This window comes from Amblyomma americanum, chromosome 8 (assembly GCF_052857255.1).
Source record: "Amblyomma americanum isolate KBUSLIRL-KWMA chromosome 8, ASM5285725v1, whole genome shotgun sequence".
Classification (NCBI taxonomy): domain Eukaryota; kingdom Metazoa; phylum Arthropoda; class Arachnida; order Ixodida; family Ixodidae; genus Amblyomma; species Amblyomma americanum.
This window is the reverse complement of record NC_135504.1, coordinates 125810733-125882257: the sequence shown is the minus strand read 5'-3', so window position 1 is coordinate 125882257 and position 71525 is coordinate 125810733. Positions and strand designations below refer to the sequence as shown.

Below are 71525 nucleotides of genomic sequence, written 5' to 3'. Positions count from 1 at the left end.
GCGGAACCGGAGAGAGGCCCTTCGGGATCCGGCCAGCGTGGTGAGCGGTTGGAGCCGCACGCTCTCGTCACCTTCCGCGGCAGGCGCACGGGGATCCGTTGTGCCTTGCCGCTGGACTTCTGGTTCCAGGCAGCGAAGCGAGCGCAGCAAACGCGCGCTCTGGTCGCCTTCCCCAGCAAATGCTAGGGAATGGATTTGCCCTAATAATGCGGCGCGCACGGGAAAACCCGGCCGCCATTATCGGCGCATACAAATGTTCGCCGCCGATACCTCCGAAGTCGCGCCCCCGCCCCAGCCGGTAAGTCGGAAGTCCTTCTTATGTAGCCTTCTATTTCCGAGGAATGCCTCGTTGATGTTTTGTAGCTAGCTGGCCCGCTCAATGTATTATTTGCAAGTGTAATAAATAGCATTTGAGTGTTAACGCTGTGTCATCCCTTCCCTTTGTCCCTCGAGCACGAACCCCTCCGCGGTTAGCGAGCGGGAACGCTGCATCCGCAGAGTGGGAGTGCGGGCGGGGCGAAAGGCTTTGTCCCCCCATATTTCCACAATGGCGCCCCAACGTGTGGCAAGCTCTTGGGACGAGGGACGGCAGTCAATTCGGTTCGTGGAATGCCCCCCCCCCACCCCCCCCCCCCCTCCGGATTTGGAACAGCGTTAGGCCTGACCCGAATTCGGAGTTGCTAGCAAGGCGAAGATGCTTTCTTGACAGCGAGATGAGCGTAATAGCAGCATGGGAGGATTGCCGTGCACGCTATGCTTTTGATGAGCACTTCATCGGTACACCTGTGGAAGGTGAACCTACGAGGTCCTCTCATGGAGAGCGAGACCGAGACGTCCACGGAGAACAGCAAGCCAGAAGCGAGTGAATGCGGAAGCCTGAAGGGTGGCCCGATTTTTCTTGTACATAGTTGTAAATATTCTCTGTTCTGTCTCTTTGGCTCTGGGAGCCGGGTGCCGTAGTCAGCTGTTTTGGATTGCAGTCGTGATTACAGGAAAAGCACCGGGGCGCTGCGACACCGCGGGAAGCGGTAGGCGCCGTTCGCGTTAGGGTCACCTTGGCAGAAACGTATCTCCTCGTGGCGTTGTGTTCTAGCTATTGTCATTGGCCCTTTGTTGGCACCCGGAAGTGTAAGAGCGAGTAGGCCTAAGGCTCTTCGGGAACTGCCTGTCGCTTTTGGGAGGACACAGTCGTACCGTGGCACAAGCACGCGCAAACGGGCTTGCTTGTTGTATATTTAACCTCGCTAGAGCCGAGAGGTCTCGCTCAACTACAGAAAGCTGACTTTGTTCGAACGAACTTGTTTTTTTGGGCTGCGAAGCGAATTTATAATTTCGCGGAACCAGAGACGCTAACGCAGCTCAAGTGAGCTTAACATCACTATTCCGGAAAGCGAACCGCGAATGTGCTTCGTCCGAAGAGAGCCAGCTACGTTCAAATGAACCGAGCGTTTGGGTGGTGCCGGATAGGATTGTTTGGCACTTGCATTGCTCCGCACTTTACCAAATAGTGAGTTTACGCGGTCTCCATTGTTATTGATGCAAACTTTAGGAGATCCTAGGAGCGATATGCAGAGTTCAAGAGAAGCTGCCCCGGCCTGCTAGCGGATAGGTAGCGCATATTATGGGTTGCGACGGATGCGAGGCACGATTGACACAGACTAAGATTCTTGGCAAAAGTACAGATAAGAAGGCACGTGAATGTCTGGAGGCTTTTTACATAAGAAAATTAGGCAATAGGTGTGTCAGCACCCCATCTGTTTCACTTTTTTCGTCCGAGTTCGAATTTTTAGATGCCGCCCTTAAATATTCTTTGTTAACTTTTTTGTTTTAGTTTTGGTTACCGCTTGCTCATGTGTGTTCGCTGTGATGGTCGCGTAGATTTCTTTACCTTTCCTGCCCTCCTCCTTCTTTTTTCAGTGAAACGTCGCCATATAAAGGCGCTGCCTGGTTTCAATAAAATTAGTTGTGAGTTAGCGCTTTGTGTCTCGTCCTTGTCGTTTCAAAGTGGTTTGCATGCTCTGGCGCTATTTTCTTCAAATCAGTATGCACCAACTCGCCCAAAAAGAAGTGTTAATGAGAGGGGGGGGGGGCAGCCCCTCTACCTTCCAACAAAGGCGCGTCGGCGCGAACAACACCCTCCCGACACGCTAATTTTGGATGCCTGCCGCGGGACAAGGACGGGTGCCCGGTGACCTTGCTGCTCATCGGATGACCCCGGCACCCCGCCTGTACGAGCTGTCTTGCAGTCATCATCGCAACGCTCGTGGCCCCTTCGTCGATGGCATCCATGGACGGGTTCCACCGTAGGCCGACCTTTAAGGAGGGAGGGATGTGGAGAACTTGTTTCCCCCCTCCGTTTCGATGCGGCCCATCTTCATCGTCGGCCGTCGGGACGGACAGCCCCCGGCTGGGCGAGGAGGGAACTCTCCCTCATGGGGGACAGGGAACGACGACGTTAGTTAGTTAGTTATATTGATTTTAATGGCGCAAAAGCAACTTAGGCTATGATGCGCCAAGCACACGGTTAGAGCTTTTGTTAAAGGTTACGCTTTTTATATCTAAAGTTTGTATAAAACATTGGCTTCTCTGAGAAATTTAAAAATGCTAGAAAAATCAACCAGTGCTTGATCTCCTAAAAGTAACATGGGGTGTAGTGGGATGTATTCATTGTACAATGTTGTGAAATATTTTTTCCTCAGTTGTTCCAGTTTTTTGCATACAATTAAAATGTGGTTTACCGTGAGTTCATCGCCACACATTTCGCAGAGAGGTTTGCCTTTTTTTGTCAGTAAGAAGTTGTGAGTGAGGTGTGTGTGTCCAATGCGTAGTCGACACAAAATAACTTCTATGAAACGCTCCTGATGTGTACATGATCTCCATTCTCCCAAAACAGGTTTTATAGAATGTAGTTTGTTGTTTGTTTGTTCGTCCCATGCAATCTGCCACTTATTCCTGAGTTTACTGTGCAGTAATTTAGAAAAATCCCTCTGTGGTATGTTAACTTGTTTTATATGGCCAATTCTAGCTTGTGCTGCGCAAGCATCTGCTCTCTCATTACCTAAAATTCCAACATGGCTAGGGACCCAGCAGAATATAATGTTATGTTTTTGCTTTGTAATTTTAACTATGTTATGTATGATTTTTCCTATTATGGGTTCAGCAGCGTTTGTAGAATGCAGCGCTTTTAGCATACTGAGTGAATCGGTGTAAATGATGCTATTTTTTATGTTTTGTTTTACTATTTGTTCTACAGCTACAAAGATGGCATAACACTCCGCAGTAAATACCGATGCATACTGTGGCAATCGTATCATTTTTTCATTTGTTCCTTGAATTACTGCACTTCCGACATGACTTTCTGTTTTTGAGCCATCAGTGTAAAATTCGGTGTAAGTGTCATATTTTTCTTGTAGTGCAAAGAACTCTTGTAGTATGTGCTCGTGTGGTATTTTCTCTTTGTTTAAGTGTGTCAATGTGAAGTCACACACTGAAGGAAGGCTGTACCATGGTGGTAGATATTCATGTCTTTGTGCAATATTAGGTAGGGCGTCCCGCAATTCTAAGTCTTCACATTTATCTTCAAAGCGCATTATTAGTGGCCTGATAAAATGTGGTTTATTATTGAATAATCTCCTAGATGGGCACTTGGTAACAATGGGATAGCAGAGATGTTTAGGGAGAGAACGGGTTTTTAGGATGTACGTGCATGTTAGTGTGACTCTTCTATCCTCTAGTGTGGGCTCATTAGCTTCAACGTAAAGACTCTTTACCGGGGATGTTCTATAAGCTCCAGTTGATAGGCGCAAACCAAGATTATGAACAGGGTCCAGTCGTTTCAAGTAGGATGTTCTTGCCGAACCATATACCACACACCCGTAGTCCAGCTTGGAGCGCACCAAAGAGCGATATATTTGCAATAGGCATGCTCTATCGGACCCCCACCGTTTTCGCGAGAGTACCTTTAATACATTGAGGGCTTGGGATGCTTTCTTTTTCAGGTTGTTAATGTGTGACAGAAATGTAAGTTTCTTGTCAAAAGTGACGCCTAAAAATTTATGTTCCTGTTTGACTGGCAGTGTGGTTTGATTCAAGCACAGATTGGGATCGACCTGTAGGCCTCGTCGTAATGAGAATAAAACAGCTACTGTTTTTTGAGGGGAGAACTTGAATCCATTTTTCTCTGCCCAAGCAGCCAGTTTATTTAGTGTGATTTGTATTTGTCTCTCGCAGGACAGTATGTTGGAAGAAGTGTATGCTATCTGTATGTCATCTACATAAACTGAATACATTACGGACTTAGGTATTACTTTGGCCAAGGAATTCATTTTTACTATAAAGAGTGTCGTACTTAAAATGCATCCCTGGGGTACGCCATTCTCTTGGGCGAATGTCGTTGATAGAGTTGCTCCCAGACGGACTCCGAATGTGCGGTTAGTCAGGAAGTCGTTCAAGCAGTTCAGCATCCTGCCGCGGATCCCTAGATCTGCTAGGTCATGGAGGATGCCGAACTTCCACGCGGTATCATATGCCTTCTCCAAATCGAAGAAGACACCGATACAGTGCTGTTTGTGGAGGAACGCCTCTCGGATGGTGTTTTCTAGGCGGACAAGGTGATCAGTGGTCGAGCATGCTTTCTTAAATCCACATTGATGTAAATCTAAGAGTCGACGAGATTCAAGTGTGAAGGTCAGTCTAGTGTTTATTATGCTTTCGAAAGATTTAGCGATGCAGCTGGTGAGGGCTATCGGTCTGTAATTGTTAGGACTTGTTGGTTGTTTTCCGGGTTTCAGAAGAGGTACTATTATTGCTTTCTTCCACTCCTCAGGTATATTTCCAGTTGTCCATATTTTGTTAAAGAATTTCAACAATGCCTGCACGGCAGCCTCAGAGAGATGGGCGAGCATAGCGTAATGCACATTATCTGGGCCTGTTGCTGTCTTTTTACCACAAGATAATGCCTTAATCAATTCCTGGAGTGTGATGGGTTGATTGTAGTCCTCGTTCATACCTGCTGCAAATGGAAGTTTTTGTTTTTCTGCTATTGCTTTGTACTTCTGGAACGTGTTTGTGTAATTGGACGAACTGGAAACTTCAGCAAAATGCTCACCTAGTATGTTGGCCTGTTCTTCTAATGATGTTTGTGTCCCGGGTGTAGTCAACAGAGGAAGTGTGAAAGGGGTATGGTCACTACTGAATCTTCGAACTTTTTCCCACATTTTTTTGAGGTTATTGAGCTGTTTATAGAGGACACATATTTCTGCCACGAGGATTTCTCGGCATTTCTCCGAACGAATCGCGCTCTGGCCTTGGCCCTCTTAAAGGCAATCAAGTTCTCCGCTGTGGGATACCGACGCAGAGAGCCCCAAGCTTTATTTTGTTGTTTTTTTGCCAATGTGCATTCTTGTGTCCACCATACTTTATGTTTTTTGTGTACGAGTCCTGTTGTTTGTGGTATGGCTAGTGTAGCGGCCGATATTATGCATGTAGTAAATTTTCCATTAATTTCGTCTATGCTGAGATCTTCACAAAATTCTTTTTCTAGTGTGGCACTTGCTGTAAAAAGTGACCAGTCGGCGAGGTGAAGTTTCCAGCGCCGTGGTCTTGTGGGGATGACTGCAGTAGACGATGAGAGGCTGATGATAATAGGTAGGTGATCACTTCCCAGAGGGTCATTTAAAACATCCCATTTAAAATCTGTAAAAAGCGATGGTGATGCGAAAGCTAAATCGAGAAAGCTCATTTTTGCCGAGCTTGGGCAACAATAAGTTGCTTTTCCTGTATTTAAAAGACAGATGTTATTTGAGAGGATAAAATCTTCGATTGTTTGCCCCCTAGAGTCGCAGCGCTCGCTTCCCCAAAAAGGGGAGTGAGCGTTAAAATCCCCAACTACCAGATATGGCTCTGGAAGTTCATCTATCAATTCTTCTAGATCATGGACTGTTAATGTAAAATGTGGAGGAATGTATACGGAACAGATTGTTAGTGTTTTATAGCTGACGATGCTGACTGCAACCGCCTCTAGTTTTGTATTGAGCTTTATTTCTCGAGCAGGGACGCCGCTTTGGACGACAATTGCGACGCCTCCTGAGAGTCGATTTGCCTGCTCGCGATCGCGTCTAAAAGTTTGATAATGTTTCAGGATATGCACATGTTGTGGACCAAGATTGGTCTCCTGAATACATAAAACTATGGGTAACATTGACCCTAAAATATGTGTTATGTCACTATAATTCCGCATAAGTCCTCTACAATTCCATTGAATTAAAAAAGCCATGCTTGTGTTTTTAAAAGAAAATGAAAGGAGATTTACTTATGAGGTGGGCCCGTTATGAGGGGCCTGTCTTTTTTTCGCTCAAGAGAGCTGTTCCGCCGCTGTAATGGAAGCGGAGTGGGTGTTGTATCCATCACCTCAACAGAGGTGCTGGAGGACCGCGCAGCCGCGGTTGTGTTAGTTTCAGGCCTCTCCCGACGGGGGGAGGCCCTGCGGGATGCCGACCCATGGACCGGCGGTCCCTGCTTTGGCAGTGACAGGGCAGCTTTCGCTGACCCTGCCTGGGGCGTGGATGGCCCTGCCATAGGCTCGGTGGGAGCGGCCTTGGCAGGTGCCGGAGTGCTGTGCGGTGCTACGCCCCTGCGCACCACATCAGCAAAGTTTTGTTTTGCTGTGAAGGAGAATGTGTTTGTAAGCGCAAAACGCCTTCTCGCTTCTTTAAAAGAAATGTTTTCTTTGGTCTTTATGGTGATAATTTCTTTTTCTTTCTTCCAGGACGGACACGCCCTGGAGTATGCAGCATGTTCTCCTTCACAGTTTGGACAGCACAGGGCTGCGTCACATACATCAGACTGGTGATCGTTAGAGGCACATTTTGCGCAAGTTTTACGACCGCGGCAGCTCTGTGAGCCGTGGCCGAACCTTTGGCAGTTGAAACACCTGCGAGGGTTTGGTATGTATGGTCGTACATTGATTTTCAAATATCCCACGTCGATTGTGTCGGGCAGGGTGCTGGTGTTGAACGTCAGGATCATGTGTTTTGTGTCTATTTCCTTGTTGTCCTTCCGGATTTTGATTCGGTGGACATCTATGACGTCTTGGTCGATGAGCCCTTCGAACATTTCTTTTTCAGTTATGTGAAGGAAATCATTTTCCGATATTACGCCTCGGACAGTGTTTAGTGAGCGATGAGGAGTCACGGAGACCGGGATTTCCCCTATGGACGTTAGGTTGGAGAGCTTAGAATGTTGGACATTGTCACACAGTTCGAGCAGTAAGTCGCCGCTGGCCATTTTTGACAGCTTATAACCAATGCCTAGGGTTTCAGTCAAGCACTTTGACACAAGGAAGGGGGATATTATTCTTGCCTGTTTATCTTGTTGTTCACTGTGGATCACATGATATTTGGGGAAAGTTACTTTTCTTTTTTGAAAGAAGTTGTCTGCCTCGTTCCGCCCTCTTTTGAGAGAGCGATCAGGTTTTGAAAGTTGGGGAGCCATAAAAAAACTTTGTTTTTCGGTCATGGTGCCAGCCACCCACCACGGAGTCCAACAAGGGGACGGGACAGGAACTTGATAGCAAGTCCTGCCCACGCCAGCTGTACACCTCAACTATAACCAAATATGACGCAACTCAGGGTAGTTGGTCACACAAGGTTAGCCCTCGCCGCCAGGAAAAAAGGAAAAACCAAGAAGTGAGTAGGATATAGGAGAGTTGTGAGACAGAGATAGGAAAGTTAAAGATGAAGAGGAGGATAGGAAAAGGCGACTGCCGATTCCCCCCGGTCGGGTCAGGCCGGAGGTGCCGTCTGCAGGAAGCTGGGGCCAAAGTGGTGTGTTGCTTCCGCCAAGGGGCCTTAAGTGTCCAAACGCTCGGCATCGGCTCAACCACCAGGATCCCCTTTTCCCCGGACACGGCGATGCCACGCACGGCGAGGCGCGGGTGCTCGGGTCCGTGGTGATGCACAGTTCACCATCATCCCCTTGCGGAGGTGTCCCTGCGGATGCTCGGGAACCCGCGGTGTCGCCACTCACCGTCGCGACGCCTGCAAGCTGTAGGCGCCCCCCTGCGGGGTGGAACGACGACGGGAGCGCCACCTCGTAGGTTACGCGGAATTCTGCGGAGCCGGAGAGAAATCCTTCGGTTCCCCCCCCTCCCCACCCTACATCCCCCTAACCCCTTCCCCTGGTCCCCAAGAGTGATGCCCTAAGGGCCAACATACGTCGGGACCAGTACCCCCTCCCCAGAATATCCCATAGTACCAACCACCACCACCACCACCACCATCCTTCGGGATCCGGCCAGCGTCGTGAGCGGTTGGAGCCGCAGGCTCCCGTCACCTTCCGCGGCATGCACACGGGGATCCGTTGTGCCTTGCCGCTGGACTTCTGGTTCCAGGCAGCGAAGCGAGCGCAGCAGACGCGCGCTCTGGTTGCCTTCCCCAGCAAATGCTAGGGAATGGATTTGCCCTAATAATGCGGCGCGCACGGGAAAACCCGGCCGCCATTATCGGCGCATACAAATGTTCGCCGCCGATACCTCCGAAGTCGCGCCCCCGCCCCAGCCGGTAAGTCGGTAGTCCTTCTTATGTAGCCTTCTATTTCCGAGGAATGCCTCGTTGATGTTTTGTAGCTAGCTGGCCCGCTCAATGTATTAATTGCAAGTGTAATAAATAGCATATGAATGTTAACGCTGTGTCGTCCTTTCCCTTTGTCCCTCGAGCATGAACCCCTCCGCGGTTAGCGAGCGGGAACGCTGCATCCGCAGAGTGGGAGTGCGGGCGGGCGAAAGGCTTTGTCCCCCCATATTTCCACAAAGGATACCACGTCAAGAAGACCTTCAAATTGGATCGACTTCGTCGCAACTTGCGATCCTGCGTCCTTTCCTTGTGTACCCTCGATAAGGATGGGCTAAGGCTTTCTCATCTACAGAGTGAATTCACGTTTAGCATGGTCTGTACCATGTCTGTAAAATAAATGAAATGAAGTGCAGTATGGTTTTCTTTGGAACAGGCAGAAAAAAAAAACTCAAAAGGACGGTTACAACTGTGTAACGCGAGACTCAGCGAAAGCTGTTTAGGCATTTAGTTTTGGGGGCATTTTCGGGTAGAGAAGATACAGTGACCTCATATCGCACAGGTGTCGTGGTCACTTGATGCACCTCTTCTGCACTGGCTGGCGGCTGTCCCAAACATAGCCACCCGCAGGCTTATACGAGCCAGGTTGACCGTGATATAATGTGAGTGCGGTAATGACCGGTGGATCATCCTCCCACCGAGCGTATGTTAATAGACAACTTCAGCATACCGTGCTACCGTTAGCGTTACCGGAGTACCGGGTCCCGCCCACTGCCAATGAGCACGCGCTGATTGGTCTCGATGCGGGATGCGTGCGTGTAGGTGGCGCCATCTGGCGCCGCCGAGGCGATCTTCGCATGTACGTTGGCGGTGGACGGACTGCTGGTATTCTGGTGACGCTAACGGTAGCACTGTACACAGTATGCTAAATGTGTCTTAACGCACCCACCGGTTACACCGACGGCGCCGACGGCGAGAAAGCCAGTGATTGCAGCCTAACAGAGTAAAACAAGTCACATTTTATTCGACTTTCCTGCACATCACGTTCGACCTCACAAGGTGTAATGCTTAGAAAAGGGATCATTATAGCAAAACACACTCAGGTAGTGCCTGCACGTGCTCTGTCGTAGCCATAAAGAGCACACTTGAGACGCAGTTATTCGCTCTGTTCATTTACAGCGCAATAAGCGCCCAGACCGGCCAAAGGCAAACATTGGTCGTCAGTGGCAACACGTTTCCCGGAATCGGCAAGTTCAGCGCCTACTGGATTTCCAAATGCGGCAATGACACTTCCGACTTGATAAGAGCTATCCAAGGTGAGAGAAACGGGACGCTGCATTCGCACCAGTAGCCCTTCTTGCATTCAACGCGGTGATTGTAGCATAGGAATTGCCATAACAGCGGCCTGCAGTTACACGCTGTTTGCGTGCAGTTTTCTTTCTGGTTCAGCAATGGGTATCAATAGTTACCTGATGTTATTTGAGGTTAGTATTAGTCTATTAGCAATTTCGTCCTGCTTGAACACTGCCGCCATAATGTAGTCGTAGTGTAGGCTTCGTAGGGCCCTCCATATAAACTAGCGACATCTGAAATCGGCTTCCAAATAACAGCTCTACACCAGAGCATACAGAAGCGGTGATACAGAGAACTGAGAAGGCACAGGCGCGGACATAAGTAAACGGAGCACGCTATTTCGTTCTAAGTGCAAACACATCTTCCCTGTAGGGAGTGAAGAAACATTTTTCGTCCATGAGAAAGCGCACTGGCGTCCCCTACCGGTATGTACGCTACTGTTAGGTTTAGCCTACGACGCGCGGTATAGCCGGCGCGGATGCAACGGACGCCGGGGCTTCGTTCAAAGTGGCGGTCATTTTGGGCCCGTTCAGTGCTGCCGTAACGCCTCCCGCCAAGCGCGTCCAGGCAGGTTTCAATGCCACGTGTCGTCGTGTGTGCGTGTGTGTGTGCATGTTGGTGCCCACGCTTGTCAAAGCGCGGCAGCCGGGGAGAGGAGCTCCCCAACTGGGAGGCGAGGAGGTCTGACCGGCGCCGGCCCGGCGGACGCGCCCGTCACGTGTGTACATGTCCGTGCGTCGCCGTCTCGTGCGACTCATCCCAAGCCGTTCCTTCTTGCCCTCGACTCTGAGGGTATATAAGGCAGCTGCGCCGGACGCCAAAGAGAGACTTCGATTTCTTTCTTCGAGTAACGTGGTCGCCCTGACCGGCTGCTCTTTTGCAATGCCAGAATAAACAAGTTGTTCTGTTGCCAGTCGACTCATCCTTTGCCGGGACCTTCGGATGTTTCCAGCTTTGCCCCAGGCCGCCAGGCCAACGCTACCCTTGGGGCTTGCAACCCATTTGCAACAACTCGTTGCCAGCGGTGGGATCCCGACAACGGAGGCCAGCAGCGAAGATATGCGGTCAACTGTATGCTGAGCAGCACAACGACCATCCGGGAGCAGTGCAACGAGCCCTGTGTGATGACTGGTTGCCTGCAGCGGAACGACTGCGCTGAATTCTTGGCTGCGAGGTTTGGTGAGTGCGGGACTTTCTTCTTCTGAGCTTTGCCAGGCTTTTGTTAGTGTCAGAAACAGAGCTGGTAATTGTGGTTGTCGTTGCTTCCGGGTTAGTTTGCGGCAAGACAATAGTAGGCAGTAGAGAAAGCAGCATTCGGAGCAGCCATGGATTTGAAGTCGTTGCGCTAACCGAAATTGCTGGAGCTTGCAAGAGAGTTGGGTCTGGATGTCTCAGACAAACTCAGAAAACCAGAACTGCTAAGGGCTATTCTTGAGTTGGAGGCTGAGGATGACGAGCTGTCGGAATGCCTTGAGACCATTGAGGAGAGGGAGCAAAAAGAGGAAGACGAGCGCGAACGTAAAGAGCAAAAAGAGGAGCGCGAACGTAAAGAGCAAAAAGAGAAAGACGAGCGCGAACGTAAAGAGCAAGAAGAGAAAGACGAGCGCGAACGTAAAGAGCAAATAGAGAAAGACGAGCGCGAACGTAAAGAGCAAAAAGAGAAAGAGGAGCGCGAACGTAAAGAGCAAAAAGAGAAAGAAGAGCGCGACCGTCAACACGCTTTGGAAATGAAGCGTCTCGAGGTAGAGATGGAACGCGCTCGTAATGGAAGTCAGGCACACGGTGCAGGAGAACCGGTATCGTTCAAAATGTTTGTGTGTTGTTTGTGTGTTGGGTTTTATGGCACATAGGCAGCTAAGGCCATCATGCTCCAAACTCAAGGTGTAGAATTGGCTTTCTGTAGAATGTTTACGAATATAAAAAAATGCCGATGGCGTAGATGACCTAAAAACATTGTGCTGCCTAGTAAAAGAAGAGAAGAAATTTGGAAATCGCTAATGGTAAAAGCCTTAAAGAAGGTCAGGCAGCCTTAGCGGCTATCCTTGGCTAGGCAAGGATCCTGAGGCTCCCAACCAATCAAATAAAAAGCCTCAGCCTACTTCTCAGGAATGAGAAAGTGGCTGAGGTGTACCATGTAATAAAGGGAACCAGTGGTTCAAAAATTAGTTTTTCGAGGACGCCCGCTGCTTTTAAAAAGCTAAAAACGGAGGGTATGTTAACAATGGCATTATCAGCTAAGAGCAATGTTGGGTGAAAAGGAATGTATTCATGATAAAATTGAGTGAAGTACTTTTTTCGTAGTTTTTCTAGTTTCACACATGAGAATAAAATGTGGTTAACAGTAAGTTCTTCTCCGCATTCCTCACAACCAGGTTTATCTTGTTTTGTTAGCAGGAAGTTGTGCGTGAGGTGCGTGTGGCCAATTCGCAGACGGCATAAAACCACTTCTTTAAAACGTTCCTGGTGCACACATGACTTAAATTGACCCAAAACTGGTTTTACAAAGTGCAGTTTATTATTCACTTCGCTGTTCCAACGCGACTGCCATTTTTGTCTTAATTTCTGTTGAACTAATTTCATGCAGTCATTAAAGGGTATATCTACTTTTTTTATTTCCTTGCCCCGAGCTTGAGCGGCACACAAATCTGCTCTCTCATTTCCTTTTATTCCGACGTGGCTCGGGACCCAGCATAGTTTAATGTTTTGTCCTCGAGCTGTTGCTGTTACAATGTTGTGTATGATGTCCCCAAGTATGGGAGTGGTTGCGTTTCTAGAGTGGAGGGCTGTAAGTACACTTAAAGAGTCTGTGTAAATAATAGTGTTTTTGACGTTCTCATTTAATATTTTTTTTGTTGCCACACATACTGCGTAACATTCTGCGCTGAAGATGGATGCGCACTGTGGAAGTCGCATTGCTGTCTCCGAATTTCCTCGCACCACTGCGCTTCCTACGTACACATTCGTTTTTGAACCGTCAGTGTAAAAGTCCGTAAAACTACTGTATTTTTCTTCGAGTGCAAGGAATTCCTGTACTATATGTTGTTTTGGAGTTTGTTTTTTTTGGAACTGCGTAAGGGTAAAATCACAGATTGCCGGAAAATTGTGCCATGGAGGCAGTGGAGCTAGTCTTCGAGCAATGGCAGGTAATGTGTCCAGTACTCCGAGGTTTTGACACATCTCTTCAAAACGCAGGAGGAGTGGCCTGATAGCTTGTGGTTTGTTGTTAAAAAGTGTTCTTGATGGGCACTTTGTGACTATGGGGTAACATAGGTGTTTGGGAAGCGAACGGATTTTTAAAACGTACGAGCACGTGAGCATGGTTCTTCGGTCCTCGAGTGACGGTTCGTTGGTTTCTACATAAAGACTGTTAATGGGTGATGTCCTGTAAGCACCAGTGGAGAGACGCAAACCCAAGTTATGCACTGTATCTAGTCGTTTAAGGTATGATGGTCTCGCTGACCCATACACTATACATCCATAATCAAGGGTAGAGCGTACTACAGAGCGGTAAATTTTTAGAAGGCATGTCCTGTCGGCACCCCAATGTTTTCGTGACAGTACTTTGAGTATGTTGAGGGATCGGGAGGCTTTCTTTTTCAGTGCATTTATATGAGGCAGGAAAGTGAGCTTTTTGTCAAAGGTTACGCCTAGGAATTTGTGCTCATTTTTCACCGGTAGCTGTGTTTTGTTCAGGTGTATAAATGGGTCAGCCTGTAAGCCTCGCTTAATAGAGAAAAGAATGGCCACGGTTTTCTGTGTGGAAAACCGGAAACCGTTCTCGTCTGCCCAGGTCACCAGTTTATCCATTGTCAGCTGTATTTGTCTCTCGCATGTTACCAGGTTTGAGGATGTGCAGGCTATTTGCAGATCGTCAACATAGACGGAATACATAATGGCCTTCGGTATTACTTTGGCTATGGAATTTACTTTAATAACAAACAATGTCGTGCTCAAAATACACCCCTGAGGAACCCCGTTCTCTTGAACGAAGCCCCTGGACACGGTTGATCCTAGGCGCACTTGAAATGAGCGGTCGGAAAGGAAGTCCTTCAGGCAGTTCAACATCCTGCCACGGATGCCAAGATCTGCTAAGTCACGAAGGATGCCGAACCTCCAGGTGGTGTCGTATGCTTTCTCGAGGTCAAAAAAGACGGCAGACAGTGCTGTCTGTGTATAAAAGCCTCTCGGACAGTATTTTCCAGGCGAGTTAAGTGGTCTGTTGTTGAGCATGCTTTCTTAAAACCGCACTGATGGATGTCAATAAGCTCAAGAGATTCAATCAGAAAACTTAGTCTTTTATTCAGCACACTTTCGAATGATTTGGCAAGGCAGCTGGTAAGGGCTATCGGCCTGTAACTAGTAGGGGATGTTGGTTGTTTTCCGGATTTCAGGAATGGTACAATAACTGCTTTCTTCCAGGCTTTCGGCAATCTTCCGAGCACCCACACTTGGTTAAAAAACTTCAAGAGCGCCTCCACAGATGGCTGGGAAAGATGTGCTAGCATTTCGTAATGTATATTGTCAGGGCCAGGTGCCGTCTTTTTTCCGGCCGAGAGAACTTCGTTTATTTCTTGGAGTGTTATTAAACCATTGTACGGTTCTTTTGTGCAGCCCGTTGTTGGAAGTCTATGTTTCTCCACTGCATGTTTATGCTTTAAAAATGTTTCTGTGTAGTGTGAAGAACTAGAAATGTTTGAGAAATGTTCTCCCAAGATGTTTGCCTGTTCCTCTATATTTGTCTGTGTACCTGGAGCTGTTAAGAAAGGAATTGTGTAAGGAGAAAAGCTTCTGTTAAACTTGTGGACTTGTTCCCACATTTTTTTGGACGTAACAGAACTATTTATGCATGATACGTAGCTTCTCCATGATGTTCGTTCGGCATTTCGGCGGATGTACCGAGCTTTTGCTCTCGTCTTTTTAAAGTTGATGAGGTTATCTTGAGTTGGGTATCTTCGAAAAACTCCCCAAGCTTTATTTTGCTTCTTTTTTGCTTCCCGGCATTCCTGCGTGTACCATACCTTGTTGTTTTGTCGTACTATTCCTGACGATTGCGGAATAGCTTGGCACGCAGCATCAATAATGCAGCTTGTAAAAATTTCATTCAGTTCGTCAACGTTAAGACTGTTTGAAAATAATTTCTCCAGGCTAGCCTTTTCTCTAAATAGTTGCCAGTCGGCTAGGTGTAGTTTCCAACGGCGTGGTTTACTAGGGATGACTGATGGTGGCGATGAAAAGTTAATCACTACCGGAAGATGATCGCTTCCGTACGGGTTATCGAGAACATCCCACTTAAAATCGGTAAAAACGGAAGAAGAGCTAAAAGATAAATCTATGCAACTCATTTTTCCTGAGGCTGGAGAGCAATATGTGGGTTTGCCTGTATTGAGTAGGCAAACATTATTGCACAGAATAAAATCTTCTAATATACGGCCCCTAGTGTCTGTCTGTTCACTCCCCCAGAAAGGGGAGTGGGCATTAAAATCCCCAACTACCAGATATGGCTCTGGTAGCTGATTAAAAAGTGATTCTAGGTCATGAAGTGTTACTGTGAGGTGCGGCTGAAGGTATACTGAACATATGGTAATTGTTTTAAAGCTAATGACGGTGACTGCAATGGCTTCATAATTCGTCTGCAGCTGGATTTCACGTGTTGCAACACCGCTCTTAACAACGACAGCAACACCTCCAGAGAGCCTATCTGCCTGCTCACGGTCACGGCGAAAGACTTTATAATTCTTAAAAATATTTTTTTGTAAAGGTCCCAAATTGGTCTCCTGAAGGCACAGTGCTACAGGAGACATAGAGCGTAGGAGATCTGTTGCATCGCTGTAGTTATTTAAAATTCCACGGCAGTTCCAGTGGATAAGGAACGCCATGATTATTTTAAGGAGGAGTGTTTTGAGACCTCAGGTCCCTCCTTGTTGAGGGCCTGTTATCGTGGTTTTTTCTTTTTTCCGGTCAAGAGAGCCCCGTCGCCGTTGCGACCGAGGCGAGCTTTGACTTGTATCCATCGCCTCCATGGAGGCGCTGGAGTTCCGCGGGGAACCCGCGGGCAGGGGGGTGGTAGACTTCTCCCGAACGGGGAAAGCCTTGCGGGCTGCCGACTTGGAGGACGGCCGGCCCGTTGTTGGGGGTGGCATAGCAGCTCTCGCTGCATCTGCCAGGGGCGCGGATGGCCCTGCCTCAGCCTCACTAGGTGTGAACTGGGCAGGTGCCTGAGACCGGTGTGATGCGCCGCGCCCGCGCACCACATCGGCGAAGTTTGTGTGGGGTGTTAAGGAGAAAGTGCCTTGCGACATTGCATAACGCTTTCTTGCCTCTTTAAAAGTAATATTATCTTTTGTCTTTATTGTAATGATTTCCTTTTCTTTTTTCCAGGCAGGACAAGACCTTGAGTAAGCAGCGTGCTCGCCTTCGCAGTTTGCACAGCGTGGCGCGGCGTCGCAGCCGTCTGATTGGTGGTCATTGGAGGCACATTTAGCACAAGTGTTGCGGCCGCGGCAGCTCTGGGAGCCGTGACCGAACTTCTGGCATTTGAAACAGCGTCTAGGGTTGGGGATATAAGGGCGAACGGAGATTTTTGCATAGCCTACCTCGATTGACTCGGGTAGGGTGCATGAGGCAAACGTCAGGACCAGGTGTTTTGTCGGAATCTCTTTGTTGTCTTTGCGGATTGTAATTCTGTGGACGTTGGTAACATTCTGAGGGTTCAGTCCTTCAAGCATCTCTTCCTCTGTTAGGTGCAGGAAATCATTATCTGAGATGACACCACGTACTGTGTTCAATGATCTGTGCGGTGTAACAGAGACAGGAATATCGCCAAAAGTTTCAATGTTTGCAAGCTTTGAAATCTGAGTTATGTCGAGCAGTTCGAGGAGGAGGTCACCACAAGCCAACTTTGTGACTTTGTACTGAGGGCCCAGGGATTCTGTAAGAACTCTTGAAACAAGGAACGGGGATATTTGTCTGGCTGGCTTTTCTGTTTCTTTACTGTGGACGATGTGGTACTTAGGGAAAGTTGTCTTCTTTTTGTTGAAAAACTGGGATGTGACATCGGTCCGCCCCCTTTTCAGAGGGCGATCATTATTAAGCAGGGAGGAAGCCATAAAAAATGTTGTTCTTCGGCCTTGGTGCCAGCCGCCCACCATGGAGCCCAACTAGGGGACAGGACAGGAACTTGAAAACAAGTCCTGCCCACGCCAGCTGTACACCATTGCTATAACCGAATATGACGAAACCCAGGATAGTTCGCCACACAGGGTTAACCCTAGCCGCCAGGAAAAAGGAAAAACCAAGGAAGGAGGAGGAGACAGGAGAGTTGTAAGAAAGATGATAGGAAAGTAAAAGATGGAGGGGAGGATAAGGAAAAGACGACTGCCGATTTCCCCCGGTCGGGTCAGGCCGGAGGTGCCGTCTACAGGAAGCTGGGGCCAAAGTGGTGTGTTGCCTCCGCCGAGGGGCCTTAAGGGTCCAAACGCTCGGCATCGGCTCAACCACCAGGATCCCCTTTTCCCCGGACACGGCGATGCCACGCACGGCGAGGCGCGGGTGCTCGGGTCCGTGGTGATGCACAGTTCACCATCATCCCCTTGCGGGGATGTCCCTGCGGATGCTCGGGAACCCGCGGTGTCGCCACTCACCGTCGCGACGCCTGCAAGCTGCAGGCGCCCCCCTGAGGGGAGGTATCGTTCAAAATGACTGACCTGATGCGGCCGTTTAAGCTTGGAGAGGACATTGGTTTGTTCCTGGTTAACTTTGAGCGAACGTGCGAGAAGCAGGGGTTCTCTCGGGAAACGTGGCCACAGCGCTTGCTCACTTTGTTACCCGGCGAGGCGGCCGACGTAGTCGCTCGCTTGAAGAGAGAGGAGGCAGAGGATTTCGACCAAGTGAAATCGAGTCTGCTAAAAAAGTACAGGCTGTCAGGGGAGGCGTTCCGTCGGAAGTTTCGGGAAAATGAAAAAGGCAGAAGTGAGTCATATACAGAGTTTGCCTACAGGCTTATGTCAAACATGCAGGAGTGGCTCAAAGAAGAGAAAGCGTTTGGTGACCACGAGAAAATTCTGCGGTGTTTCGGGCTGGAACAGTTTTATAGTCGGTTACCTGAGAACGTGCGGTACTGGGTCTTGGATAGGCCAGACGTTAGTACAGTGGCTAAAGCCGCCGAGCTAGCCGAGGAGTTTTTGACGCGTCGGGCTCGCGGAGCTAAGGACGGTCAAAAGGGTGAATTTGGCTCGAAGTCTGAGAGGCCGAAGTTCACACCCATGAGAGCAAGGGGGGACACACGTAGTGCGGATGCGAGTGAAAGCAGTCCGACCGAACGTAAGGAGACGGCGGCAGCCGAAGCCGAACGCAGAAAGCGGTTCGAGAGGAGGCAAGCGCGCGTGTGTTATACGTGCCAGAAGCCGGGTCACTTTTCGGCGCAGTGTCCAGAAACAAAAAGAGAAGTCGTGTGTTTGTCATTATACAGCACTGACGAGAACATGAAGCTTCTCGAGCCTTACATGCGAGACTTCCTCGTGAACGGGAAAGAGTGCTTCGTGATTCCGCAGCTACAATGGATGTAGTTCACCCCTCTTACGTAGAACCCGATATGTTCACGGGCGAGTGCGCATGGATCAAACAAGCCGTGGAAGCTCATAGCGTGTGTCTGCCCGTAGCAAAAGTGCTTATTGAAGGACCTTTCGGAGCAATTGAGACGGAGGCCGCAGTGTCATCTATGCTGCCCCCCCAGTACCCGTACCTATTTTCGAACAGGTCCGATCACCTCCTGCGCGAGAAGGGGCTTTTGTTTGGTGAGGCTAGCGTTCAGGCCTTAACCAGATCGAGAGTTCGGGAGCTCGCTGCAAAGGCGGTAGTTGCGGGGCCGACGTTGTCGAACAATGAGAAAGGGTCGGAGGCGCAGCAAGCTGATATTCAGAGCACGTCCGAACTGAATAAAATTGAGCCTGTAGCGTTGAAGGCACCCGGTACTGGAGAGGAAATGCCCGACACGAGAAAGTTAGAAGAGGTTCCGGTCGAGCTTCCGGGACTAAGCTCAGTGACGAACAGGGAAGACACCGATCAGGTCATTAGTGACTTAATCGGTAAAGCACCGCTGTCGCCTGAGCAGAAAACCGAACTACACCAACTCTTACAAGTGTTTCAAGGTCAGTTCTCTGAGAGGCCTGGTAGGACTTCTGTCCTTACTCATGATATAGAACTTACCTCCCCAGAGCCAGTACGATCCAAGGCGTACCGGGTGTCACCCCGCCAGCGCGATATTATGGAGGCTGAGGTAAAGAAAATGCTACAGCTCGGTGTTATTGAGGCGGGTGAGAGTGATTATACCTCCCCTTTGATTTTAGTTGAGGTACCGGGCAAGGAACCTCGTCCTTGCGTCGACTACCGCAGGCTTAATTCCATCACTAAGGATCAAATTTATCCGATCCCTAACATCGAGGAGCGCCTTGAGAAAGTTAGTAGCGCTCAGTTTATTTCCACCCTAGATCTGGTCAGGGGTTATTGGCAGGTTCCACTTGCAGAAGAGGCTAGTAGGTATGCGGCGTTCATTTCACCAATGGGAACATTCCGTCCTAAAGTTTTGAGTTTTGGTTTGAAGAACGCGCCATACTGCTTTTCAAGCCTCATGGACAAAGTGTTGCGGGGACAGGAAGAATTCGCTTTACCGTATTTAGACGAGGTAGCGATATTCTCCGCATCCTGGTCTGAGCATATGGCACACTTGCGGGCAGTGCTAACCCGCCTGCGCGAAGCGGGCTTGACAGTCAAGGCTCCCAAGTGCCAATTAGCACAGGCCGAGGTTGTCTACCTCGGTCACGTGATTGGACAGGGTCGTCGCCGCCCCTCTGAAATAAAGGTGGCCGCTGTGCGAGACTTCCCGCAACCGCGCACGAAGACCGATATTCGGTCGTTCTTAGGTGTCGCCGGCTACTATCAGAGGTACATCCCCAGGTACTCCGATATCGCGGCTCCCCTGACGGATGCTCTAAGAAAAACAGAGCCCCAAACAGTCGTCTGGGCGAGACAAAGGAAAGAGCTTTTAGCGCCCTAAAGAGCGCCCTAACAAGCCAGCCTGTGCTACGATCGCCAGACTACACAAAAGGGTTCGTTGTTCAGTGCGATGCTAGTGAGCGAGGCATGGGCGTTGTACTGTGCCAAAGGGACAATGGAGAAGTGGAACACCCCGTCCTGTATGCTAGTCGTAAGCTGACCTGTCGTGAGCAGGCGTACAGCGCCACCGAGGTGGGCCGTTCAGAAATTGTCATGCTACCTAGCCGGCTCGAGGTTTATCATTGAGACGGATCACTGCCCTCTCCAATGGCTGCAGACCATCTCTCCCAAAAATGGCCGCCTCCTGCGCTGGAGCCTCGCTTTGCAACAATATTCCTTTGAGGTGCGTTACAAAAAGGGGAGTCTCAACGGTAACGCCGATGGCTTAAGTCGAAGCCCCTAACGTGGGATTCCGCCTCAAAGTTGTTTGTTACTGATGTTTTCTTCCTGAGGCAGGATTTTTAACATATTGCTTTTGTTTAGTGTTTCAAAGTGATTATGTGCTTTCTAGTGCAATTTTCCAATTTGTGGACGCGTTCTGAGTGCTGCTTGTCTACTGTAAGGAACTAGGCAGTAGTATAAAAGGGGAAAAAGCCTGGCAGAGCTTAGTGGGGGTTGTCTCGTGCTTGCTGACTGAGCGGTTGAGTTTCGGCGTAGTTCTAACGCTTGCTGGGAACGAGCACAAAAATGGCAACTCTCCCGAAGTCACTTTGCAGTGTCCTGTGTGATCCTGAACCTGAGAACGAGGCCTTCTCTGTGCGCTGCGCTCAAGCAACGTCGAGGGACGACCGGTTTTGATTACGAGCGTCATCGAGCGACATCCCTCCGGACAGCGGATGCAGTCCCCTGACCATCGGGATCTCCTTCTCCCGGCGGGGCGGTCTGTTACGTTTCGCCTACGACGCGCGGTATAGCCGGCGCGGATGCAACGGACGCCGGGGCTTCGTTCAAAGTGGCGGTCATTTTGGGCCCGTTCAGTGCTGCCGTAACGCCTCCCGCCAAGCGCGTCCAGGCAGGTTTCAATGCCACGTGTCGTCGTGTGTGCGTGTGTGTGTGTGCATGTTGGTGCCCACGCTTGTCAAAGCGCGGCAGCCGGGGAGAGGAGCTCCCCAACTGGGAGGCGAGGAGGTCTGACCGGCGCCGGCCCGGCGGACGCGCCCGTCACGTCTGTACATGTCCGTGCGTCGCCGTCTCGTGCGACTCATCCCAAGCCGTTCCTTCTTGCCCTCGACTCCGAGGGTATATAAGGCAGCTGCGCCGGACGCCAAAGAGAGACTTCGATTTCTTCCTTCGAGTAACGTGGTCGCCCTGACCGGCTGCTCTTTTGCAATGCCAGAATAAACAAGTTGTTCTGTTGCCAGTCGACTCATCCTTTGACGGGACCTTCGGATGTTTCCAGCTTTGCCCCAGGCCGCCAGGCCAACGCTACCCTTGGGGCTTGCAACCCATTTGCAACACTACATTCCTGGCAGTTTCAATTAGGCAACGGGCAAAAAATGTTGGAAGCCGATAGCGTGCTCCGTTTACTTTTGTCCGCGCCTATACATGCACTTGTAATGTTACTGTTCTTTGTGTCGGTCTTTGTGCAATTTTGCAAGCGATTTTCATAAGTATAACCAGCTGTGATTGATGTGCTACCCGTTCTTGTGATTGCTCTTGCGTTTGCGTTTCAAATCTTCGGTATAACAAGCTACCATAACCAGTTCCCTAAAGATACGCCCGAGTTCCTCTGCGCACGTGACCACTATGAAGCGGATCTCGTAGGATGTACTTGTGGAGCTCTACTTCACTTGGTTGGAGGCAGGAGAAGGGAGGAGGGGGGGCGCAGTGTTCGCTGCTCCGGTCTCCAATAGTACCTCACTCATTTCGGCGATGGATAGGTGACGGATTTATTTTTCATCAGAAAGAATGAACTTCGAACGTGCGTTCATAAATTGTGCAGATCTGCAGCTCTTCAACATGCTAGGCCTACCGTTGTTGGGCGCCGCTCCGTGCATGGTCAGTGAGGCCCACGACGACAAAACTCTCGCCCTCTGCTGCCTGTGGCTCTACCTGGCGGCCTTCTTGCCCGTCATGCAAGTTGTGGAGTTGCCAAAGGCCGCAACGAAGCTGGAAGCATTAGGCGGTTCCCGCACGGTAAGGTGCGCCGGCGAAGGTATGTTTCAATGCAAACCGCATATTGACCCTCAAATCTGGCAGTCCGTTGCGGCCTGCTAAACACAAAGTCCGTGGTCGCTGGTTTCCCGCTTCAATGTACTGTAGGTTGTCAACAACATCTCAATAAAATGCGGAGGATCATTGACGTCATCGGTGATAATGAATTTTCGCGAGTAATGGACCCTACATTTGACGCGTGCCCATGCACACTTTAAAGGCTGATCATCATAAGCCTGACTACGCCCACTGCAGGGCTCTCCCATGTCGCTCCAATTAGCCCTGTCCTGTGCCAGCTGCAGCCACCGTATCCCAGCCAACTTTCTAATCTTATCCGCCCACCTAACTTTCTGCCGCCCCCTGCTACCCATGCCTTCTTTTGGAATCCACTCCGTTACCATCAAGGACCAGCGGTTACCTTGCCTTTGCTTTACATGCTCTGCCCAAAGCCCATTTCCTCCCCCTGATTTCCACTAGCATATCATTAACAGATTCACCACGGGGCATAAATTGCAAAAAAGGTTTCAAATATGAATGTGCAAAAAGTGTGCGTTTTTAGTCAATTTAACAACTATAAATAGGCACGTAATGTGCTGAATGCGACAAAATAATTACAAAGCGAAGACAACAAGTGTTGGCATGCTTTCAGCACTACAAGAAAAAAATTTGTTTCAGCGTGACTATTTACGCTCCCATGTAACCTTTGAAATCACTGCGGTATTTGAACGCTCTGTAATGTTTGCGTAGTTCCTTTTGTGTGTTCATGTTTATTTTACATTATACACAATCCACCGACCACACACCACTTATATCCCAGTGTAGCCGCACTCTACGCACGAAAGCAATCGCTTTTTTTTCGACCTATCCTAGAGTTGGAGAATATACCTCTTGCTCCGGGAATTGAGCCACTTCTCTGGCGCACTCGCTCTACTAGTTAACATACTGACCAGGGCTGGCAGTCAACTCTGTGCTGCCCGAATTTACTGACAGTTAGCAGGAGCTGTGACACTACTGCAATGCATTTGAAGAACGACTCCCAAATATTGATGAGGGTTAGTGGACGAATTTTCTTTACGCTCATAGAGGAGCAACATGCCTCGACTGAATGCTTTCACACCTACGACTGCTTACGGCATTCGCCATAGGACAAGTGATAGAGCGGATGCCTCGGAGATTCCTAGCCGGACGGCAGGTTTCTGACCCAGCCAGGAGAAAGTCTTTCCTGCGGTGCGCATTTGAGAGAATGCGTAGGTTTCATTTGTAGCAAACTGCTGCACGGCGGTGGACATTAGGTGGCGATCAGTCGCTTCACTGAACCCCCTCCCCTTTTCTTGGGGAGTTCCCCTAAAAATACGAAAAAATATTTTATTGTTGCTCTGAAACGCGAAATTTTCTAAAATATTCATTTCCCGTCTTGGTTCTTGAGCTGTCCTGTTCTCACCTTTCTCTGCCATCTTCCAGTTTTTGTATCAAAGCCCTAAGTCAGCCGCCGCGGTGGCTGAGTGGTTATGGCGCTCGGCTGCTGGCCCGAAAGACGTGGGCTGCCGGCCGCGGCGGTCGAATTTCGATGGAGGGGAAACGTTAAGGCGCCTGTGTACTGTGCGATTTAAGTGCACGTTAAAGATCTACAGTTGGTCGAAATTATTCCGGAGCCCTCCACTACGGCGTCCCCCACAGCCTGAGTCGCTTTGGGACGTTAAACACCCATAAGCCCATAAGCCTAAGTCAAGAGGCACACACTGAAAACAACTGGCTGAACTTATCACTTGCTTAAAAGGTTGGCTTTCTTGTTTGGACCGGTATTTGAGAAAGTAAACTGTCAATCTTTTTCTGTTCTGGATAACCTCACGGGAGGACAAACACCCCTGCTTTTGGTTGCGAATTCGCCGCGTGCTGCGCCAGCCATAGCTGCGGCTGCCGGCTTATTTTTTTCACTTACGTAGCCTCGTAACTCTCTGCCACCACTGGCTACGCCTCCCTTTGTTTCGAACCAAATATTTTTATACAATATCTACTGGCCGCATAAATGCGATGTTTAAATAATTTCTCCTTTTCCCGTTCTCTCTAATTTATGGTGCTTTCTTTCTCTCATAACATTCGCACTATCGATAACCCTCCCACACCCATATGCGCCGTCTTAAATTTAATTTCATGCCTATTTTATAGCCTGCAGGTCTTAGCACCAAAGTCAGGTATTCGAAAAAAAAATAGCTGTGGTTTAAACTTTGGTTAATCCTGGTGAGAAGCGAAAGCTTCCTTTGCATCCATGGCTACGTTCATAAATGCCACACTCACTGCCGAACGGAGTGTCTGTAAAGCGTCGATGAAATGCCCGATGGGGCAGTTGCCACCTGCCACAGTGGGCAGATTGTGATGACATCAGTGGGCCACATGATCTGTCACGTGACACCACGTGATACCTATCGCGTGACTGCACTGACGCTGCCCTCTTGAAAACCTAGCGTAGTGAAGCTTTCACTTCAATAGTGTTATATACATTTCAATTGTAAGCGCAGCTTTGTGATGAACGTATCAGTTGAATGATGAGCGGTGGCTGCGTCTTTGCCCACTTTCTTTTAACAGGCCGAAAATAGGAGCCACGCCGTAAGGTACTCGGAGGCTGTACTAGAATGCCGTCGCCTCCGAAAGCAGTTTTTGCCCCACATCACGAGCTTGCTCTTCAAGAGCGCCCTGACTGGAGACATGGTGGTTAGGCCGCTCTACTTCGAGTGAGTATAACCGGTGTGCCCTTTAAAATCGGCCCCATACCACAAACTGCTTACATCATCATCATCATCATCATGACTACACCCACTTCAGGGCAAAGGGTGTCGAAACTATTTGCTGCCTCAATGAACATGCTCTCACAATGAACAGGCAAAATTCTTTGGCTGAGAAAGGTGCCATTTTTTTGCTCACTTAGAAATGCTGGCTACGCTTTTCGCTAGTAATAAACTCGTGAAAATAGCAAATTGAACCACAATCCCTTTGCCAACAATGAAAAGACTTCAACGTTATTCAAAAGTAGAAACCGCACCTTGTCCTTAGCAAAAAAGTGTTAAGAATGTTTGTTTATGCTGAAGATGAGCCGCACAGGCTTAAGTATCCGTTGCACTCGCATAAAGATTGTACAGTTTACACCAATTGAAAATTTTTTGTTAATATATTACTCCCCGTAATGAACGAACTGGCCTGGAAAGCCTTCGAGAATTTTAGGGAAAAAGCATGCAGATTGCTAGAGGAAATGCGTTATATTGTCACGTAGTGGGGACGGCAGTCGAAGCAGCGATGAAGACGGACGAAAGGGTCTTCTAAAAGAACTGTTTATTGGGCTGACTTGCACCCAAAATGGACTGAATCACTCGGCGGCGGCGAAGCGACAAGCGTGCTCGGCGGTCGTCGAACAGAATGCCCGCCGCTGTCGGCCGTGCTCAATTTAAAGCTGATAGCGAACATTCGAGATAAAGGGCGCAAAGTTACTAGAACATTCCGGAACAACGTAGAATCAGCTTTGCCTGGCTGCGATCAATCGAGATAAATCTAGTTTCGTCTTGCGTCGCAAACAAAGCGATAAGGTGGTGTCGCGGCAGATTTGAAAAACGAACAAACACTGCAAATATTCGCGGCATTACTCCCCTCTCAAAGAAGCATCGACCCGATGCATTAAAACAAATAACGCGACTAGTAAGGGAAAAAAAACGGATCTTGCGAAAATAGAGCATGGAAATGCAGCGGCCTTTAGCGCGCATAATACGGCTTCAGACGGACTACATGGACAACTTCTGGTCGTTCGCGGCGTCGCTGGGATGCAGTCATTGCGTCAGGGATGACTTCATAATCACGTTCACCCAGCCGACGAAGAACCTTGTACGGGCCGAAATAGCGGCGCAGAAGCTTTTCACTCAATCCACGGCGGCGAATGGGCGTCCACACCCAGACTTGGTCTCCTGGCTTGTATTCCGCGTTGCGTCTTCGTAGGTTGTAGCGTCTGGCGTCGGACCGCTGCTGATCTTTGATCCGTAATCGGGCAAGCCTTCGAGCTTCTGCGCGTTGAAGGTAGGCGGCAACGTCGACGTTCTCTTCTTCTGTAACGTTGGGCAGCATGGCGTCTAGCGTGGTCGTGGCATCCCTGCCATGGACGAGCCTAAAAGGCGTCATCTGGGTGGTCTCCTGCACTGCGGTGTTGTAGGCGAAGACGACGTAAGGCAGGATGACATCCCAGATTTTATGTTCGGCATCGACATACATAGCGAGCATATCGGCGATGGTTTTGTTCAGGCGCTCGGTCAGTCCGTTGGTTTGCGGATGGTATGCAGTTGTCCTCCGGTGGCTGGTTTGGCTGTAGCGCAGGATGGCTTGCGTGAGTTCCGCCGTAAATGCTGTTCCTCTGTCCGTGATGAGCACATCAGGGGCGCCGTGTCGAAGAAGAATGCACTCCACGAAAAATTTGGCCACTTCTGCTGCTGTTCCGTTCGGTAGGGCTTTCGCCTCGGCGTAGCGGGTCAGGTAGTCGGTCGCTATGATGATCCACTTATTTCCAGATGTTGACGTTGGAAAAGGGCCAAGCAAGTCCATGCCAATCTGCTGAAAGGGTCTTGAGGGAGGTTCAATGGGGTTCAGAAATCCTGCTGGTCGTGTGGGAGGAGTCTTTCGTCGCTGACAATCTCGGCATGTTTTCACATAGTGTGCGACATCGGCAGACAGTCGGGGCCAGTAATACTTGTCTTGAATGCGGCGGAGGGTGCGAGTAAACCCGAGATGTCCAGCTGTCGGCTCGTCGTGTGAAGCCTGTAGAACTTCTTCGCGGAGACAAGTAGGTACAACAAGGAGGTAGGCTGTTTTGTTCGCTGTAAAGTTCTTCTTCACAAGGACCTCATTCTGCACACAGAAAGAAGACAGTCCTCGCTTGAATGAAGCGGGGGGTGAAGAAACCTTGCCTTCCAGGTACTCGATGAGGCCTTTTAGGCTGGGGTCCGAGCGTTGCTGCTGAGCAAAAGAGCTTGCGCTGATGGGTCCCAGGAAGGCGTCCTCATCGCCGCCCAGCGGCGGTGCATCTACAGGGGCTCGTGAGAGGCAATCGGCGTCAGTGTGCTTGCGTCCGGACTTGTAAACGACGGTGACGTCAAACTCCTGGAGACGCAGACTCCATCGAGCGAGTCGGCCAGAGGGATCCTTCAAATTGGCAAGCCAGCAGAGCGCGTGGTGGTCGCTGACCACCTTGAACGGCCGTCCGTAGAGGTAGGGGCGGAATTTCGACGTAGCCCAGATGATGGCAAGGCACTCCTTCTCAGTGGTCGAATAGTTAGCCTCGGCCTTGGAAAGGGAACGGCTAGCGTATGCGATGACCTTCTCCAGCCCGTCACTTTTTTGAACGAGAACGGCGCCTAGTCCCACGCTGCTTGCGTCGGTATGAACTTCAGTATCGGCGTTTTCATCAAAATGCGCAAGGATCGGTGGGGACTGTAAACGACGCTGAAGTTCCTTGAAGGCTTCTTCTTGCGGCGCTTCCCATTTAAACGGCACGTCTGCCTTCGTCAGTTGGGTCAGGGGCTCGGCGATGCGCGAAAAGTTTTTCACAAATCGTCGTTAATATGCGCATAGTCCGAGAAATCTGCGCACTGCTTTCTTATCGGCCGGTGGTTGAAACTGTTCAATAGCAGCTGTTTTCTGTGGGTCTGGGCGTACTCCTTCCTTGCTAACGATGTGGCTAAGAAACAGCAGCTCTTCGTAGGCAAAGTGGCATTTCTCTGCTTTCAAGGTTAGGCCAGACGACTTGATTGCGTCTAGTACTGTTCGAAGTCTTTTGAGGTGCTCTTCAAAGTTCGAGGCGAAGACAACGACGTCATCTAAATATACCAGACAAATTTTCCACTTCAGGCCTGCCAGCACTGTATCCATTACTCGCTGAAACGTCGCTGGTGCGGAACAGAGACCAAATGGCATCACCTTGAACTCAAACAGCCCATCCGGAGTTATGAATGCTGTCTTCTCGCGATCTCTTTCGTCGACCTCAATTTGCCAGTAGCCGCTCTTGAGGTCCATCGATGAGAAATATTTGGCGTTGCAGAGGCGGTCCAGTGTGTCGTCGATGCGGGGGAGGGGGTAGACGTCCTTCTTTGTTATGTTGTTCAAGCGGCGCTAATCCACGCAGAATCGAAGTGCGCCGTCTTTCTTTCTCACTAGAACAACCGGTGCCGCCCATGGGCTGTTTGAAGGCTGGATGACGTCGTCGCGAAGCATTTCTTCGACTTGGTCCCGGATGGCTTGTCATTCTCGCGGAGACACACAGTAGGGGCTTTGACGGAGAGGTCGGACGTGTTGATCCGTTATAATGCGATGCTTGGCAATTGGCGTCTGTCGCACCTTCGGCGATGTCGAAAAGCACTCACTGTAGTTTTGAAGCAGATTGCGGATCTGGTCTTGTCTGTTCCGGTGCAGGGCTGGGTTGATGTCGAAAGTGGGCGAGTTCTCTTGGTCAGGCGGATCTTCTGCGGAGGGGTCGGAGAGGGCGAAGGAATCTCGTACGTCAGATATTTCGTCGTAGAAAGCAATCGTCGTTCCTCTGTTAATATACCGGTATTCTTCGCTGAAGTTAGTCAGCAGTACTTCGGCCTGGCCATTGCGGAAAAGTGCGATGCCTCTTGCGATGCTGATTCCTCGGTCTAGTAGCAACTGCATGTTCCCTTCGATGATGGCTTCAGTGTTTATGGCTTTCGTGGCGCCTACGGTCACGATAACGCTTGAACGGGGTGGGACGGTCACTTCTTCCTCCAGGACACTTAGGGCAACGTGATTTTCCCGAGTTTTCATCGAAGCGATGGCTTCGTCTGTCGAAAGCGTGATCAGCTTGGATCGCAGGTCGATGATCGCCTGATGCTCATTAAGGAAATCCATACCCAAGATCACTTCGCGGGAGCATTGCGGTAGCACAACAAAGGTCGCAGGATAGGTATGTCCTTTGACAGTCACTCGCGCTGTGCATCGTCCTGATGGTGTTATGAGGTGGCCCCCAGCGGTGCGAATTTGTGGGCCGTCCCAAGCCGTTGTGACTTTTCTGAGCTGCGCAGCGAATGTTCCATTCATCACCGAGTAATCGGCTCCTGTGTCGACTAGAGCGGTAACTTTCCGGCCGTCGATAGTCACTACTAGGTCGGAGGTCCTGGCTCTTGCATTGCATGTCGCTCTCGGCGTCGGGTCACGGCTTCGTCGCGTATGCGAGTCACGGGTTGGGCGTGTGGTCGAAGCTCCTCTGGGTGGCGGCGTCGATTTCAAGGTAGCTTGCGTCGTGGTCGAGGTTCTCATTGTGTGCGGCGTCGGTGCAGCGAGTGTCGGTTCTTCATGCGGCGTCGCGGGTGCAGCGTCTTCATGGGGCGTGGTCGGTGGAGGATCTTCGGCGTTTAGCTCGTGAGCAACCTCACCTCCAGAGGTTGCTGCCTTTAGTTTCCCCTACGGGGGCTGGGCGACCTTCCTCGTACCGCGGCTGCGTAGCTGCGGCGTGGCGACGCAAAGCGCGAGGTTGACGGTGATGGTGAGCGCGAAAAGCGGTTCGGCGTGTACTCTTCTCGACGCAGGTACTCGTCGATTTCGTGCGGACGTTGTCCGAAGCGTGGTCGTGGGGCGTTAACGGCATATCCTCGAAGACCGATACGTCGGTACGGGCAGTGACGAAGAATATGGCCGGCCTCACCGCAATGGAAGCACAACGGCCGGTTGTCGGAAGTCCTCCAGGCGTCGCATTTCCTGGGGCTTGAGCGTCGGTCATAGGCTGGGCGGGCGGAGACTGGGAGGCGGCGTTGTGGAACGATTGGCTCATCTCGGGGAGGACGGGGGGGTTGTCGCTGGGGCTGAGCAGTACTTACTGCAGCGGCGTAGGTCATGGCCTGGGGTTCTGTGGCCGTCGGGGTGCCAAGTGCCTGTTGCACTTCTTCCCGTACCACATCCATCAGAGTCGCTGCTTGTGGCTGTGGGGAAGATGGCAGTAATCGGCGTAGCTCCTCTCGGACGATTTCGCGGATAACTTCCCGCAAGCTGTCGCTGGTGGTGGCCGGCGTGTCCGAACGGATTGCACAGGCAGAGGAAGGGCGATCGTACTGCCGAGCTCGAACATCGAGGGTATTCTCAATCGTGCAGGCTTCTTGCATAAACTCCTCGACTGTTTTTGGCGGCTGGCGGACGAGGCTTGCAAAGAGTTGTTCTTTTACGCCGCGCATTAAAAACTGAACTTTCTTTTCCTCTGTCATCCCGGGATCGGCGCGGCGAAATAGGCGCTTCATCTCCCCGACGTAACTGCGGACGGGCTCATTCGGAAGCTGGATCCTGGACTCGAGGAGTCGTTCGGCTCTTTCTTTCTCACGACACTGGTGAATACCTTCAATAGTTCTCTCTTGAATAGCTCCCATGTCGTAAGGGACGACTCGTAGTTTTCGTACCACGTGCGTGCGGAGCCATCCAATGAGAAAAAAACGTGTCCAATCTTTGCCGCTTCATCCCACTTGTTGAATGACGCCACGCGCTCAAATTGGTCCAACCATTCTTCAGGGTCTTCGCCTAGGGATCCATTGAAAGTTGGCGGCACCCGGTGCCGGCACCCGGTGCCGACATGATCGGTGCCGACATCTTTGGCGAGGTTGCAGTGCTGGTAGCAGCGTCTTTTCGCTGTCTGGTGCGGTCCGGCAGTTTCCCGAACTTAGGCTCCTCTCCCTGGAGACGTCGGCTGGCTCGCTGAGCTGCTGGTTCGTCCTCGGGTGTGAAGCGCTTAGGGCTGGGTTCACGACTTGAAGGGGGCGTCCGGAACATGGAAGTTACCCAGCACCTCCACCAGATGTCACGTAGTGGTGACTTCACCCTACAGTGGAAGGCAGCGGGGCTGACTTACCCAAGGCATTGGGGTTTAGGGATAGTGAAGGGAAAGCGGATTTTAAGAGGTTAGAAGTAACCAAGCGAAGGTTATCTGATTGGTGGTTAAAAGCAAGACAGGAGTAAAATTTCACAAGACATGGCTAGGTGGCTTGAGCCACCGCCCGATGTAAAGGGTTCAGCCGTATCCATCCATCCATCCATCCATCCATCCATCCATCCATCCATCCATCCATCCATCCATCCAGTCGAAGCAGCGATGAAGACGGACGAAAGGGTCTTCTAAATGAACTGTTTATTGGGCTGACTTGCACCCAAAATGGACTGAATCACTCGGCGGCGGCGAAGCGACAAGCGTGCTCGGCGGTCGTCGAACAGAATGCCCGCCGCTGTCGGCCGTGCTCAATTTAAAGCTGATAGCGAACATTCGAGATAAAGGGCGCAAAATTACTAGAACATTCCGGAACAAAGTAGAATCAGCTTTGCCTGGCTGCGATCAATCGAGATAAATCTAGTCGCGTCTTGCGTCGCAAACAAAGCGATAAGGTGGTGTCGCGGCAGATTTGAAAAACGAACAAGCACTGCAAATATTCGCGGCAATATCCTAATATGCCAGGAAGAGCATTTCTTGAATATTTTCTACAAGGAAGCAATAATTGTTCATGCAAATGAACCATCTCTTGAACGCAGTTTTGAATGGGACTTCTTTGCTCCAGCATTTATGCAGCGAAACCACCCCATGTGGTTTGTGTCTGAAGATTTTAGGGTTTTTGACAATTGCGAATCTAGATGTTTTAGATATTTCTGCCTTTCCTACGCACAGCCTTTGCGAAAACTAAATAGTCCAAGTGGTGCGCTTCTAAACTATTGTTGTGGGGCTTTGCACCGACCGAAGCATCTCCTAACTGACGGAGCGATAATTCAAGGTATTTTGTTTGGAGCGTTAGAGATCTGACTATAACGAATAATAAAGCATGCTCCACGAGCACCCCTCGGCCCTATACTTATCGTTGAGGCTGTTACCCTCTTGGCTCTTCGGCAGACGCAGCTCATTGAAAAAATACTTGTAAGCGTATTCGCGAGAAACCAATAACACGTGTGTAATGTCTGAGAGGTTCCCAACGTGATGTCGCAGGTTTCCTGCGGACGACATAACCTAACAACAAACCATGCAGTTCATGTTGGGGCGTCAACTGATGGTCATTCCTCCGACCGAATATAGGGTAAGATGCGTTCTAATATTACATGAGCGTTTGCTTAAGGGCTACCTTTTCCACCTTTTGTTAATTTACTTCGTCTATCTGTTGCAGTTCGAGTTGCAACGTTATGCGATTTCCAAACATTCCCTGTGCGCCCTTCTGTCGAGTTAAACGGGTTCATATAATACTGCCTTTTTTTTCAGCACGAAGGTGTTTTGTAACAAAATTTCTGAACGTCTAGAATGCTTTGAAAGCTTCCGGGGATTTAGTACGCATGAATTTCCTATACAATTGATCTCGTTTTTGCATAATGTGTAACGATTCTTTAGTTATCCGGGGTTTGCGACCTTTTTTACATGTTCTATACTTATTCACAGGGAAGCATGCAAAATATATTTCAGAAAATTCGTGCAAGAATGTGACATATCCTAAATTCGCGTCACTTGCTGCAAACACATCATTCAGCCGACTGTGGTTAGCCGGTCTTTAAATGTGCAGAGGGTTGCAGGATTATTAACTCGGCAAGAGAATACCCAACGTAGCCGCATTGCTTTATTAATGGGCTGATTTACTGACATAACTATCGACAAGGAATCGCTGACACTGTGAATTAAAGTAGAAGCTTTAACGAGGGATGCAATAAAGCTGGATAAAAACAGGTGTAAATGTGTCGTTTATTTTGTAGTGATTCTTGTTGCAGATGTTACAATATTCTGGCAAGAATGGGTGTTTAACAGTGATCCGAGTTCTAAATATACATTGCTATCAACAAGCATATTTATGTTCACATCACCACCAAAAATTGATATTTTCTTGCACTCACAAATTCTAAAAATGAACCAAGAAAAAAAAAGAGAACCGGACGTTGGTGGAAGGAAGACACCAGCACGCACAGAGTACTGTTGTACCGCATCTAATCACAATGATTTCATAAAAACGGTAATACAGCAAAATTCAGACAGTAGTTCAGAATCCATTAATTTTGAAAATAACATTGCTAGATCGCCATCCTTTTTTTCATGCGGTTCATGTAATCCGATTTGTGTGTCTGAAGTGTATACATATCCTCTTCCGAGGCAAACCAAGCTTCAGAAAACGTTACAACATCAAAGAAAACTTGCTCTTCAGTAGGGAGATAATCGAGTTCGTTTCGCTTATTTCTCAAGGATCTAAGATACAATTAAGGCATCGCCGACCATCAGCATTGAGTACGTTGTTAAGATATCAGAAGGTAGCTTGAGAAGTAAAAGAAGGAATAATTTTAGATGATAAGGCACTGAAAAAAAATACCGGAAGAAATATCAGGCCAAAGTGTATTAGAGACTGTCAATGTCTGCGGCACAGCGACTGAGAATGGCGCTATCACCTTCCTTTTTCCTGATAAGTATCGTGCCATTGCAATACCACGAAAACTTGCAATCATGGCTTTTTGCCCAGTCCCCTGCGCGGAGGAGCAGGTCTCTGTTCTGGTGAGTCATGTTCTCGGTGATTGAAACATTTGATTAACTTTTCCGAAGTTCTTTACGCGCTTCCAGCCACAAGTCAGGAATTGACTGCTTAGCAAATCAGACAGTGATCCCAGGCGTTTTGTTTTGCTTCGAAGTAAGTCTGAACAGCGCCAATATCATTCTTAGTCCGCACTGGCAGGTGAACGGTCTTACCTAGACCATTCAGTTCACACATCGTTTTCGTTTTCTGTTACTGGGATGCCATGAACTTATATTGAGTTTCCTGCTTCGGCATTCAAGGTCATTTACAGTTGATTTCATTTGTTCAATAATATCTGCAGTACAGGTAGCCTCAAGCGTGGTTACACGCCTTTTCAAGGTACTATTATCATCCTCCTGTTTATTTATTTACTTATTTATTTACCCGCAGCGCCACAGTGGTATTATGCCTGAGCCTGTCGGCTCAGGATCTGGCCATACTTTGCTGACATCAGCTAATTGAGGCCTTATTGGTTTGGTCTGTAGGGGTTTAACGTCCCAAAGCAACTCAGGCTATGAGAGACGCCGTAGTGAAGGGCTCCAGAAATTTCGACCACCTGGGGTTCTTTAACGTGCACTGACATCGCACAGTACACGGACCTCTAGAATTTCTCCTCCATCAAAATTCGACCGCCGCGGCCGGGATCGAACCCGCGTCTTTCAGGCCGGCAGCCGAGAGCCATAACGACTCAGCCACCGCGGCGGCTATTTTCAGGCCTTATTCTCTCCAACCTGAACAGGAAGGTCAATAAGGGCTTCAAACCATTTAGTTACGTCTGCCAGACAGACAGCAATATCAGGTTCTGTGGGCGCTCTATCAATTTTCACCTTTGATGATTGACAGGTCATGCACCACCATGCGCGGCGGCCTTTGGCTTTAAACGTCGATTGTGACGAGCCTGAACATCTACCAATAGGAGAAGAACACTCACATTCGCAGCCCGTCAGGAAACGTCCGTCATCTTGCAGGAGGACACGGCAGGCTTGAGACGTGACAGCCATGGTGCAAGGAAGAAGTTTGAATGTCCGCCTAGAGGCCTACAGTAGCAGCTCATAAAAAGGCAAAGCACGCAGTACGGCAGCAAAGCGCACAACACGGGGGCAACGGCGGTAGCAAAAATAGCGCTAAGCACGTAGAAACTGAAGCTAGTTCACCAACCTGGATAGGTAGGAAGAAAAGAAATAGATAAGGGGAGCGTCCTTCCACTGCGGCCGCTGCCTCCCGCGTGACTAATTCCGCCGCTGCCACCAGGAGCGCGACGAGTTTCGCGAAGTCCGTGACGTCAGGCAGAATGCGTAGGGGCGAAGGTACAGTCCCAGCAGCGATTTCAGGCCAGGTCTGGATAAGTGACAAGAAGAAAAAATAGATAAGGTGAGCGTCCTTCTTACGCTGCCTTTGCAGGCTTTGTCTGGTCCTACTGTTCTAACTTTATTAAGAATTGTAGTCTCGGCTGTCATTTGACGTTTCGTCAAAAATATATATTTGCTTTCGACGCCATGCGTGAAATCACATCATATACGTTCATGAGGATGTCTACATGTTCTACTATACTATGCCAACTCCGAGGTACACTGCATACTACCCATGACGGCTTTGCGGAGATTTTGTCGAATCACTGCAGTATCTGATGCCACCCAACGCAAAGCAAACGCACTGCCAGAACATCTTACATTTATTATCCGTAAGTCGGCGGTCATCTAGATCTGTAATCTGGATGCAGACTGTTTAGTCGCACTACGACTTTGCATGTACACTTCTCTGAAAACAAGAGTGCTGAGGAGCGCGTCGAAATCTTTATGCCGGCGTTCATGCCGCCACTGTGATGATTGGCCTTTGCATTTGTCTCTTTCTCTGCGACCGAAGGCACGCCACTTAACCTGAAAACGGCACATTGCATTGGTTGGTCGAAAAAAAGCTCTCACACGGTGCAATTCATAATGTACCAGGGTGTCGTTTTTACCCTGGCGACAAACATAATGTGAGATGTTCGCGGCCTTGCATATTAGTCAGAGGAGCTGAAGGTGGCCTTCTGCGACATAAGTTTTCATAGGCAACCCCTTATAGCTTTACTTACGTTCTACCTTGGGTCTTCTAGAAGATGACACCAATTCATATCTGGTGTTTCAGGCGACGACTGCAATGTGGTACACTTGGAGTACTCTTAGCGTCGTCAAGGCTGCCCATGTCACCCGTGAGGAGGCTTCCTATTTGCATTCCTGCAGCAAGTATGATAATTAGCGTCTGAACGAACGCTGCCCCTATTCATTAGCTGCTTAAATTCTTCGTATATCTTCTGATTTCTAGTCACTTGACGGGCGATAGGAAACACCGACAAGCTCCTCGCTAATTCAGGGAAATGCATCGTGAACGCTCAGGTGGCGAAACAACATTTGGGTAATTGCGGACGAGTGTGCGGCAGCAAGCTCATGGTTTTGGTTGGAAGACGTCGGGAAAGGCAGAATTCTGAAGCGAAAAGTTAGGTAAAGCAGTTTTCGGGTAGGCAGCACAACGACTTTGAACGACCTTCTGCCCAACAGAGGATAGGCGTGTATGACCACACGAGTATGTGGTACAATTATGGTGTCGAACCCTTGGTCCCTGACTTTGTCCCATGAACTTAAGTGCACCTTTGACCTCTGACTTTGAGTGGTCCTCTGAGCTTCGACATTGGTCGACCTTTGGGTTGACCATTTACCTTAAGAACATGCGATGGGGTGATGTGAAGCCACGTGATGACATCCAAAGGGGGTGTCATAAGACCGTGTGATACCACGTCATAGCCACGTTGTCGTGTGGGTATATATGGAAAGGCTGTCGCGAGCTTGTGGCGGAGCTGCCGTGGACGAGCCTCAGATGCTTAGCAAGCGTGTTTGCTTCTCGCTGAATTCCAGGCTTAGCAAAGTTAAGCAACTGCCAATTTTTCTCCGTCACAGCGCCAGAAGCATTCCGCTCTTAGAGACGTAAACGTATTATAGAATGTTATGAGCGCGAAAGAACTATAACGATTGGCGAACCCCGAGCATCAGACCGCGATGTGTGGGTGTGTGTGTGTTTGTGCCAACTGAAATAAATAAAGTAAACATCAACGACTGGGATTCCAAGCCGCGGCGGCGTCAAATGATCAGCTTCGCTGGCCACTGCTCGAGAGCACCAGGCTATCGCCGCAGGTAAACACGTACGCTATGTGTTAAACAGCAACATACTCTCCCTGTGGATTGCCCATCGTTTTCTTCATCAGCTAATGCTACTACCAAACTAAAATTCACGCTTCGAGCTATGTCGCGGCAGTGATACAGAGAAGTGCGCTGCATGCGTTGGTGTGGACAGCGTTGTGGCAGAAACTCGGCAGTGGAGCAATGCGTTTTGGCGTTGACACAATTGCTGCAGAAAGGCGGCACTGGAGCAAAGGCCGCCGGGCGGAATTCGGTGAATTGGAATTGTTGTTGAAAATGTTGAAGACGTGAATAATTGGCTCCCTTGGTCAGTGGACAGCTCAATCACGCTTTGAGGTACGTGGCGGTGGTGTTCTGATGAAAAAAAAAGTGTCGTATCGCACAATATTTCGTGCTTATCAATGCTAAACCGCCAGCAATTTTCAAAACCAGCTGGAAACTTACGTAGGAAGCGCTTTTTATGGTTTATACGCACCCGTACCATTTTCTTTCTCAGAAGGAAGTCAAGTGTGTTCTCGGTTCATGAGCACTATAGCGACGCCAAAGGCATTGGAGTTAACCATGAATCGGATGCAGGGTGCTGTGCACTTGAATTAATGGTGGAAAAGCTCATATGTTCATTCATAAAAAAGAACGCTTAAAACTGTCCATAACGCCCTTGTCCATGCCCAATCACAGCGGCCCGAGGACAGTACGGTAGCCTGGACGCCAGTGCCTGTCTACCTCCCGGCCGGCGTCTGGTACGAGTGGTACCCGGGCTACAGCATCACATTACGCAGAGGACTATTCACCAACGCCACTGCTACCATACAGAGAGCGGTTACGCTCTTCCTGCGTGGCGGAGGTGTGCTAGTAACGACCAGTCCCACTAGGTGTGTACTTATCGCAATCATCATTCACATCGTCTTACATAGAGCTCATTCGACCTAATCACTTTAGACTGAACAGAATTGAAACAGGCTCTGTATCTTTGCTTATTGTGAAGTCTTAGCTGTAGCGGCAAGTTTTGGCGCGTACTCGTTAGTGTCATGTACTAGGAGTAGTACTATTTACGATGAGCGTTTTGCTCGGTAGTAGTGCACTGGTAGTAGCGGTGGGTATAGTCGTTCTAGCAGTTGTCCTAACCATACCATGGTGACACCGGCAACGTTCTAGTTGTAGCAGTAGTATTTCGGTACACGCGCTTACCTCCGGAGGAGAAAGACAGAGAGATATGAAACGTTTATTGTACAAACAGGGATTACCTCGACTATGATGGCCGGCTTCCTCACTGAACGGAATTGAAACAGGCTCTGTATCTTTGCTTATTGTGAAGTCTTAGCTGTAGCGGCAAGTTTTGGCGCGTACTCGTTAGTGTCATGTACTAGGAGTAGTACTATTTACGATGAGCGTTTTGCTCGGTAGTAGTGCACTGGTAGTAGCGGTGGGTATAGTCGTTCTAGCAGTTGTCCTAACCATACCATGGTGACACCGGCAACGTTCTAGTTGTAGCAGTAGTATTTCGGTACACGCGCTTACCTCCGGAGGAGAAAGACAGAGAGATATGAAACGTTTATTGTACAAACAGGGATTACCTCGACTATGATGGCCGGCTTCCTCATTTCAGGATGCCAGTGGCTACCGTTGCTTCGCGCATGTGTCGGATGACCTTGCGCTCATCTTCCAGGGCTCGGCTAAATAGAGAATGGCCTCGGCGCACTGGAATAAAACTACCTTTGCGTCGTCACCAACATAACCTAACTACGCCACTGCAGGGCGAAGTCCTCTCTCGTATCCATCCACTCAACCTCTTCATGTGCCAGCTGCGGTCACCTTATCCTCGTTCGTTAACTTCCAAACTTCCTCCGCAAAACTGGTCTGTTTCCGACCTCTTCTATGGTCGCCTTGTCTTGGAGTCGGCACTCCGCGAGAGCGCACTTTCATAGCGGTTAGCTCATGGTATCCGGTGCAGCGAGCGTTGCGATCCTGTCGCCAAGTGCAACGATGCGGCAGGGACCGGACCTTTTTCGACGTTACGGCGCTAGAATGTGTATCGTCAGCATCGTTGGACAGGCTGCAGTACACACGCTGTTGCTGCGGCGGAGGGCGGTACTGTAATACCTCTGTCACACGGCCAGTTTCAATGGCCAGCGAGTCGAGAGCCATCGAAATCTCTATCGCCATCGAAGTTGAAGGAGTTCCGTCGCTGCTACACGGCAAATCTGAAATGGTTCTCGTGTCTTACGCCAAGCTTGTGTGGCACAACAATCGCTCCTTTCGAATTTGCGCAAATACGAGAAATACTTTATAATTCTATATACTAACTGCCGAAATACACTTATTCGTTGCCACAGCAGGTCTTTAGTTGTTATTAAATGCCAGTTGCATTGTCTTGAAAGACATTGCCCTTTGTAGGATTTGCTGTCGTAGTTTCGCAGCGCTCTGGCAACGCTGATGCTGCTGGAGTTATGCCTTCCACAATGCAGAGCATAAAATTAATGGGCTTTAAACCAGACCGATACTACTCTTAAATTATTGTACTGACTGCCTGCATTGAAGCTTAGGAGAAAAGTGTTTGTTCATGCGTTTGTACCGTGAACGTATCGTGCACGAAAGTGCACATTGGCACCGCTTGAAGCAACGCTAACAACCTTGGGCAGCGCTCGAAGGCCCTCGAAATCTCGACAAAGTTCCGAGCTGCTGGGTTGACTCGATAGACTATTGACTCGACGGCCATTGAAACTGCCTGTGTAGCAGCGCTCAATGGTCTTTCAGTCGATAGACTATCGGTTCGAGGGCCTTCGAAATGCCCGTGTGACAGGGGTACGAGGCTGCATATAAGGGCTTTTAGGCGGCACTCTACGCACTGCCTATATTAATGTGTTGCTCTTGAAGAATTATTCTGTGCAAAAAATGTACGTTGTTGATGTGGGCCGCCGCTTTTCGCACTCAGACTCTGATGGGCACTTCCCGTCCACAGATTCCGCTATTTTCTCGGTTAGCGACGCAAACTGAGGTCGCCAAGGTCGGCTCGCGATAACAGTGGTTAGCAGCGTAACCTTCGTTTGGTCCGCCGTGTGAAGAGCAGTAACCAGAGCCCATGCCCGTGTGATAGTGATGTTATTCTCTTAAGTATTTCATGCCTGTGATCTGCGGTCACTACTTTCCCTGGGCAAATGATTTCTCTTGCCCGTTTCAACGCCTCGAGTTGTATAATAAACTGATGCCTCCTTGCAAGGCTGTTTTTTTCGTTTCTCCATTTTCAATTCCACCCTCAATTCTGTTCTGCCTGCCTTATGTCAGTAATCATTATTTGCAGTTTGTGTCCTTAGTTACGTAGCCAGGCTGTGTACATAGCGCTGTGCCCCGTGTTTCAGTGTCTCTCTACGTCCCTGCCTCCCAAAGTTACGCTGGCCCACAGATGGTTGCCAGGCTACATTGCAATTAATCCCCGGATTTGCTTATGATAGGAAATACTAAGGTATTGTATATTGTTGTTATTTGGAATTCTTCTCAATCGAGGTTTTTGAATACATTCTGTGAAGACACCTTCCTGTAACCTATCACAAGCCATACTGACGTCTTTTCCAGTTGGACAATCAAAAGTGGCCGTCTTTGACGATATGATCCAAGTTTTAGGTGCAAACGTCTGTGAACAGCCGTTTTGCCATGTGTAAGGGCGGAGAATTTCGGTACAGCTCAACTATCGCTGTCACGGAATCGCCTAAACAATGCACGAAACGTCTTTCAGGAGAAGATGGTTTTCGCACTATCGGTTTTCCCACTGGAAACAGAGCGCACGATACAACGTGGCGAGATAAATTTTAGTTAAAACGCTAATGTTTTCTCTAGACAACTTTTTAGAGAATCGCTGCGTACACTGCTTATAATATGCCTTACTCTAAGAAATCCCATCACACCCTGCTCTCAGAGCCGCAGCATCCATTATAAAAATTTTGACCCAGATATTGTCATTACAAACGATGACAGCTATGCTGCCAATTGTTCAAGAACAAGGCCATAGCCGCTGAAACCCAGGAAAATGCAATTGTCATGGTTAGCTGACTTATATCCTCTGGAAAACAAAAACATCTGGCAATATTGTCTATTTACCACCATCCTGCAACGCCTATATATATGCGCAATCTTACCCCTTAAATGTCATAACCGTTTCCCCCTTCTGACATTATGTAACTGCCGGATACGCTACCATTTCCACCGCATTAAGGCCGTTGCCACGTTTCACCTGTCATCTCATCTCCAGATTGCATGTGCCAGCTATTGGTGTGGCTTTATTTATATGAGTGTTTCAACTTTAAAAAGAATACAGAGGAATGCCAAAATACTTCTTGAGATCATAATATGTGTTATATCACTACATGTGTATTTTCCAAAGCTGTAGGCAGGGTTGAAATTTTTTGTCGTGCTACCAGGTGGTTGCAAAAAGCCCGCGTTTTTTGCAGGGGGCTGCAGCTCACCGTGTCGCCAGATGCCGAAGGCGTTGCCTACGGAGAATTCTTGAAGCCTCCGGCTGTAACAGGTACGAAAAAAAAGACCGCCACCGTCTGGAAGACGTTGAAGCAACTAGTGTTAGCTGTTTGGTTTACCAGGTGAAGAAAGCGAAGAAGTAATACTTGTTGGGGGGCTAGTTGGTGCATGTTTCCAGAAGAGGGCTGTAGCGCCGAAAAAGACAACACATAGCAAGCGAGACGGGACAGGCGCAATGTCCCGTCTCGCTTGTTATGTGTTGTCTTTTTCGGCGCTACAACCCTCTTCTGGAAAGCGAAGAAGAACGCGCCGCTTGTCTCGAGAAACAGAATGTAATACCCTTTGAAACGGGGTGGACTGCCACCATGCTCGGCTACGCGTGCACGCACGCCTAATAGCGCCATCTGTCAGAGAAATTATGACGCACGTCTACCCATTGTCGAGTTGCACACCCTCAAGAGACGTCCCAAACGAAATTTGCTTCGTTTGGGGGGTCAAGGTGGGTCTAGAATTCGGCTTGCGGTGCGATATTGTAATGCTTCAATTAGTAATTGAATGCATGCAATGTTTACCTATTAATTATTTGTGGTTTTATTTCTATGCCACAGCCCATAGGGTTTTATTTGCCTACCGAATTCGGTATACAACTGTCCTCGGCTGGGTGCCCTTTGTTGTCGGAGTATATATCATAGCGGAACGAGTATGTAGATGTGTAGTGGTCCAGTAACGGGACAGTGTTCGTACCCGTTTAAGGATATTTTTTTGGGGAGGGGGAAGGGGGAAGGGATGAGAGGGCACAACCAATTTTAATGGGTGCCATCTTAGATTCGAGAAACCGAAACTGTGCCGCCATTTCGTGCCTTGAGGTCATACTCACATAGTTCCACCTCTATCCACCATATTGGACCGCGACGTCATCATTGGCAGGTGGTTTCTACAATGCTATTGTAGATCGCACTACAAGTCTCAATGCGAGATGCGCTGTTTTCTTTTTGCGGCCACAGATGGCGCTTTGATCACAGGGTGGTAGAAGACCTCACGAAATCTCGAAACGTGATGAGTAGTTGCTGCCACAGATGGCGCTGTGATAAAGGGAGAGGAGGAGGAAACGGCTGAACACTTGATACTTTTCTGTAAAGGGCTTCACCCTACAGTGGAAGGCAACGGGGCTGACTTACCCAAGGCATTGGGGTTTAGGGATAGTGAAGGGAAAGTGGATTTTAAGAGGTTAGAAGTAACCAAGCGAAGGTTATCTGATTGGTGGCTAAAAGCAAGACAGGAGTAAAATTTCACAAGACATGGCTAGGTGGCTTGAGCCACCGCCCGATGTAAAGGGTTCAGCCGTATCCATCCATCCATCCATCCATCCATCCATCCATCCATCCATCCATCCATCCATCCATCCATCCATCCATCCATCCATCCATCCATCCATCCATCCATCCATCCATCCATCCATCCATCCATCCATCCATCCATCCATCCATCCATCCATCCAGCAGCCCCCCCCCCCCCCCCGAAACCTCGAAACGTGATGAACAAGAGCTAGCGCTCTTAAAACATACCTCAAATCAAAACTTCGTAACAGCTCAAGAGCTCTACAGCTGTGCTTTACGAAAACACAGCTCATCCTCAAGCGCACAGCTCTCAGTGCCACCGTGCATCTGCTCCACAATGATACGCTTGGGGATCGGGACCGAGGTCTTCACCGCATGAGGATGAACTCGGCAGACTACGGAGGGAGGGCTTCAGGAAAATTGGCATGGTGGTTTATTTTACATAGTTACAAGATAAACAGGGTGACCAAAAGTCAGAAAAGTGTTCTGAAACACGACTAACTGCGGCTTAAATACAGTTGATATTTCCCAGGCACCTAGCCAGGGAATCCGGTAGCTGGTCTAGCGTCCAATGGGCCTTTAGCCTCTTCATAGGCTCCACCCTCACCACGTGACCGCGCACACCGCACAGAAACACACACAGGCAAGAAGGAATCCTGGCGCCTTGCGGTCACGGACTGCGGTTTCCCAAGGGCCGACCAGGTCCAAAAGGTCGTTGGCTACGTATGCGGCGATCCCTTAAGTGGAAAACACATGTCCTCATGGTCCCGGTGAATTCTTCCGGAGGGAAGGAGGAATTAGCCGTGTCCACCCCCGTTTTCTCGGGCCGCTCAGGTGCAAGCGGACGGGCGGGGGGGGGGGGGGGGCGGGGTGTTGCCGGGAAACACATGTCCTGACGGTCCCGGTGAATTCTTCCGGAGGGAAGGACGAATTAGGCGTGTCAACCCCAGCTTTGTCGGGCCGCTCAGGTGCAAGCGGACGGGGGGGGGGGGGGGGGGTGCAGGTTGGCTTCGCTCGGGGTCTCCTCCACCGGTCCACGGGAGCGCACAGCGCTGGAGAAGCGCCGCATTCCACATCTCCGGCGAAAGAGATTAGAGGCCTTTGTTCACGGCGCCGCCGGTCGCCAGAAGCCGTCCCCACGCCTACGTTTCTTGTCTCTTCTCCGAACTACAGCGCCTTTGGTCAACGTAGCTCAATGGCGCCTGCCTGGCTCATCTGTTCCCGCTGACTGGGCCCCCGATCACAGCAACATTTCGTGTAAGCGCTGCTCTTGCCATTGGCTTCAGTGCGCTTTTAATGCTCTGTATGCCTAGCTGGTATACCTAAATGCAGTAGTTGGCTAGTAGTTAGTAGCTAGGCCTAGCCAGTATGCCACGCGCATGCGCTGTAGTCCCTGGAAAGCGTGGCTGTAGCAGCCATTGAGCTAAGGTAGATACGCTTAAGATGTACTCTGTTTCAGCTCTGGCTCATCGGGACGTTTCCATTTCAGTCGCCGACACGGTTGGCAAGAGGCAATACACGCATTTCCACTTCTTCTTCGAAAAGGTAAGCGCTGCGAGCTGTCAACTATAGATATAATATAATTGGTTTTGGGGGAAAGGAAATGGCGCAGTATCTGTCGCATATATCGTTGGACACCTGAACCGCGCCGTATGGGAAGGGATAAGGGAGGGAGTGAAAGAAGAAAGGAAGAAATAGGTACCGTAGTGGAGGGCTCCGGAATAATTTCGACCACCTGGGGATCTTTAACGTGCACTGACATCGCATAGCACACGGGCGCCTTAGCGTTTTTCCTCCATAAAAACGCAGCCGCCGCGGTCGGGTTCAAACCCGGGAACTCCGGCTCAGTTTTCGGGTTCGAACCCGACCGCGGCGGCTGCGTTTTTATGGAGGAAAAATGCTATGGCGCCCGTGTGCTGTGCGATGTCAGTGAACTATAGACGTTGTGCAACTCGGCGAAACAGAGCAGCTTGGCGCGAGTAAGAAGAGTGGAGCTTCATAAGGCGGAACATCTTAACCTCCGTACTCTCATACAAGGAGACTGCTGTGTGTTTCACAATCCATGTGCGCTGCTTACGACGTTGTTAAAACCTTTAGTCTAACTATTAGTTCACTGAATTGGTATTTCAGCCTTGAAGTGGCGTCGGAAGGAAAAGGTACTGGATACTGAAATCTGGTTTAAAGGTTTCCTTCGCATCACAGCTTGAAGATGAGACGGGCAAACAGATTAGGCTCTTCTGTAAATCAATAATTATTTTTTATTATTTCTCGTGCTCTCGGGCCTTCGTCTGTGTGAAAAAAAACATATGGCGAAGTATGCAGTGAAAATTAGAAACTTTTTTTAAAATTGTGTTGGCCGGAAACTGTGAGCAAATCGCGCTCCTGATAGCCATGGGACATCGCGAATTCAGAGAGTGTTGTTCGACGGAGCACCAGCGTCTTGGCATCATCATGAAGAGGAGAGATCTGAGCTTAAGCACTCCCTTGGGTTGGAATGCTACACCAATCTAACTAAATACAAAAGCATATGAAGCAAGAAGCGAGGCAAACGAGGGAAAAAGCTTCGGGTTTATTCTTTCAGCCTGCACATTCCCTACGACTGCTAATAAGCATTCCTTCGGCGTTTCCTATGCAAGTACAACAGATTTGTTTTTTACGCATAAATAATGAGAATTTGTGGAGGGCAGTACAGATCTTCTGTTTTCCATGTACGTGTGCTCTCCTCTTGAAAGTTATTCTTGTAAAGCACGTTGTTGGGCTATTTGGTGCATTGCATTAGGAAATTGAACCAGCCAGAAAGACGCACAGAGGACAACTGAGAGGAAGGGCAAGGTAGGAAAGAGGCTGGAAAGATTGGAAAAAGCCTCTTTCCTATCTTTTCTTTCTTCTGAATTCTAAGTTTTCTCGCGTGCGTCTTTATGGCTGGTTTAATTTATTATTTTTGTAGAAACCTTTTCCTTGTAAATGTACAATTCGCGCTTTCACTTTTACCTCATGAGTAGTGGGCATATAAAAAAACTGAAAAATTTATTCCACCGAAGAGCTGGGGCTCAAATGCGGACAAAAGAAAACTTGTGCACCTTCACTTCAAATATTTACCTTCCGGGGGTGACTTTACAAGGGTGGCAAATAGGATCACTCTTAAACTATACAAGCCAACTGAAAATGAAATGCGATTCTGAAACGAGCATAAAAGGTTATATGTGTCTGGCCATATGTGTTTATATAGCATGCATAACGAGTGAATGTAGGTTTAATTCCAGTGTCCCCTTTTATATTGCAGCCAGAAAATAGTGGAGGCGTGAAACGCGGGTTACATGTGCTTGACATCTATCTAGAGCGTAAATATTTACAATATGAAAGTATTCTTTCTAAACCCCTTACGTAGTCCATTTTTTTTTTGACATCTGATAGCACAAAATAGCGCGAGGTGGGACTCGGGATATATGATTCAAGGCATGATCGAGGAAGCTTAAAGTTGAGACGTAACGCTTGAAGAGAGGGAATAAATTTTAATAATAATTTTTTTTGCTTGTAATGGTTTTTAACCAAGTGTACTAAAAATTATTGGTATTGTAGCTTTTGCACGCCTGGGATCATTTTTGAATTCAGTTAATTTAAAAGTTCCTACATTCTGACTTCTATCGGCTTGTTCTTCAAATTTTATGTGTCGTCAAAGAGAAATGAAATCTTCGTTGTTTGAGAGGAATGATTTTGTTGGTTTATTGTTGTTCGGCTGCTGCGGCGCCTGCTAACCAGAGCTTCTTACTTGGTGCTCGTGAATATCTTAGACTAAGCTACTGAAAACACGTGTGGAAGCAGCAACCTGTGTCACACAGGGCGATACAGTCTTTTTGGTCTCAAAGTGCCTCTAGCATGACGTACAACAGTACTAAAATCCCATGATAAGTACCGTTGGACGATACTACTAAGACACTGTTTAGTTTTCCTTGAAGACTCAGCTAGTTGCTATATTTCTTGTAAGTTGTACTCATTGGGTCGATTCCGGTGGTGCTTACTATTGTGCTGCAAAATCTACACGTGCTTTATTCTATATTACAAAGAATAATAAGAATAGAGAGATTATAAACTCAATTCGAGCATATTAGTACTTCCTAAATAGTTGTAATGAGGCCAGAGAAACCACGATTACAAACCTTGTACCAATTATCGCATTCTGATGGCAAACTTTTCTTGAATAAAAAGGCATATCTTTAATGCACTATCCTTGAAACGTCTCGTGCATGCCCGGCTTTACGAATACATCATGCTTTTCTTTTAGCTGTACAAGTAGTGCCGCCGTTGATTAGTAGAAAGGAGCCTTTCTTCGCGGCCATGCTAAGATCTCTTCTTTGAATGACACGATTTTCTACCTTGAGATGAGTACTTCGATTATAAAAGAAATGTTTTCGCATCACACCCAAGCGCTGTGCTCAAATGCCAACTAGGTGTGTTCACTTTTTAAGCTTTTTTTTTTTGAAGTTATCATGCAAGTACTGTCGAGCGATAACGTAGGGCTGGTGCTCCTGAAATTTCATAGTTACAGGAAACACGAGAAGAAAAAAATTTGCAGTGGCTTAACTTGGTTAACCCTGGAATTCAGCGAAAAGCAAGCTAAGCGTCTGGGGCTCGTCCATGGCAGCTCCGCTACACGCTCACGACAGTGATCTATATATACTCACGCGACCACGTGGCTATGCCGCTGTACTACATGATCTTACGACACCTCCGTCGAATGTCATCACGTGGCTTCACATCACCCTATTGAATGTTCTTAAGGCCAGAGGACAAATGTCATCTAAAGGTCATGGGTCGAGGTCAGAGGTCAAGGGTTCGACACCACAACTGTACCACATATGGTCATACACGGCTAACGTGGTTGGGCTGAAGGTCGTTCAAGGTCATTCTCCGGCCTACGCGACGACTGCTCTGCCTAGCGTAGTGAAGCTTTTCGGTTCAAAAATATTCGCAGAATTTGCTCGCCGGCCCCTGCTCCCCGTGCGCCTTGGATCTGGGCGTGCGCGTGATCACCGTGCTCGGCCTCACAGAAGTTCCAACTCAAGTTATAATCGACGGCCAGGAAGAGTACTTCCAATTCACCAACAAGGTAGCTTGGTACTTTTATCACCGAGTTGTAGTGTTGCTCATGCAACCTTCTAGGTGCAGTTCTGCTCTGACGATTGAGATAACATGCACCGTAGCTGTAACGTGATGTTAGCTCGGCAAGATCTGCACGATTACGTGGATACACGTTGCTGACGCTAATCATGTTGAACCTTTCTTTGCTGTTTGCGTGCAGACACTCAGACTAAGCGGTGGCCCCTTCGTCCGCAAGAGACCTTTCTTCATGAAGATTACGTGATGGCCTATTTACAGGCTACAGATAAACAGATTTCGAAACACAGGAACACGGTCCAAGCGCAGCCCAAATATTTTTTCCACGAATATATCTAACCACCAGCGTTGGAACTGCTCTGGCGCTTTGTCATAGCTACAATGTATTTGTTTATTTGCGAGAAAAAAGCGGCTGATCAACCAATGATGCGAACGTAATGAAATGCACGCATACCCATAAATCAGGTATGTCGCGGTGAATTGCACGATAGAAAACGTTTTAGTTGCAAAGTGAAAAAAAATGAAAGAGGGAAACTATAAGGAACACAATATATAATGACGACTTAGCTGTTAGTTCAAAATATAGATGATATCATTTGATCAACTTATTTCTTTTGGAGAGACGGAACTTGTAGGAAAAAAATTTCTCTAAAGCAGTTAAAGGCTGAAAGTTTTCTTGTTTTATTCTCGTTGGTGTATAGCTGGACGACATCGTCGAATTCTGACATGTGAAAGGCTGCAAATAAAATTGAACCAAAAATATACACAACTCATTTGCTTTAGTTTGGCTTCCTTTGTGTTTAACGCTTTTCATGAAAAGTGTTCAGTAATACCCGCACTCTACTTTAAAGTACGCAGTGATATTTATATTTTTGTGTAATCCACAGAACCGTGTTCCAGTTTTGTGCAAATAAATCAACTTGAGGCATTCTAAAACACATTTGCCTCTAGAAATATCCAGATAATCAATGGCTGTGGCAGTGGTTATATCAATTTCAGTATAAAGCACTTGATTCATTTTGCTCATGTGGTGGAGGTAAAAGGCTAAATCTCCACGTGCTAAGATTCCAATCAGCGCTGAATAAGCATTGTTCTGGAAATTGTACTGATGTCGTCTAATTATCTGTAACTTATAGCATGCTGTGGAAGCCTCCAGCTTCAGAATAAAAAAAACTCATACAATATGTTTTGGTCGAATGTTTAGTGGAACCCCCAAGGGTGAGTAAGTTTTGTTGTATATATTGTGTGGCTCTTGGTTTGTACGAACCAGTTTCATTGCATTCCCCGCTTTTTTCATCCGCACTTTGTCAAAACGATGTGAACAAATGCAAAACAAAAGTTACATAAGGTTTAAACTGATACGCAGCAGACCCGCTACCGCCAGCGACGTGCAATGAAACAAGCGCTTAATATAAAGCTAGGGCCGATTCTGCTTATCATAGGAAAACGCGCCTGGCTGTTCAGCAGTACCTAACATATGAGAAAAAGATATCAGATTTCCCGCCGTCTATAATTTTCCTGCGAGTGGCCTAAATGAAATGTGGAAAATAAACAGACGATTATTCTGTTTGAGAAGGGCGCTTCTTTTTAATTCGCTTGCTCGTCGGCATAATGAAATTCATCTGTGCACTAAGATGCACATATTCAACAACTGACAAGAAATGGTGAAGCCAAATAGAAGTTCACTCAAATGATGTTTAGGTTGCGTAATTTATGAAATAAGAAAAATCATAGTATCGCATTATGTCAGTGTTTGCACGTGATTAGGGCATTGCGTTTGTGTCGAGGCAATTGCATGGACTCACATTCCTGGTTAAATGTGACTGTTTCCAGGTGTCGTCTATATGTCTTTGAAATGGCTCTAAAGCTCAAAAGTCTGAGATTAAAATTCCTGAGACATGGCTTGAAGCCCACTTGCCACAAAGTGAGCCTTGATCAAGTGCGATGCTTGCCCGATACCATATTACTGTAGTGTTTATGCTTCACAACTGTCACCACAATGCACAAGCGTCATCAAAGCTCCACTATAACCTTAACGGCGAGACGCAGTCACTCAAAATAATTCGAAATTTGATCAGCCAATCATGGAAAATTCAACGGCACTGGGTGTCAGGGGCATGCAATCACATTTTTTCACAGAAGTGGGATCCTCTAGAGAAGGTGCTACCTATTCTTCATATTCATGTTCTTAGAGACGCAGCGCCCATCAGGCCAGGCGGCCGGAAGTATCTTTCAATGAAAAAAGCTAACACAGGGCGTGATGATCCGTAATTATCGATAGGAGGGCCATACACGTAAGGGCGAAACTTGCCTAGGGCCCACAAAATTGCGAGGCATTCTCTTTCGGCCACAAAATAAATGAACTCAGCCTTGGTAAGCGAGCAGCTGACATATGCAACTACATATTCGTCGAAGCCACATTTGCGCTGGGCGAACACTGCACCGAGACAAAAACATTGCAATGCGTTAGGACTTCAGCCATGGGCGCCGGGACGAAATTTCGCAAGATGGGTCATGCCGTGAGGAGACTACGCAACGTGTTGTAGACGTCGTCGCATGCGGGTGACCAAGCCGAAAAATAGACATTGCTTCCGAGCAGCCGCGTCAGAAGGGCAGCAACTGATACAAAGTTGTCAATAAAACGCCTAAAATAAGGCCGGAACTCTAGGAAGCTGCGCAGTTCCTTATTGGTAGAAGGTTTGGGAAACGCAGTCGTGGCACGAAGTTTGGCGGGGTCAGGGCTTACCCCTTCTTTGCATGCAACGTGACCGAAAATGAGTTGAGTTGAAGCAAAAGGGCATTTTTTAAACGCCCAGCTGCAGGCCGGAGTTTGTGGGGGTGTCAAGATGTGCTTCAGGCGACACACGTAGATGCGTCTCAAAGTTAGACAGAAAATATAACTATCGTCCACAGAGCACAGGCACATCTTCCACCCGAGGCCACGCAAAACTGTATCCATCATTCGCTCGAAAGTAGCAGGAGCGTTACATAGGCCGAAGTGCATGACGGGAAACTCGCACATGGTGTCAGGGGTCACAACCACAGTTTTCGCACGATCTGCAGCTGCCATTGGGACAGTAACCAAAGCGCAAATCAAGCGAAGAACAGAGATCCGCGTTTTGGAGACAGTCCAGAGCGCCATCAACAGAGGGAAGAAGATTGACCTAACTGCGCCTGATCTCACTGATGCGTCCGTAATCGACGCGAAATCAAACGGACCCATCGTTCTTCACGAAAGCAACCGGGGAGGTCCATTGGCTGTTGGAGGACTGAATAACTCCGCTTTTAAGCATGGTGTCTACCTGTTCTTCAATAACTTGTCATGCAGTGGCGGAAACATGGCATAGACATCGGCGCAAATTAACGCACATCTTTTATCGTATAATGACAAGCACACCCGTGCGGATTTGAGCGGGACACCTGTTGGACGGGTGTTCCGCTTTGTGGATGATTATTTTATTGTTTTTAGCGTACCCACATATTTGACGAAACGGTTGCAGATGTTCTTTAACATTTTTTTAGACACAATTCTCAAGGACTTACCTTCACTTCTGAACTGCCTAACAGGGGCATAATACAGTTTCTGGGTGTTCAGCTTGACTTCTCTAGTAAACATCATGTGTGCTGGGTATGCAACCCCTGGTCCGAGAAAAGCCTTATGCCGTCCAGCAGTGCCCATTCCAAAACTGGTGAAACGAAGCATCGCCATGACGGGGTAGCATGCGGCTGTCTCGAAATTTTGAGAGCACTGTGTGCAGGCTGGGTTCGACATGCAGCTTCAGCAAGTGGATAACGCTCGCTAACCGCGCTCCTTGATGACTGCCGTATTCGAAACTTTGCTTCATATATTGAAACACGTATCCAGTGGTGAACTACCAATAAAGCAGACCGAGGAGAGGCCTGTGGCGGTGATTCCCTGCTTCCACAAATTAGCGCGCAACGTGAAGGAAATAGGAGGTCGGTATAAAGTAAACGTGGTTTTTTTCAGCACCGTGCAAGCTTGGAAAATTGTGCTCCTTGATGGCCAGATGACTGCCCAGATGCGCTATCAAACATGTGCTTGATCACGAGCATGGTCACGTGGTTGGTCACGTGACCAAATGACTCCAGGTTTAACCAGAGCTAAACCACCGCCAATTTTTTTTAGACGGACACATGTAGTCGGTCATTGCGTGGTGATTCTGCATTTCTTTCCTGATACGTTGTTCTGTCAGCAATAACGCACTCGCGTATGAAAAAGATGGTGTTTTCCGCAATAAGCTCAGTTTGTAGTAGGCGCTCTTTCTATCCACGTTGTATTGCCAGCGTCCGTGTCCCTAGCGCCGTTCACATTTTTAATATGATCAGTATTCAAAATGGAACGGCATGTATGCAGTTTCAGTCCATTGAAAGAATGATCATTAAAAAAATTAGTTCTCACTGCTTATTTCTAGGGTACTGTAGAAGATGTTACCCACACAGATTTATTTTTGTTTAAAGATGCGCCATAATGTTTTGATTGGTTTATGGTTTGGTTTATGGGGGTTTAACGTCACAAAGCGACTCGGGCTACGAGAGACGCCGTAGTGGAGGGCTCCGGAAATTTCGACCACCTGGGGTTCTTCAACGTGCACTGACATCGCACAGTACACGAGCCTCTAGAATTTCGCCTCCATCGAAATTCGACTGCCACGGCCGGGATGGAAGCCGCGTCTTTCGGGCCGGCAGCCGAGCGCAGTAACCACTCAGCCACCGCGGCGGCTCCATAATGTTTTGAGAATACACAGCCATCCATTCAGTGTTTTCGCTAAAAGAGAAGGTTATTACTTAGTATTGCGATTCCGCTGCTAGAATTCTACAAACAACTAATGCCTACCATTGGTGTTTTCTCATTGTAGCCAATTTTGATTGTATATATTTTGCGCATGTACTAAAGAATTCGTTCTCGAGATATACCTGTATTAATCGAAGCTTTACAGGTATGGTGCATGGCAGACCGCTGGATAACAGTAGAGCTGTCTGTGCTGAAACTGTCTCGTGCCTGCGCCTCTGCCTACGGGCGTCAGCAGCTCGCCGCTACAGATCAGCCGTGGTCTCTAATAAGCTGACAGCGGCCGACCGCCCTACGACTTCGGTAGAAGTTCTCTCTGATTGGGCGGAGATTTGCTTTCATTTGGTTTAGTGTTTTTAAGTGCTACGAACATTCAAAATCTCAACGTTACGGCGAGGTATTCGTGAATAATAAGCTGAACCGAATTCATAGAGGTTTGCGACAGGCGTTTCGTGATTTTATGCTAGCTTAAAATGTAAGTGCGCCTAACACATTTTCCCAACATATTTTGTTTAGGTCGCCTTTAAAAGCATTAATTTGGCCAAGAAATAGGTACGAAGTTGTGCTTATTGTGTGGGTCACGGTCCGGAGCTCTTCCGGAACTTTTGCTTCGAAAACCATGATAACAGGCATCGTCACACATATTCTTCGTTTAATGCGAATCTTTAACGTGCATTGACTCGCATAGCACACGGGCGCCTTAGCGTTTTGCCTCCATAAAAATGCAGGCGGCGGCGTTTTTATGGAGGCAAAACGCTAAGGCGCCCGTATGCTGTGCGGTGTTAGTGCACGTTAAAGATTCCCAGGTGGTCGAAATTATTCCGGAGCCCTCCACTACGGCACCTCTTTCTTCCTTTCTTCTTTCACTCCCTCCTTTATCCCTTCCTTTACGGCACGGTTCAGGTGTCCAACGATATAAGGGACAGATACTGCGCCATTTCCTTTCTCCAAAAGCCAATTATTTTTATTATTGGCGACTTTCCTCTTATTTCCTAATATTTATAATTTGGAGGCTGTTTAATTGCCTCAGTTATAAATTATTAGCATCACATCACCGTACCAATATATAGCATGCGGCCGCCGCCGTGGTTGAGTGGTTATGGCGCTCGGATGCTGGCCCGAAAGACGCGGGTTCGATCCCGGCCGCGGCAGTCGAATTTCGATGCAGGCGAAATTCTAGAGGCCAGTGTGCTGTGCGATGTCAGTGCAAGTTAAAGAACCCCAGGTGGTCGAAATTCCCGGAGCCCTTCACTACGGCTTCTCTCATAGCCTGAGTCGCTTTGGGACGTTAAACCCCCATAAACCATAAACCAAACCAAATATATAGCATGCATGAACCTCGCGTCGTGGGTCACCGGCAGGTAACGTGTTTAATCAGGGCTGTGCGGTCCCGAGTGCTCGGTTACAAATTGAAGTTATGGGTCAGATTTCATCGTGAGGTCTAAGGAACGGGACCTCACTGGATCCATTATTCAGTGAGCGACCTTTACGTCATTCAGTGGGAGACGTTTATGTCAATGAAGTTAAAATATCGTTACATGAGTATGTTTTCATGCTTCTGGTCCCTTTCACCTGAATGGATTATGCTTAGCTCGGAGGAGTTTATCAGTCCATTTTAATAAACTATATCGCACCAGTTTGAAACCGAGAAAGAATATGCCATTTAATTGTGTTTGCAGAGCAAGGACAACTGATATAAAACAGTAAGGGTCTGCCTAATATTAAAAATATGTGAAATATGTATATCCAGGTGGGACAATTTCACGGTCATAACTGCCAGGATGCAACCATGTCTCAGTGATGGTCGCGACGTCAGGCTCAAAAGCCAGAAAAGTAACCTCCAGTTCAGACACTTCATTAATTATACTGCGGGCATTGAATTTGAGAAAGGTAATTGGGTTTTGCTTCTGGTGGTACGGGATACTGATTGTGGTGTTCTGGTTTTTATTTCTACAACTATTTCGATGATGTCGTTTTCGTCGTTATCCCAAGCAAGCAGTTCATTTATTCGCTGTTTATCGTAGGTTAGGAATATTTTTTCTTTGTGGTCGCAATTTTCTTTTGTTAGGTCCCAGAATTTTTTTCTGATATTATGAACAGCCCGTGAAAATCTTCACTGATAGAAAAGCGAGAGCCTTTCAATTTGGAGCAATGCTTGAATATGCTGACATTATCGAGGTAATCCAGAAGTTTCACGATTGCAGGTCTACATTTTGTTGGATCATTTTCGTCTGGTTTTAAAGCCGGTTTATACTCTCGATTCCTGAAATGTTTAGCCCTAGCAGGCCCTCAAATACGTTCTATTTAGTAGATTGGAGCAGCGTTTCAGTAGTTCTATTCGCTTATTCTTTAATACCATAACAATGATGTTTGAACGGTGACTTCTGTTATCAATTTCATCTATTTTTTTCTGTCATAGCTGCAAGCTTTTCTGGAGCTCCGCTACTCACTTTGAACAAGTTGAGATTTGTTTTTCAAACCCAGTTAATTTTTCAAATTTTTTATCAACTGCGCTTAGCTTCTGGTTATTAAAAGATTTTTCCGTCTTGATTTTTTTAGTATCATCCATAATGGCCGTCAGCTAATCAGCAAGCGAAGAGTTCCCCGGGCCGGGATTAGATTCGACATCACCTCGGAGTAACAGAAGAAATCGAAGTGAAAAACGGATGCATTGAAGCACATCTACCAATGTATCAATGGTTTAATCCTAATCGCAAACTAGCCGCCGCAGTGGCTGAGTGGTTATGGCGCTCGGCTGCTGGCCCGAAAGACGCAGGTTCGATCCCGGCCGCGGCGGTCGAATTTCGATGGAGGCCAAATTCTAGAGGCCCGTGTACGGTGCGATGTCAGTGCACGACAAAAACTACAGGCGGTCGAAATTTCCGGATCACTTCACTACGGCGTCTCTCATAGCCCGAGTCGCTTTGGGATGTTAAACCCCCATAAAGCAAACCAAACCTAATCGCAAACTAAGAGAAGAGGCTTAAAGCGGCAACAGAGATTTTCCCTCCTGAAGGTGGATAGAAATCAATCGGCATGTGCAACTACAACAGCGCATAACCAGGGAGAATCCCCTGATTTCCCCTGAGATGTACTGGGGAGGGTTAGGCTATGCGGAATGGGAGATTTGTTGTCAGGTTGATGGTTATGGAAGTTTAGTAATTCATTCTTCGAGGAACGTTGAAATGAACCCGAGGTGCGAATAATCTAGAGTGCCAGAAAAAAATTGCAAATAGTATTCGCTTAAAAAAACAGCAACTGCTCAGTTTGGTTGGTACGAACATTTAGAGAACCTTGCTTCTTATGTCGAAAACATGTAGTGCTATTCGTCTTCCTTATATATCATGGGTGAATGGAAATAAAAAAAGTTATTGTTTCGTGCGCAATGTACATACGCTGGTCATTTGTGTTTACTCAACATCCTGCCCCTGTAATATTTAAAACAATGCAGGAAAACAGTTCTGAGCAGAAGTGCGCAATCGCACGGAAACCTTGACTTTGCAAATGATTTTTCAGCAGCGCAGGGGACAAAGGACGTGACAAGTGCACAGACACGGCGCTGTGTCTGTGCACTTGTCACGTCCTTTGTACCCTGCGCTGCTGAAAAACCATGTCACACCAACATGTCCAAGCTTCTACAGTATTTGTAAATGATGCTGTCATGACACATGACAGGTGAGTGTAATGGCTCTTGCCCAATCATAGCAGACACCACGGCTGCGTTTGAAACAACATTGGTGAAACCGATCAACATGGAGTTGAAAAGACATGTGTGATCTGCTAACTAGGCGATTAACATACTAATTAAGGTACTGTAATTTTAATCTTGGAAGTAAGTGTTAGCATTGTGTCCATTGCTATTACTGGAAATGAAGCAGTGTCTTATGCATGATTGGTAATGCAAATACATTCGAAGTCCATCGAAAAAAAAGCCCTGTCTTCTCTATTAAAATTCTTTGATTTAGGGAAGGAGTGGCGTCATTAAGACCTCTTCAGTTCACGTGACGTGGAGGTGCGAAGTGATAACGACGTACCAATACTAGAAGTGACGTAACCTTCAAGGGACGGAACTTCCGGTAATGGCATGAAAAGTGTCAAATGCTATCGCATTGCAGGCGCATAATACAAATATGTGTCACTGAGTTTTAAGCACATTATTACTACACAAATTTCTCCCTGTTTCGAGCGCCTCGTTGAATCAGTCGATCCGCATTCGCTGCTCACTTGCAGTCTTTGCGGTACCTGCATCCCCTGTTGCAAAACACAACAGGATAATTGCTCTTTTCGCAACAAATTTTCTGCAGTGTTTTTGGCCATGAACTTGTATTAACAAGATAATTTTGCGTTGTACTGTGCGCCCCGTTGTCGTAGCGGCAGGACTACAGAAAGAAAGTACTGCGCCGCCGAAAAATACTACAACACGAGAGGAGAATGTACTGTTAGAAGAAGACTACAACACATTTTGTCGACTTTTATTTATTTGTTTATTTATTCAAATACTCCAAAGGCCCTCTGGGAGAGAGCCTACATAGGGGGGAGGGGGCACACAAAACACAATAATGGCAATTTCTGAGAGAAAATGCACCAACTGTGAAAACCCCCGCAAAATACTCAAATGCCAATATTAGAAGTGGTATGAGAGTTCGCACAAAAACAAGACAGCACAAGATAAGAGTAAAGCGTAAAAAATTCATACACGTGGGAATTTGGATATACTAAAAGCAAAACACAAAAAAATTGCAAAACGGTATTGAAAGAGACGGCAAAAGGTACTAGATTAGTCCTGAAGAAGAATGACTAAGCCGGAAAAGCATAGACGTCGCATTCTGATATGAGCACGCAGAATTTGATGAAATTAATCAGCGTGAACTTCAGTGACAATATCTGATGGTAGGTTGCTCCAGGCAACTATAGTTCTGGGTATGAATGATTGTGCGTCTTTTCTGCGGCTATAGGTCTTCACGCTCAGGGCCGAATTTTCGAGGTAGACTTGCATGGGCTCGGCTTTCGCTCGGCTCGCAGCAGGCGTCGTTGGCTTAACAGGGGGCCACGCGAGACACGCCGGCATTTGCCCAATGTCAAGGGAAGACAATCGCCCTGGCAAAAGTTACATATTAGTTGTGAGCACTACTACATTCGGATATATATTGGTTCGAGCTTGCGGCGGCGCTTTCAGCAAATTCATCCTTCCTTCCATAGCGTGTGGCATCGAAGGAGCTGCAGCAGGTGCAAGCTGAAACGACACAACCAGCTTTTCATGACGCATGTGGCATCACAAGTTCCAAGGATTAGTAGTGCCAGGCGGTGCTGTTAGGTGCGCTGGTTCAATAAATAATAAAATAAAGACGGCGGTCTATTCATTTTGTCAAAAGAAACAGTATTGTTGTTGAGTTGGGGCGCTAGCTTTTGCTGCAGCCTTGTAGGTCATTGCTGTGCGTGAAACACCGCTTAAGGCTCTCCGTTCGCGCAAGAAAAAACGCATTTGTATTTTCAATAAATTTATTCTTTCTTAAAGCCACCAGTGCTGCCACAGTCTTACTCGAAAGAAAAAGAATAAAAAGAAAACACGCAACACGAATATCAATTTGGTGTTGCAATGAAAAAGAGACCAGGGTACCAGCCAGAACACGATGTCCTCATAGCATTTGCTGAAATGCAGGTTCTCTTTGTTAGCAAAGCCAGAACCAGCGGCAACATGTGGGGAACATTCCTGTATATCGGTTCCAGCAACTACCTCTGTCGGGCTTTCCTCCTATGCACCTGTGGGGAGAATATACATGAATATTCGAGCCATTTTTTATAACTACTCACAATATATGGCCAACAGAAGAGTCCTTTTGCGTCAGATGCTGCATAATGAAGTTTTCCATGTTCGGGCCTATTTCTTTGCGGACTAATCGACGACCACAAATTGCCGTTTCGGAATGTCACGAGTACGTGATGTAACCTTCAGGCTCTCAATTAGGGTTAAAAGCGGCAAGGATTTCAAGACATTGATCGTAAACAATGGCATTGTGGAGATGATAACCCAAATAGCACAACTTAGAGGAGACAACAATAAATGTTCTGTTCTCGCGTAAACATATAGTGAACAAGAAAAATGGAAGCCTGATGGAGCTTGCCAACGTTTCGACAAGAGGACTTGTGCTCACCTGGGCATAGGCGGTATTTAAACAGGGCCTTCACGGCGAGGGAGAGGAGGGCAAGAACTGAGAAGGGTGTTAGGATGAGGAGCGCGAATCTTGTCGATGTATTATTGCTGCTAAAAAGGATTAATCGGTTCACCAGCGAAACGGCGAAAAGAAATACGACAGCTCACTAGAAAGGAATCCCAGTGGTGGAGAGATAGCGAAACTAGGCTCAAAGGACTGTGTGCATACATGGGGAGCTGCGACAGGTGGCATGGTATGACTAGTCGGGCTGAGCTGGATAAACTTGAACGTAACAGAGAATTAAGGCCGAAAGAAATACCAGGGAGCGAAGAAAAAAGATGGGGTGGAGAGAAAGGTCGAAAGGAGGGGAGGGGGGAGAATGTGCAAGCAAAGGTTTCCTGAGAAATGATATCAGGTGCTGCAGAGTTTAAGCTAAATGTAAGAACAAAGGAAAATAAAATAAAGAAAAAAGGAGAAGAAGATGAAGGTTTGGGACTTGAAAAATTACAGACCGATCAGGTTATTGTCCATTGACTACGAGGTATTTACTAGGGTAATCGCTACTAGAGATAGGGCAACCTTAGACTTCAATCAACCAAATGATCAGGTAGGCTTTCGTAAAGGATACTCGACACTATTACACCTACACACTGCAAATCAGATGATAGAACAATGCACAGAATGTAAACCAAGCCCTATGTAGATATTTCATTGATTACGAGAAAGCATTTGACTCTGTGAAAACCACAGCAGTCATGCAAGCATTGCGGAATCAGGGTATAGAAGAGCCTTCTGTGAAAATACTGGAAGATATATATAGCAACTGTACAGCTACAATAGGCCTCCATAAAGTGAGCAATAAAATTCCAGTAAAGGAGAGTGTCAGGCAGGAAGACATGATCTCGCCAGTGCTATTCACTGCCTGTTTACAGGAGGTGTTTCCAGGCCTGCATTGGAAACAGTTGGGGTTAAGTGTTAAGGGCGAATACCTAAGTAATCTGCGATTCGCTGATGACATTGCCTTGCTAAGTCACTCTGGAGATAAACTGCAGGCAGAGCAGAATGGCGGGTCTAAAATGTAACCAGCAGAAACCAAAGCAATGTTCAACATTCTCGCAAGGGAACAGCACTTCACAATTTGTAGCGAGGTGCTGGAAGTGGTAAGGGAGTATGTCTACTTGGGGCAAGCAGTGTCTGCACTTTCGGATCATGAGAATGTGATAACTGGATGAATAAGAAGGCGTAGAACGCTTATGCTATTTTCTCCCATAGCATGAATGATAGTTTACCAAGATCCCTGAAGAAAAGTATAGAACCGCTGTATCTTACCGGTACTCACCTACGGGGCAAAAACGTGGGGGCTAACGAAAAAGGTTAAGCATAAGTTAAGGAAACATGATACATGTATCGTTAAGAAACCGGAAGCGGGCAGAGTGGGTGAGGGTACAAATGCGGGTTGATTACATCCTAGTCGAAATCAAGAGGAAAAAGTGGGCTTGGGCATGGCATGTAATGCGAAGGAAATATAACCGCTGGTCCTTAAAGGTAACGTAGTTGATACCAAGAGAAGGCAAGCGTAGCAGGGGGCGGCCGAAGGTTAGGGAGGGGGGGGGCGGAGGAAATAAGAAATTTGCATGCATAGGGTGGGCGCAGCCGGCAAAGGACAGGATTAATTGGAGAGACTTGGGAGAGTGCCTTCGCCCTGCAGTGGGCGTAGTGAGAGTGCTGCTGCTGGTGATGATAAAGAAACCTTGTAGGGTTGGAGACCCATTTTTCGATATCATGAAAATGTCGTCTATGTAACGCAGCTATATGAGCGTTTTTTTAATTCATTGAAAACTTTACACCCCAGTGAACCCATGAAAATATTTGAGTAGGTCATTGCGAAGCGACTGCCTATACTTGTTTCAAACACTTGAAGGTAATAAGAAGAATCTAATTCGATATAGTTCAGCGTCAGTACTAGCTGAATTAGCGATAGATGCACTTCGTTTTCATGCAGGTATAAAATTTGAGTTAGAGCGTTCGAAAATTTTTCAATCCCCTCATTTATAGGAATATTTGTGTAGAAAGCGGCGACATCAAGTAAAACCAGTATTCTATCCTCTGGGATAATGGCAGCGTCATTAAGTCATTCAAATATTCGAAGATAGCGCGATGTGTACTGGTCAAAGGAAGGAGACAGGGTTGAAATGCCTGAAAGGCTTCGATTAAGAAAGATTGCCCAAGCAGCACAGGTCATCGGGCCAATATTGCAACAGGATGGTCCCATCCTGGTCCTTTGTAGGGCCAGCTTTGCCAATACAGTTCCAATGTTGGGCCAATTACTTGTGCTGCTTGGGGGACTGGTTCTTTATAGGTCTCCTATTGTTCGAAAGGATAGGCCTGCTGGGGATATTTGCGTTATATAAGTCTTTTTGCAGTAACCGTATGGCCTCTAGAAAGTAAGTAAAATCGTCCTGCTTGTTTATTTCGCGGATTTCAGAAGTTGTATTCTGATTGCGTTATTAGTTCTCTGGGTAATAGGTCTTCAAGTCTGCTCAGAATTACAAGGCAGAGCCCTAAAGTGGGGTCACAATCTAATTTATTTTCATGCAAGGGGATTCTGAATTGTTTTCTCGCCTCTGTTTTACATTTTTAGGTTGGGCGGTATTACGTTTGTCTGCTGGCTTAATGACTGTATCGGTTCTAGAAGCTCACTGGTTTAGAGTAGCCTGTTCTCTTGGGAAACGGTTTCTTCACTTTCGACCTTCTTTTCTATTTTCACAATTTTTTGGAGACACATTTAATATACCTGTACGTCGAGTTCGGGATTCTGTTCTTTGTCCGCTGTCTACGTGCTGTGGGCTCTAAGAGCGATAGAATTAAAACTGACCGCTTCGAACACGTGTCGACCACGTTTTAGAGGCTATAGGTAAAGTAGGAATCGAGCTTTTCGTTATTTTTTTTTGTGAAGTACTTCTCTATACACATCTATCGCGAAAGTTCGTGTAAGATGTCGATGATGATAGCGCAGGTTGATATTATTGTTAGTTGAGAAAATGGGAGGCTTCAGAATCTGTTGGCCACTATTATTTACGCATTGCGAAATAGCAGCTACATTCCTGTCATCGTCCTGCAGCGTCAACTGCGTTTCTTGTGGCTCTATCAGAATTTAATCGAGTGCTGAGCTGTCAAGATAGCTCCTTTTCCAGTGGACACTTATCTCTGATTTGTTTACGTTGCTGTTTATCGTGAAGCCTGCGTTCCTTCTTGGCCACAAAATCTGCCAGTGCCTGTTTTTCGCCGGTTTTTAGTACTATTTTACAGAGTTGGCCTTTAAATGAACTCAGTGTTCTGCACAACGTTGTTTTAGTACAGCTATGAATGACACGAGTGGACCATCTCAAACCTTTTTCTATGGAATAAGTCCGAAGCGCACTAAATCAGCACCTGACATTAGTTTCAAGTCCTCCCACTCTTCTTTTGTGCTGCAAGTAGAACTTGTAAGTCCGCAGGTGGAATTTGTAGTCTGTCTGCTTCGTGACTAGTTTCTGGCAACGAGGAATGCTCGCCGTTTGAGTGCGGGATGGTTAGTGCTGCCAGTTTCGAGTCATTTATGCTTCTTTCAAGCGTGCCTCCCGGTAACCTCTGCGACTACCTCAGCAAAACTGGTCTTCACTCCTTCTTTTAACTTTCTGTCTCCTGCATTCCATTACCCCTTTCTCAACTTATGCTTCATGGCACACTTCTTGAATAAAGAAAAACCTCCTGGTGGGTGTTACGAGATTAGGGGACTTCTCTTTAGGGCCGCTGTTGCGGGCAAGGTGCACGTCGGCGTCTGTATTGGAGCTCGTGTATGTGTTTAAACGTGTAGTTGTCTGTGTAAAGGCAGTGCGCTCTGCTGTCTATTATGCTGTCTGCTGGCTGTATAGTGTTGGATTCACGAGCTCCGTCTGTGTGCATGTGTAGCTGGTGTCAGGAGTAGTGAGGACTCGTGGGGGATGCTGGAGGTGTTCAAGCTCGGTCTGTTTGAAAGTGTCGTTGGTCCTAGCAGGAGGGGTTCGTGGGCGTTGCTGCGTGTTGTCGCTTTTGTGAAAGATGCATCTGCTGCTCAGCGCTCGATAGACTGACAGAACCTTAGATGTCGGCTGCAGCGTCGACTTAAATGTGTTTCATATCACATACTTGATGCTGTTTGCAATTACTTGGACGTGACTGAAATTTGGATGGAGTCCATATCTGGCCAGGTGTGCCGAAAGGTGATGATGAATCTCAGCGTGGTGTATGATTTCGAAGTCTTTTTGATAGTGTTCCATGCCCAGCAAGAGATTGCGGAGTTTTAAATGAATGCTGTGCGTTGGCTGACAGTTTACCCTGCGCCTCTCCCTACACACCCTCTTCTCCTCCTGCTTTTTATTTTTGTCATTTTCTTTTATTTTCGTTCTCACTTTTAGCTTGCGCTCTGCAGCCCCTCCTACTATTTCTCAGAAAACATTTGCTTCCACACTCCCTCTACCACTCCTTTCGCTCTTTCCCTGCAACCACCTTCGCTTCCTGGTATTTCGTTCTTCCTTATCGCTGAATTCTGATTACCTTATGCAGCTCAGCCTAACTAGTCATACCACGCCACCTGTCGCAGCTCCCCATGTGTTTGCACACAGCCCTTCAAGCCTTTCCGACATTCTCACGGTATCTCGTCAGATGTCACTTTTGTGCCAGTCGGATACAGACTATTATACAGACGTTCACGCCCGCGCAAAAGGAGAGACTGCGCGAGTGTTGGCGCTGGATGTTTTTCACTCGAAACAGCCGTGCTTGAACGAACTTCACGAGCGAGTTAGCCAGCATACATGACATCCTCTCCATCTGCCCGGCGGACCCTCCCCCTTGCGGCCTAGAGGACCTCAAGACCTGGGAGGACTGGGAGACCCTGCTGCGCTCGGAGTACCCGGCCGTGCAGAGAATCGCCACCGGCCGGGCTGCCAGTGTTATGGACCTTAGGGACATAAACACTTGAGTGCAGTGGGGTCGTGCGGAGACCCAGGGGCGTGCCCCGACTTCCTCTCCAACAATAAAGTTTCTCTCTCTCTCTCTCTCTCTCTTGAGCCTGTCCCGGCAACACGCTTTCGACCTCATGGAGAGCTGGCATGCAGTTCACGCGCCGCGCAAGTGGTGTCTTCTCCTTTGCGCACACCTGTAAAAGTGGATGTCTAAAAATAACTTGGACCTTTTGCTCCCTTTATTGTATTGATTTTCATGCAATTGAGCAGCGTTGCGCGAAACCCAATTTTTCGCGGAGAAAAACGTTAACGTGACATTAAAACATGTTGCCAACACTCGGGACCTTTTCATGCGCAGCCTTACTCAAGCACTGCAAATTGTTTTTCAAAAATGTTATTACAGAATATAATGTCAAAACCTCACTTTGTAATGTGGAGCGTTCCATTTTTGCAGTACCAGGCTTCGCAAGGCTTCTCCTTATAGACCAACTCTCCATACGAGACATTTGTATTTGTTCCGTTGTAATAACAGTAGGCTGTAAAGAAAGCAGAATTAGCTCCTGAATTCCACTTGACAACCAAGTAACTTTTATATTCTATTTTATACAAAATGCACGAAGAAGCTGTTCCAGTTACTACCGGGAGAATCGAGCTTCGAAACGACGTATTCACGAGGAAAAACGAACTGATTGCAATGGAGACGCCAGTGCTGGTTCCTGTTTCGACAAACCGCGAACCTTCCCGAAAACCTACTTTCTATATGGAATGCATTGCACAAAGCAAAAGAAGCACCTGTCACATTTCCTTATTTCCTGGCATAAACCTTCACTCCTGAGCATCCTACTCACACAGTCGTAAATTGCTTGCTGCTTGGGAAAAGATATTTATTAGCCTCGCGGCCCTTTTTCATTCAGCATTCGAATACAATCGCTTGAGTTCTGTAACTACTTCACGGAGCTTATTACGTGCAAGCTGTCTACGAACTGTATGCCAATAAGAGTGCATCTGTTGCAGTACAGTTCACTAAAGAGATTTTGCATCTGTACTATCGGGAAAAGTAGCGGCCATGACACGCCGCCGTTCACTTAAAAGCGTCCCTGCGGCAAAAGATTCACCTTGTGGTTCCAGAATGGCACGCCTAATTCGCGCGCCCAGGGGTGTTTATCTTGAAGTCTTTGCTCTGCCTCCCTTGTGCTTGGTGCGAGAAGCGGTCTACACGATGAGTTGACATATTGGTGAGCTTGCGGAGTGTGCGGTCCTCTGACAATGCGCCGGCATGCTGCATTTCTTTTTGGAATTTACCTGCAGTTGGCTGCTGCGGGCTGGCGGAGCGTAGCTTCTCGTGTCAAGGCGAAGGATTTCAGAACAACCATTTTTTTTGGCCCAACATTTTTTTGGAGCGTTTGTTGTCCGGGGCACTTTGTAGCCAAAAGTATGTGTGTGGAGAGGGAGAAAGGATGTCTCCGGAAAGCTTTGCGAAAAACAAGATGCTTTCTGCTTGCTTGATACTGGGTTAGGGTTGTAAACTAAGAAGGCTGTCGTCGCAACTTCGAAAATTTATCAGCGATCCTGACACCTCCTAGCTACCACCGTTAAATCTAGAGGCCTAAAGCGGTTTGGTCGGACAAGTTATAATCTTTTTTGCAGATATTGGGCTAACTGATTCCACATTATATATCTCATGGTTACTCGCCAGCACAAGTGAAAGACAGCGGCGTCTCATTGCGTCCCCAGAAGCTTTTTACTAAAACCGTTCAAAGTTTAAACTATGGGCGTCTAGAAGACAAAAATGTACCGCTAAGTAGTCGAAAATCAAGACCTTTAAAGAATTTACTCTTCCGGTACCTTTTTTTTTTCTGGTGGCTGCAAAGAGAACAGAGGCCGGGGTTTACATTGTTTAATGCCGTGCTTCTCGAAAGAAAGAGAAAAAAATCTCTTAGGTTGAGATTTTCAGAAAGCAGCTCCAGCATCTTAGGCTGACAGGAATTAACCCAATGCTGCCACTCGGATGTATACGGCTCAATGTCGCGGATGGTACAGTATGGGAGTGGGTGGCCTACCAAAGCACTGCCACCGACCTACCGCTACTAAAGCACTACCACCGACACACGACGCGAATGGGTTGCACCAGGGGTATGTTCTGAAAGAGCAGCCGGCCAAGGACACTTTGCATGTTCATTTACCGCCGATTCTTGTCGCCTGTAGGTGGCAGAACTTTGCGAATGATCCCTCTTATATTGCTTCTAGCTGTACCTGCAGTATGACGCACAGGTGAAGAGTTTGTAACACCGTACCTTCGCTACCGTCATGTGCTGAGTTTTGCCAGCAAAAAAAAAATTATAGCCGTTTATTTCTTATCAAACGCCACATGGTGGCACAAGCACACCAAACCACTGCACCGGCATTCTGGTGGCGAGCAGCACAAATACAATAAAAAGAGAAAGCTTCCATTTCAGCATTCGCAGTTAGGGCTGATTTGTAATTTGTGTAGATAGTTGAACATACACTCAGTATTCATAAACAAACTAAACTAATATTTGTGCAGGCTTTTAGCTACACTATTTGCATCCTATTTGGATTTGGCAAATACTATTCGCACATTGCTCATGTAATAAACAGATGGTCTCCGTTATTCGCATTCGATTACGTTTTGGAAAAAATGATTTTCGCACACCTGTAATACACCGCGTAAAGTTTTAATTTGTGATATTACTACTACAAGGCATCGCTTACTTCCATTTTGCCGGCTTTGCGCGATACCTGCGCAAAGGAAAGCTGCCAACAAGACTAAAAATATCTTGGCCATCTTTGCTTGAATCCCCTTTATATTCCTGAAAAAAAAACGACAAAAAGAATGGTGAAAACACTAGGAGCTCGTATACAGTAGTTTGGTATATGCTGCAGCGGAAATGCGCTGTGAGCCGGAAACATCATGAACACGAGGCGACCCAAAATTATAGTTTGTGCTTGCGTTGAAATAGATAATAATTTGCCTTGTGCCATGTACAGTTGTAACACTGGATTACCTCAGGTCTTTGCTTTGTAACCTGGTCAGAAAGAACTCATTTACAACTTGGGAAATTTTGTATGGATCACTGCTGCATAAACTGCGCAAAGTCTCTAGAACTGCATAAATATTTTTAACGTTTCGCGAATACTGGGATGAATTATTCGAAGGTAATTTATCTAATTGTATAATAATAATAATAATAATAATAATAATAATAATAATAATAATAATAATAATAATAATAATAATAATAATAATAATAATTGGTTTTGGGGGAAAGGAAATGGCGCAGTATCTGTCTCACATATCGTTGGACACCTGAACCGCGCCGTAGGGGAAGGCATAAAGGAGGGAGTGAAAGAAGAAAGGAAGAAAGAGGTGCCGTAGTGGAGGGCTCCGGAATAATTTCGACCACCTGGGGATCCTTAACGTGCACTGACATCGCACTCTAATTGTATTAGAAATCGCATTTTTATTATATCGGCTTAAGGCTTCATACAAGCAAGTAGCGTATAGCAGGCAGAACAAATCGTTTTCCCACGCAGGTCAGGCAAGTGGGGGGTTGGAAAGGAAGAAAATAATTGTTTCCCGCACCCTCATACTTAGAAACTCTCTGTGCTCTCCAACTCTTGGCCGATCCCTCTTGTGGGCATGTGCCATTGTGGTGGGTAACAGCAACAACTACAACTCTCTGTGCACCCCAGTTCTTGCCCAATACCCTTTGCGGGCATGTTCCATTGTATGAGGATAACAACAACAGCTTACAGACATTAAAATTGAAAATTGTGTCACTCTAGGCATCCTGGATGCTCTTAAGAGATACTTAGAGGACGCTGCATTGTCTGGCTGTTCTTTATAGTACGATTCAGTTAGCATGCCCATGTCAGGATAAGAAAATCGGGATATATTTCGGTTTCTGCTACTTCAGCGCACCTGGCAGCAAGAACGCAGCGGGGGACGTTGTGGAGGTGGCCAATTGTTTTCACCGGTGGTGGTTAGAATTCCGGTCGTAGATGAAGGTTTTTTTTTTTTTCTGGTGCTCTGTTGCCATCACATTGGCACTATCCTGCAGTGTGCGTCACTCCGGCTAATACGGGAGGAATTGGTGCTGACGTTTGCATTTGCTGGACCAGTATGCTTAATTATATTTTACTACGCCTGGCCTTGTCGCCAGGTACCCGCTCCAATAAATTCGTGTCGTTACGCACAGATGACTGCAAATTTTTGTTGGTGACTGAACAAAAATTTCCCACAGAGTGAATCGATGACTGTGCGAGTCCTGTTGCATCTAGTAGCGATTAATGAAACAAGATGGCCACACTTGTCCTCGTGGTATTTGTGTCTCGTTATATTCCCGTTTCTGACAGCCGCGCGTGCCTGCATGCATACTGTGCTACCAGTCTGGCAACAAAGGTGCTTCACAGAGGGAAAGGAACGAAAAGCAGTACTGGTGCTGACTGTTTCTTGTTGGCCTCTGTGTCGCGTCTTTCGTTGAATTCTAGCATATGAAGTTTTCCTACTAACTGAAACCTCTATTCAGGTGGATGTTTTATGAACCGGTTAGATAAATTTTTTCTTCGCATCCTGTTTTTCGTACTGTATTCAACTTAGCAAGATGCTTTTCCTCGGTACATAAACGCCAAGCAGTCGAGCCATCTTCAAATAATTTTTACGTTTTTTTCTAAAATAAAGGAACCCTACTGAATTGAAAGAATGGCAGGATTCGAACCCGGCCGCTGCAACCGCGTTTCGATGGAGGCGAAACGCAAAAGGTGCCCGTGTGCTGTGCGATGTCAGTGCACGTTAAAGATCCTCCGGTGGTCACCCGCAGCGGTGGCTCAGTGGTTAGGGCGCTCGACTACTGATCCGGAGTTCCCGGGTTCGAACCCGACCGCGGCGGCTGCGTCTTTATGGAGAAAAAACGCTAAGGCGCCCGTGTGCTGTGCGACGTCAGTGCACGTTAGTGGTCCCCAGGTGGTCGAAATTATTCCGGAGCCCTCCACTACGGCACCTCCTTCTTCCTTCCTTCTTTCACTCTCTCCCTTATCCCTTCCCTAACAGCGCGGTTCAGGTGTCCAACGATATATGTGAAAGATAGTGCGCCATTTCTTTTCCCCAAAAAACGAATTATTATTATTTCCTATGGTGGTCGGAATTATTTCGGAGCCCTCCACTACGGCACCTATTTCTTCCCTTCTTCTTTTCCTCCCTCCTTTATTCCTTCCCTTACGGCCCGGTTCAGGCGTCCACCGAGATATGTAAGGCAGTTACTGATTCGTTCCCTTTCCTCAAAAACAAATTTCAGTTTTATTCAAAAAAAAAATTGGAGAGCACACTTAAGCTCCGCCCTAAGTGTATGGCGCGATACCGTAGTGGGTTAGGCTTTCCATTCTAAGCAGGACCTTTGAAGGCATTTCTCATTTTTTTCAATTCTTTCAATTAATTATTTGATGAATTACACACTCTAAATCTTCTTAATTAGTGTCATCTAGGATTGGGTTTTCATCCTGATCATTTTGACCCCCTTTTCTCAATTTTTTATTTCTGTATTGATTTTTTTTCTTTCTTGTTGTATTCGGTGATCCTTACCGCGATGTTCTATATTGCCTTGCCCCCCCCCCCCCCAATTGTGTTTGAAATATCCTGTTGTTAACCCCCCCCCCCCCCCCCCCTATGTAATGCCCATAAGGGCCTTTAGGGTATCTGAATAAAAAAAAATGATTTTACTAACTCCCCCTAGCCCATCACTCGCTAATCAATCATCAAACACTAGAACAACAAATTACCATGATACGGATTTTTTTTAACGCAGCCCCGATTATTTCCGACACGCAGTGCCGACTATTACCACGCAGACGGCTTTTTGTCCGAAGGAGCTGCATACGCTATCGCGCAAATAAAGCTCTATGAACAGAACAAAAAAAATTATTCCGGGATTTTTGGTACATTTTATTCATTTTCGTGGTTGTGAAAAGGTAAAGTGTTCCGTACTATAATGAATACACCGTTTAAAACTTTGCGAGCAAATATGACTGCTGATGGTCCTAGAGTGCTTTCGGTATGAATGGCTCTGCGTTTGAAAAGGTTTGTTGCGGTGCAGATGACTCGTGTCGTTCTGGCTTCAGTTAAACCAGAGGTTAACCAAACGTATTTATCTCCTCCCCTTTGCCTGTCACATAAATATATTACAGAAACACAAATCGGCACCAGTTGCGGTATAGAAGAGAGCAGTTAAGTGACCATTTTGTGTCGCTCAGATGTGCAGCACCACCTTTACGTCCTCTTAAAGTGTTAACAGTACTCTGAATTGCCTACTATAACAGCTTTGTATCTAGCATTGGAAATCTCAAAGTTGGCTTTCATTTCACCGGACGTGAATATTATTTCAAAATGTACCTTTGAATTAGCTATGACTATTACGAAAATGTACTCACAAAACCTTCCCACCAACCGGATCAGACGGGGAGGTTGGTTATTTCTGCTGGAATAAAAGACTCAGAATGCGCCCTGATTTGCGTCTTGCAAAAGACTTCTTGCAGTTATCAGAACGCAAGCAGTTATTAGAATGAAAGTCTCGTCTGCCATCAGGGTTTTAAAAGCGTGATTTTTTTTGCATTTGAATGCCTTCTCAGCTTTCCTGGAACTCATTAAGAATTTGCTGACGAGATAGGTCATTTCACATTGAGGCCTTTCCTATGCGCCTTTAAATGTCACCTCTCCTACGTGAAAGCCATCTCAGTTTTCCTGAAAAACAGAAATTTCCTGACTGGATAGGTCATTTCACATTGTAGGCCTTTCGTATGCGCCTTTATATGTCACCTCTCCTACGTGAGGTGACCTTCCGCAAGAACTGGACGCACCTGCTGGAGCGCTTTTTTTTTTGTCCCCAAGCAAAACAAAATATTAACATGGCATTATAAGTGAAAGGGGGTTAGCTTTCTCTGTGATTATGGCGCGGTTTAAAAATCACCATTTTAAGTGAGTTGCCACCGCCTTTACTGATATTGCTGCTAAACGGGGTCTGGGACCAGAACAGAGAGAAATAAGTGCACTGAAAGTGGTCGTGGCAGCCTGAAAGGTTGACGCAACCTGTGCTGACTAATATAGGAATTATTACAGAAAATTAAACGCAGTTCTTCATAAACGTAAAACTCTTCTTAAGGCAAACTGTGGTTCAAAAGAAACCCTTTAGGGAAGTCCAGGTGTCTTTCAAGCTTGTGCATTTGTCCGAAAAAACCTACTAGTAGCTTGTAGTACCACTTTGTAGCTCCTTCTTAGCGCTCGTCTGCAAGGGTTCAAGAATTCAAGAATAGAAAATAAAAGTTACGACGACGTAGACAAAACGAAGTGCTCTTAACAAGTTTTTGCTCCACTGAGGCCCTCGTGCGGGGAGCGGTAACAGGTGTTAGAAAAGCAAACAAAGCATGAGAAAAACGTGAGGAAAGCTGCAATTGACATCTAATGGGGGCTAGCTTTTCATCTCGAGCTGTAACTTGTACTGGATAGGCCTTTGTTCGTGTATTCTCGTCTTCTCCGCGAGAGCGAGTGTTGGGATGATGTTGCAGTCTAGTCCTCTCCAGGTGTGAAACGGCACACTTCTAGTATCTCACGTGCTAGCCTCTCTTTCGAATAGGCCAGTATATCTATACTCTTAAACTCTGCAGCACACTTTCCGCATTGTTTAAAATGATCTGAAAGATCTTGTAATTTTTTGGTAGTAAAGCAACGTTTTGATGGTCTCCGTCAATCTACTTAACGCATCCTCCACTTTTGAATATATATGCCTTCCGCCGGAACAGTTTAAACTTATAT

General features: G+C 47.4%; 1 protein-coding gene and 1 long non-coding RNA gene across 2 annotated transcripts; one reads left to right on the top strand and one right to left on the bottom strand.

The window, feature by feature from the left end:
- Positions 1 to 24723: 24723 nt before the first annotated feature.
- Positions 24724 to 46938, top strand: LOC144102746 (uncharacterized). Its single transcript, XM_077635928.1, has 6 exons — positions 24724 to 24853; positions 32116 to 32203; positions 37519 to 37712; positions 41283 to 41359; positions 44134 to 44189; positions 46927 to 46938. Exons 2-6 carry the CDS (start codon positions 32150 to 32152, stop codon positions 46936 to 46938), a joined length of 393 nt encoding a protein of 130 aa, XP_077492054.1. The 5' UTR covers positions 24724 to 24853; positions 32116 to 32149.
- Positions 46939 to 58050: 11112 nt separating this feature from the next.
- Positions 58051 to 70290, bottom strand: LOC144100680 (uncharacterized). The gene is made up of 4 exons (XR_013307796.1): positions 70148 to 70290; positions 66437 to 66534; positions 64128 to 64239; positions 58051 to 58329 (listed from the first exon to the last, which is right to left on the bottom strand). It is a non-coding gene; the product is annotated as an uncharacterized LOC144100680 (long non-coding RNA).
- Between the last annotated feature and the right edge of the window lie 1235 nt (positions 70291 to 71525).

Coding starts and splice junctions, on each gene's coding strand:
- LOC144102746 (XM_077635928.1), top strand. CDS start 32,150: ATGCAGTTCATGTTGGGGCGTCAACTGATGGTCATTCCTCCGACCGAA. Junction 37,713..41,282: donor GTAACGACCAGTCCCACTAG/GTGTGTACTTAT, acceptor CGTTTTTTGCAG/GGGGCTGCAGCTCACCGTGT. Junction 41,360..44,133: donor GAAGCCTCCGGCTGTAACAG/GTACGAAAAAAA, acceptor TTTCCATTTCAG/TCGCCGACACGGTTGGCAAG.